Raw genomic sequence first — 72,089 nt, forward strand, 5'->3', positions numbered from 1 at the left:
AGGTTGCTAGCAAAAGACTGCTTACCTATCAGTTTGAGGAGCCACAGCAGGTGATGTTCTGATTGCAACATATGCAAGGAGTGGATTTTCCCTGTTGAGGGAGTCAACTCTTGACGGCTTGGGATGCAAAAGCCAAGTAGCACTAACCATTGTAGCACCAGAGCGCGATTGCTGTGTACTATACCTTGGTAGGTGAAACAATTAACCTCTAGACTATGACGTGTCATGTGCCACCCACCCACCATTCCTCTGGCTGCAGGTCTTTTTAAGGACAGGTTTACCCGTTTATCTTTACTTTCTGTGCAGGAAATAGGCTCCCTTTGTGAGAGGATTACTCGGCATGTGTTTTCAATTGCAGTTTGAGCACAGCGCATGCACTCGAGTGGTTTGAATGTATTAGCACAAGTGTGCATGAGTCATTCTTTTGAATGACTGCGTTTTATCCATTTCGTGCATGCATTTGGAAATTATATTAGCGGTGGACACTTATCAAGTTGGGGCAACTGGCATCACAAACTGTGAACACAAGGTTAAATAACACTTCAATGGCAAAGGCATGCAGACGCAAAGAAATGTGCCACACTGTGTAGGGAGCTATTACTTGATAACTTAAAAAAATATGCTTTTCAGTGGCTTACGTGCCAGCGAGCTGTCTGCGGATAGTGCATGCATGTATTAATAATTGTGCTGTGCTGTGTTGGTTCTTCAGTGTGGACTTCAGAAAACATGTTCATTCAAAGAGACGTAATATTTATGAATGTATAGATCGGCACCCAGCTTCTAGCGGATCTACATGTGCAATAGAGATGTTCGTGCATGCATTGCTACCCTTGTCAGCTGTCAATCATGTATATTTAGCTTCCAAGTCATTAGTGTGTGGGCAGCATTCGGCATTAAAAGCCAAATCGACGATTAATCTACTCCTCATGTTATGCTATGAATGGGTCGCATATTACACCAGACTCTTTCGCTTTCTGCCCCCTTCCATGTTAATCTCATCCATGCATTCACAGGATAATACAGATGACCATTTAAGGCCTGTCAATGGGGTACAATACAGCATGCAGCAATCAGCTGATAACCTGGCGCCCTTCTTGTATAATGCCACCCCATAGACCTATGCTAACAGAACCATGTACAAATTGCATGTCAGCAATGGCACAACACGTTCTTTGATAATACAGTTTACGACAATGAGTGTTGCAAATAAAACATGCACCAGAACAGATGTGTTGATAATCCAGCCCCTAATAGCCCAACCAATAAACGTCAAAGTCATCCCTCCTCCACTCCTGGATCCTGCTCAGACAACTGCAGCCAGTCAACTCCATGCCTTTGTGGCCTGAACCTGTCTGACCAGCTTGAGCCATTCACTGCCCCCACAACATTAGGTAGGCAGCATGACCATGAGCCAAGTTCTCATACAACAATCTGAAGGTCCTGGTGAATGGTGTTGACATGAAGGTACCACAGATCGTAGGTGTTGGCTATGACTAGTTCAACAAGTGAATGAGCTTTAAAATCTGGAATGCATTCAGGAACACATTTAGTGGTGTGACAATTATCCCCTGCAGCATGTCTGAGATCCAGAAGTGTAAGGAACTCCCATCCATACGCCAAGGGTGCAAATCCTTGTTTAGTACATACAATGATGCAGATGATTCCTTCTGCAAAGGGGTAATCTGCTAACCAGATCCCCCTTTGCTGCAACTCCATGCCAAAAGCACAGTGCACGTCTACCTTGCTTCATCAGTAAACTGATCTGCAGTACCTGCTCTGCTCATGGTGCAGAGCAGGATCAAAGGTTACTAGATACACACTCGACCACTGCAACAGCAGCAAAATCACTGCAGCACAGAGGTGACATTTAAAATATGCTCATTGTACCCAAACTATGATTATCATGAGTACCCCATGCTGGTGGCAGGGTCATCTCTAAGAATAAGCTATGCCTTAGGTTAGGCATAGTGCATGGCAATACAATCATGCCCACTACATCCCAATTGATATTTTGCACATATGACAGCGCCTGTGAGTCAGCTCTGCTGTAGAAGGGAATGTGTATTCGGGTCAGACTGGCCAATACTGCCACACAGCAGGACAGAAACTCAGAGCACCCAGCCTATCTTTGATTGTCTTTATGAGGGCTGGTAAACCCATCCCCCAGAGACAGCTGCACAGCAGGCAGCTGTCCTGGGCCCATGTATTAAAGAAGCATACCTATTCAGGAGAAGTATCCTCACACGAGGATGCTGCATCTCTGAAGGTCTTTCCTGTCGTTGCAGGGAAGGGGTGGGAGTAGGACAGGCAGAAGTGCTCTGGACACTGGAAGAAGCCTTCCACCATCTTATTTCTCACTACCTCTCTTTGTCTTTCCTGTCTCCTCCATTTCATCTGGAGCTAAGTGATTTGAATGCAAGATCAACAGGACAAAGTCTACTCCTGTATCAGCTGGGATTGGTCCCCTAAAGCAGGCTAGTTTTAGAGGAATCACTTGAGGACTTGTGCCCTTAAAAGAAGTAGTTGTACACCTCTTCAACAGAATTCCCTCAGTTTTTGAGGATCCTTTAAAGCCAAGAAGATTATCACCTGGACTTTCTTTGGGACAGTTGTGCTGTCCAATACCATCCGCTGGAGATCAAGAAGGAGCCATCCAAGAAAGAAGGATAATCTGTCCCATAAAAACTACCAGGGTACATCCGGAGTGAGAAGTGCTGCGGACCAGGACCAACATTCTGCAATGGATCCCATGTACCAGAAAAACAGATCCTGAAGTGAAGTATCCTGTCCTTGAGCCCTTTGCTAAGGCTTCACAGCAACCGGAGGGCCAGACCAGCGAAATCTCCCTGTTCTGCCACGCCAAACCAGTCACTCTGTGTTCCCTGCATTCTCAACCATAGAGCTGGTGTTTGCGTTCCTCCAATCAGCCAAACTATTGCATTGCATCTAAACCATCTCAACACTGCATTATGTCCTAGTGAAGCATTTCTAGGTCCAAAGCATCTGCTCAAGGCTGGAGCATTCACTGAATGTCTGTAGGGTCCCTCAATGACTCTTACCGGGGGTTACAATCATGGCTCGGTCCAGTTAACCCAGGAATCACCTCCTCATTCATAGCACATTGATGCACCCTCGATCACCACTTGCTCTTCAAAGAATATTGCCCTCTGACTCAAACATCTGGAGCATCACTCACCAACCTCTGCCAGCAAGCGAAGCCATAACTGTGAAGCGTTCTTCGAACTGCCCCAACCTGCATCATTGGATCGCAGCTGTTGAACTGCTCAGAGCACCCACATTTGACCCTTCTTGATGCTGCTTGTCGGCAGGGACTCCACCATCCTACTTGCCTGACTTGGCCTGATCAGCTTACATCAGCGTTTGAACCCGGGTCTGAGACTTTAGCCCACCAAGAACTGAATCCAGGTACTGTGACACTGAACTGCCCACACGCCCCACTTAGGCCCTTGAGACTGGATAGGTCACAATCTCTCCAGTTTTCAACCCAATATACCATTTATGGTAGTACCTTACCTACCACCCCTGTAACTACAACCAGAGTGCTACTTTCTCCATTCTGTCACACCTTCTGTTTTTTCATATTGGTTGAGTTTTTGTATAGTAATCTCTTTTCATTCTACTTGCAGATGGTGTGTTCTTATTAAAGTGTTTATATTTTTATAGAACATTGATTAGACATTCCTTTTATTTCGAACTGTGATACTGTGTTTGGGTCACTACCGGTTCACCCCTCTTGAGAGTATAGCCTTCCCTTGGCCTGCTTAACCACAAAAGGTGAAGGAGGTATATCTCTTGTTTTCCCTGTTTCACCTTTATGATCACGTTATGTTTTGCTTTGTGGAAGTGTGAGGGCTCAGTGGGCCATTTTGCATCTACTCATTGTTGTACTCCTGCGAGGCAGAATCCAATTTGTCACAAGAAGTTCTTGATAGATTTTAAGAGGCATTTGGGAAAGCTTTGATCACCATAGCCTTGCCACAAGTGGTTGCTCCCCAAGACAGCGCCTGGAGATACAGTCGAGGGAAGAGCAGGCCATGATGTTCATCAAATTGTCTTATCTGGATGAAGTTGGAAGTGTAGAAGGAGCATATGTCGAGTACACAAAATGCTCATATGACAATGAACAAAAACGTGCTTAGGTATATGTGTGAATGAGTTAGAATATGCACCTCTGCTACAAATGCACTCATGTGCTGGAAGCAGTTTCCATTGACACATGCCACCACAAACATGTAATGTCAAAACTCCCTAAACCCCTTAGGCATGCCCTTCTTGTCACTCTGCACATGGTGATAGACATCTTGTGCAATGTGTCCTGTGTGCATGTCCCAATAATGACTCCAGATCAGTAAACGATTGAACAGGGACACGAGGCACCACTTCTAGGTCCCGAGGCCTTATGGTTCTGTTGGGTGTTTTAATGGCAACAAATAAAGTTGGAGATGGGGAAGAATGGAGACCCAAGTCAATAAACAAATAAATAGATAAACATACAAATATACAAACAAATTCAAAGATAATAAATACATAAATTAACTACTGATTAAGGAACAGAGGAAAGAATGACAGAAAAGGGTGGGACTAAGTGTTTTCCTTGGAGGTCATAAGGGAGAAATATGTAAAGCCCCATTCTTACATCATCCCGCTTCATCACACTAGTGTTAATCATTTATCTTTTCAATCTTAGCAGTTGGTTAGGGTGCCACTTTGCCTTCAATTTGCCTCCGACAATGCATGCTTATCCTGAACTGGACTATGCATGTGTGTCAAACCCACTTCCTGTGGACGTTTGACCTGCCAGTGTGCACTAGGTCATGGCATTTGAACAAAGGCCAACGGATCTTGTCAACTCAGACCACCAGAGACAATGGACCTCTCATCCACAGTGGTAGTTGTCAGGAGGGTAGAGGCCCTATGCTCCTCGCTGTAACGCTCGCCTGGTTCCCACGGAGGCGCGGCGTCGAAGGCGCAGAACTCTGAAGATGGACAGGAAGGGCCCCTCTATTCTGGCTTCCCTGGCTCGTTGGATACCCTCCTGTGCGTGAAAAGGGAGTATTACCAACTGTGGAACAATGCTCAAGCCTCCCACTCCCTTCCAACCCTCCACGATACCTCCTCCACGATTCCCCGTGAAGCCTCACCTTAGGGTTTGGAAGGATGAGCTCTCCATCCTGCTTCTGATGCAGGGGCGCGTTGAAACCCAGTTACTTCACTGGATTGAGGATTGATGGGAGTTCAGGTAAGCTTGACTGTTCAGGTAAGGCGCTGTAAAAGTTCTGTTCAAAAGTTCAATCTTAATAATAATGTTCGTTGTCTAATTGCAGCAAGCGCTAATGCTTATGTCTTTTTCCCCTTAGGGGCCGGGGTTCGGAGTGCCGGAGATATGGCGCCGACCCGAAGTGAAACAGTTCTGGATGAGTGCTCAGGTAATGTCTTTGCATTCGCTCATTCAATGTCTTTGTCTTTTTTCCCCATTGGGGCCGGGGTCCGGAGATGCCAGCAAGCGGCAGGACCCGAAATGCAGTGGGAATAATCCAACAGGTAAGACTTAAAAGGAAACTGAGCTTTCCTTATTCCTTTTCTCCCTCTCACCTTTGTTCTTGTCTTTTTTCCTCTAGGCGCCGGGGCGTAGCTGAGTCCGGAAGATCGCTGCTGAAGATGGAAGCGCCTTGCAAAGGTGAGTAAAATGCAGCGCTGCAGCGATCAAAACGAAATGCCTTTAAAATGATGTCTTCCTTTTCAGGGCCGTTGGAGAAATGACTCCGGGATGCAGATTTAGCAGGTAAGGGCTTTTCTTCTCCTATTCTCTTCCTTTCTCCCCTTGCAGGTGTTCCAGGGTGCTGGCAGGCGTGGCTGAAGTCAGGATGCAGGAGCTGACATGGTGAGCGTCCAGCTGCTAGGTGCAGAACAACGCGAAGCATGTGTGGCTGTTCGGGTGGGGTTTAAATAGCCTTGGAAGAAGTTCCTGGTATGTATCCTTCCACCAATCAGGTATGTATCCTTCCCCGACCACACCCGTGTGGTGAAGTAGTCCTACAGGTTAAGTAGTCCCATTCAGGCCTCAAGAGGGCCTGGATGAAGCAGCAAGGTCTGCATCAGGTAAGTGTGCACCCAAGCACTTAAACACATATCCTCTTCTATGAGCCTGGCGCCTAAGGCGCCAGGACTGGGGTCCGCTATGAGCCTGGCGCCTAAGGCGCCAGGACTGAGTCCAAAGGGCCCCGACTTGGGCCCGCTGAGACTTCCCTGGGGAAAATGATGTCTGCCTCTGGGGTTGCTGGGCCCGGCCTGGCTCCTTAGAGGTAGGCATCATGACACTCGCCTGAGGATAGGACCGGAAGTGATTTAGAGCAGCCATGTTTACCCAGAACTAATTGATCACATGATGTTGTTCAGCATTAGCACTAATGAGGGTCTGTACCTTAAAAAAAAGACAAGTATTGTTTTTTTTACCTAAAACGGAAATAACCTGCTTTAAGGTCTGGTACGTGCTTCTAAAGAGTTTGATGGTCCTGTGTCCTGAACGGGATTCATGTGGTGGATCTGGAGGGTGGGCTAGTTGTTTGGGAATGGGTTAATGGCAAGGATACTATCAATTTGTTTTACAAGAGAACTAAAACATCATTTTAATAAGCCGTGAACCGTAAATTAAGACAATTATCTTTGACATTGACACAGTGCACACACCTAAGATGACTGCCTCTCACAGGTGTACCATCTCATTGGTGACATGGATTCCATACTTAAAATGGCATGCTCCTCGAAATGTGAATGCATATTCACCACCATCACTACCATCATCATCATTGTGTAAAGGCTGGGATCCTCATTTAGAAGGTAGGTGGACATCGCCATGCAATGTACATGTTTACTCAACGGTGGTGTTTTATATTGTGTCCTTATAGCAGAACCATTGACCAATATGTGTGTTTGCGTGTGGGTGTGTGTGCGCGCGTGCATGCAGTTTTGGTAGAGGACAGTTCTTTGTAATGTCTTGATGAACATGTAGTGAGATCATGACAACACTTTTTTTTAAAAAACTTTATTTGTTTTTAGTACAAAGACCTTTACAAATATTTAAATAGAAAATACAATTAAAACAGAAAAAAGAACACCGATAAAAACACAAGAAACATCCAGCAGACGAACCGAATCCTATTATGGATTTTCAACAAGATTACAGCAAGAGCATTAACAACAAACGGCTGCTCAACCTCAAATGAAAAACATGTTTATGCTTGCTAGCTGACTCTATCAAGTTCCCTTGCAATAACATTTACCAACCTTGTTGTCCTAATTATGGAAGCATTAGTGGCTCCCCACATACATTTTAACCAAATCCAATTTCTAGCTATGACAGAATTTGCTTGCAAAATGAGTTCATTATTTTACAGCGATAATTTTCAAAGTATATACAAAAAGTGAAAAGCTGTTTTAACGATTCCTGAGTTAATTTGCAGAATCTACATATCTCCATATATCTGTCTGGTTTGTCTTTATTCCAATATTTCATTCTGACCCTTGTATGGAACAAATCTAGTCGAAACAGCATGTATGTTCTACGTACTTGTGAACAAGGACACAATGTTATATACATAAGGCGTGGAGATTGCTTATGGCAGAATTTGGAAGATTCTGCAAATGAGGGATATCTCTGTATCTGCAAACAACCATCCGCCCACTCGAATTCAAACATTTTTTTCTTGACCTTTGCTTGAAACAGGTCTAGATCTTCAGCAGACATATTGAGTTTTTCCAACAGAGATAGCATACACCCTTTGTATTGAACCATTGACGGAGGGTTGTTGCTAACTAGCATATGATTTAACCTGATGTACAAAGAATCTTTGGGAGGAAACATAATTTTGGCAAAATTGGAAAGTAAGCACCAATTATATCTAGCCGATAGCGAATTAAGGCCTAATTCATGCCTAAGAATTGAATTTGGCATTGATGCTGGTAATCCCAGAGTATATTTCCAAATAGAACTTTGAAGTTGATCTAAAAGTGGACCCAGATCGTATAAAAATAGGTCCACTCCATACAGCATGATCGCCTCGACTTTTTTCAGGTAAAATTCCAATAAAGGGATTAACGAAAATTTGCAGATTTTGTAGAGCAAGATTTTCATTTGGCACTTTAGAGGAAGCAGTTTTACCATTAGAAGTTCTTTCATTCTTTTATATGAAATATTATTCGTCAAAATTAGTCCTAAATAAGGTAGGTTTATGGAAACTGCTATAGAAGAAGCTCCGATTGTCCACAAAAAATGCTATACATTTTTCTTATTGCAAAATATGATGACGTTGGATTTCTGAGGATTTACAGTTAAATTATTGGTATTGCAATACTGTAAAAAGCTTTCCAACTTCATTTGAAGTCCTGCTTGACTACGGTTGAACAGCAGGATATCATCCGCATAAGCTAACCAAGACAGGGTAAACGACCCTATGCAATATGCAAAATATTTGTCGGGGTTCCATATCTCATCTATGTCGGCTAAGTAGAGGTTGAAAAGGATGGCTGCAAGATTGCAGCCTTGTTTGACACCAGTCCAACTTGGAATAGCCTCAGTAAGTGATCCTGCACGATTGATTCGTACTTTAAAGTTCGTATTGAAGTGAAGCATTTCTATTAAGGTGATCACATACTGGGGAAAGCTGACTTTACAAATGTTTTGCCAAAGTTTGCCTCTTATAACACAGTCAAAAGCTGGTCCTGCACATTTGGATCCCTTCAATTTATGAATTGCTTGGAGTATGTCTGTATATCCCCAAGGACAACCGTTCGGAATTAGTTGACACTCGGGGGGATGTTCATACGATCTAAATTCTTCTGGAAGAGCAAATTTAGAAAGAAAAAAAGAAGGCCAAGTTGAGCTGTCAATTCCAGAGTCAAATTCACAAATTTCTTCTTTGCCTATTGATCTAATAGTTCTCCAAATGTCTTTGTCTTACGATTACATAATAAATTAACTATTTTTTGATTTTGCTTTACTTTTTTCAAGGCACAAATCTGCCTTAGAGCGCATTTATAGTTAAATATTTTTTTTTTATCGTTATATACTCAGAATTGATGCTACGCAACCTGGATTTCCGCGCCTCTCGAAGGTCAAAGTTTTTCTTCCTTTTGAGCAAGGCAACTTCTTGAGAATATTGTACTTCCTCATTTTTGATTGTATTGTGAGCACCACACATCTGGGACATTTTTAGAAGATGTGAGGCAATCATCTGTAAATTCCATTTTAGAATGACATCATTGTCATGACACTTTTTCCCACTGCTCTTCCAGAAATCTCTATTTACAAGGACAGTACATTTTCTACATGTAGAAGGAGCCCAGTTAATCGACATTCTAGGTCTGTAGGTGGAATTCAGGAAGGGGAGATTTCAAATAGTGTTCAATCGAAATTGCAATCATTAAGTGATCACCCAAGTAAGTCTCAATGGTGCTTACTTTTGAAAGCATACTGATAGACACTTGGAAGAAAACATGTGATCCCTTTTGTATTTCAGTCTGAGAATATAATGAACTATGGGACACACTAATATTGTTAGTCCAAAAAGATGCATTAAAATCCCCTCCAATAAGAATTTCAGTAAAGGGTGAATTAACGTATGCCTCACTGAGGGCATCATTTAATATTTCGCAATCTCTTTCAATTGGATATTGACAGAGAAATTATAAATACCTTTCCAATATATAATGCATCAAATGTTATATCCACCAATAATAAAAAGTCAGATTCGTATACATTGTTGATCGTGAAATTCAGTTTGGTATCAATCAGAATAGGCAACCCTCCTGCTGGTCTACCTTCTAAACCTTTGGTCGCGGGGTGTACATAAGAAAAAAAACCATTGAGTTCGATATTAGCTACGGCCATAGTTTACTGAACCAACACAATGTGAGGAAGTGACTCTAGATTTGACTTTTTCCTCCATTTTGTTAGATTCGAGAAGCCACAGCAATTCCACGAAGCGACCTTGAGGTCATGAATTTATGATGGTGCATGAGGGAAAGTTGTGTTAGCAGCTGTTTTGATTAGTGGTTCAAGCCATTTGAGACCATTCAGCGCGTTCGTGAGCGCTGATAGTTGTTCCATCATGTTTTTAGTGGGATCGGTGTGGCCAGTTACATTTTCGCTATTATTGATAAGAGTTATCACAGGGGGAGGTTGAAATTCTAAAAAATCCATTGCATCTTTAATCTGCGGGAAGACAAGCATCTCAAGCCCAAGTATCACTAGATCACTCTGGTGTTCCCATATCAATTTCACAATTATTGGTGAAAACATTTTGGACAGCATACAGTTGTTATTCTCATTAGGAAGCCTAATCCACTCAATGTCATTTGTCACAAGATTTCAGAGCGATGGAATCTTAAAGAAAGCATTCAATAAGAAGGACCGATTAATGCGGACAGCTCCGTTAATATTAACATCGCTCTACCATCCAATGATGTTTTTCATTTCATTTGGAATAGAGTGCAAATTAAGGGGGGATTTCTGGGAGGCATCCACAGAGGACGGATCTAGCTCCTTTTCATCCTTAATATCTTCCTTTTCGGTTCTGTCAAACTCACAGAAGGTTTGTGTGGTAAATTTTATTGATCATGCTCTTCTTGAGCACTATTTGAAAATTGTGAATTCGATTGAAGTCCCATGACCTCCTCAGAGGGTGTTGTAGGAGGCTACAACAAGATCTGTGATGGTACAATCTGATTAGATCCCTGTTCCGGAAGCTGTTTCTGCTTAATGTGGTGGTCCATCCCGGCGCCGGCACAGTTGGAGCATGGTTCCAAAAGAGGGCAATCTTTTTAGCCATTTCAGCCGATGCCTTAGGATTTAAGCATTTCTCCTCCCAACCCTGCGGAGCTGACGAGGTCCCCATAATTCCTTCTTTTTCTTTGCTTTTTTCATTTCTCAAGAGACCATCATTTTTTTCAATGTGATGTCCGTAAAGAAAGAGGTTCGATGTGGTTGAGTCATCAAAGTAATATTTACCATTGAAACTACTTGCATTAAAGATTTTACTTTTTTATTAATAATAACCAAAACAGGAGTCGACGAGTTAGAATCTGTTTTTAAATTTGCTGTATGTTTATTAATTTTTTCCTGATGGATTACTGAGCTAAACTGTAAGGCTTTTTTGCTTTCTTCGTTCAGCTCACTCAAATTCAGGATTTGTTCAGGCGGGGTCACATTTTGAGAGTCTTTACCAGTGTTTACTTGAAGCTTCGTGGCATTAGTGGTTTCAGAGGAAGTCTCTTTTGCTGCTGTCTCCAATCGCGAAGGGCCCACTTTATTTTTATGGCTTTCAGATGGTTCTTTTTCGCCCTTCTTGATATGAAGTAGAAGTTCTCTTTTGGGTTCAATTCATAAGTAATAATAAGAGGTTAATAAGTATCGAAGGACTGTCTGGCGTGTCCACAGTCGTATTCACGATGGGAACAGCTGCTTCTGCGGTCGCAAGCATCTCTAGAATTTTGTCTTTTGAGTTCATCTGCACAAGAATTAGTTCGACCTGTAAAAGTCTGTCATGTTGCGTTTTTGCGACCTCCAGAAAGTCAATTGTCTCGCGCAAAGGATTGCTCTTGTTATCCATCGTAGTTTCTTCTTTCCGCTGAATTATTTGAGCAAACGTCACTGGCATTCCCTTTAGCAGTAGGGGATCATCCATTTTTTGGGAACCCACGTGTTTTTTTTCAACATGGGGAGTGGTATTTAAGAGATCATTTTTTACAATTACGGCCACTCTTACATGACAATCCAGGTGATATTTGTGACAAGCTTCCTGCGTTAAAATATAATGTTAAATTTTTGGTAATTGCGAGTTATTCGTGGTCAAATCCTTTTCTATCTCCTGTAATAGGAGATGAGAATATTCGTTGCCTCAATCCAACAGATTTAGAATTCTTCTAAATATAGGTAAATCTTTGATGTTATGATCAATGAGTTCTTCTTCAAGATTTTCTTGGGAAAGAGGTAATTCTGGAAGATTTGAAAAATTAAATATTGGGACAGATACATTCAAATTAATTTGGGCAGGAATTATCTTCTGCAGCTTTGATTCAGGTGAGTATTTCACAGTAGGCGAGCTAGTGGAAGGAAATTGAAGTTTTTGTGCAAATTGGTGCTCTTTTTGCTCATGATCAATTCAGGGTCTCATCGGCTCCTTTGTGCTGGGCTTATGAAAGTGTATGTGTTCTCTGCACATCCCATATGTAGAGACGGGAGTTGAGGGACCAAGAGATAATCATACTCTCTTGTCGAGATCTGCCATGATTACCGTAGCGAGCATGGAGATGTCTGCTAAGGGAAAAAATGTGTTTTCATGCATTTCTGCACTCATTTTTTGCTCCCTATGTAAGTTATCATCTGCCGCAAAAGGGTCATTTGTAATGTCCTCATTCACTTTTTTTAGAGAGCATCTTTCTTTTATGACTGATTTAGGATCTTGTGTTTCAGGAGCGAAGCACTTCTCAATGGTACTGATAAGGTAAAGGGTGAGGAGGAGATGTGCTTTACACCACAACAATAAGGCACAGTAATGATATTATTGATGCTTTCATTGAGACAGGAACAGCCGACACGTGTTTCGACACAGGTCGTCCTCAAGGCTGGATAGTTATTGTAAAATAGCAAACACAAAACCAAAGGCAAGTTTTGAAGTAACAAAACCAAATTGAATGTAGACATAGACATCAGAAATTAGAAATTCAAAATATAGACCCAGAATAATTCAACAAGCGATATTGAGAGTAAAAAACAAGGCAAAGCCGTTCACATTGGACATGAGAGAATAATTATATCACATTACAAACAGAGAGAGGCACAACATATGAGGTGTTGTTGGAACATAATAAAACAACAAACTATATATTTAGGACAACATTAGCATACCATGTACCATGGTTGGAGAGTAGAACAAGGGAAGCAAAGACAGTTGCAGGAATACAGAAACAATATAATAAAACAAAACAAGAGATATACAATGAATATTAATGTATGAGATTATGTAACCTCCAGATATAATGTCATATGTTTGGAGCTTATTGTAGCTATATATCATTCAAACAGATAGTAGGGGGAAGCTGAAAACGGTGCACAGATCACCGGAGCCACCACTCGTGCAAACCAAGCACCAGTCACCTTAAAATCAGCAGTGTATATGGCTTTAGAAACCAAAAAATTCAAATGAGTAGCCCTTCAAAGTAAAAGGGACAGGAGGTGAAAACAGAACTGACCCAGATCCAGTATGAGCAATCATGCTATTAGAGTTAGGGATTAAATGTTTGGAAACGCTTACATACGCAAACCAATCGCGTTGGTGTATTCTTGATAATGCTCCCTGTACAGATAACCAATATCATTAGATATAATGACCCAAATCATAAATTAGGACAAATCAAGAATTAAAAAATGAATCCACATACCTAGTGGAGCACCAAATCATACAATTATCGAGCTGGTAACGCGAACCAAAATAGTAGACGCCGTAATGGCCGTATCAAGTATATAACCTGTAGAGAATTAATAATATCATCACTCAACAGAGGAGCCGAATAACAGCAAAATGTAAACCACTGACGGTTATATTATTACAAAGAAAAAAGTGAAGGAACGGAACAAGCAACGTACTTACTCTTTAATCGAGTGATCCACATTAACCGGGAAATCCCAGATAACAACTGTCCTATTGGCGTGAATTGGATATGTACTGCCGGTTATCTAAAAAAGAAATAAATAAGTATTGGGAACAAGCGTCCCTTACCAATTACCTTGAAAACAATATTATCCCTAGAGGCTTACGGATCTTAACAGTTCCTAATTTTGATCATGAAGAGGATGAAGATCTAGCAGAACAATGGGTGGAAAATTTAAACCAAAGTTCCAAACATGTGCTAAAACTACTAATCTTACATGCCACTAGAGAGCACAACTGAGTTCTCTCTCAAATCCAAGAAATGAAAGAGGAGATTAGTAAAATGCCCAATGCAGAAGAAACAAAACAAAAGAATTTTGAGAAGATGCAAGATATCTTGGTTGAGTACCAAGACGAAATCAAATTACGCAAATTCCAAATTTCTGTGACGATAAAGATTATCGTCAGGATAGAGTCTACACTTTTCAACCTAAGTATGATAACATCAATACTAACTCCAAACCACCTTGAGTCAATACCACCTCTGCTAGCTCTGATCCTGATTCTGAAACAGAACCAAGCAAATCAGATGTTAATGAGGCTCAATCTGGTGAAACTCCTAATTTAAAAGGAAAACTTTTTTTGGGTGAAATCAGACGCTACAAAAAGGACAATGTCAGATTTGCCAACACCAAACAAGTTCGATTCACCAAAAATCCAACTGTGTTTACTCCAACTATGCCAAGCACACAATGGGCAGGAGGAGGGGCAAATGGCAGCGGAAGCGGAAGCTCGGATGAGGACATGACCCGTCCAGGGATCTTGACTTGCTCCAAGAAACGTTTGGGTCTATAGTTGATCCAGATTTAGTGATTAATCTTTCAAACCGTACTCTGATTAATGATAAAAAATCTGCATTGAATAAAGGTTTATCTTTTTCTCCAAGTATTGGTACTAACTTTGTGAATTTCCAGGTAGATTTATTTAATATTTTTAGGAAATTGAAGCTGAAAAAGTTTTTTGACAGCCAAGTCACCATGTAAAATCCTAAGCCTAAACCGGATCCCCCTAGTTCCTTCACCATTGGGGATTTAAATGTTATTGAGACTTTGGTCACTATGGACCAGGAGGCCAGCTTACAATCATCTAATGTTGCACAAGACTTAAGCATCAACCCACTTCACTTGAACCTTAAGGAATTTAAAACTAAGTCCAAATTCACTCCTCAATTCTCTGCAGAAAATGTCATTTAGACTTTTAATCAAGCATTGACCCAAGACATTCATACATATCTGGACAGGCAGAATAAATCGCATAGCAAATGCAATCTTACTATCAACCAAAAGAAAGCTTTACAAAATTTAGCGGATGATCCAGGTATTGTTATCAAAGAGGCAGACAAAGGGGGTAATATTGTAACCCTTAATACATCTGACTATATTACCATGGGCTGCAAACATTTGAATACCCCTGGTTGTTATTAGGTTCTCAAATCTAATCCTACTAAGCGTGTGATCATAGACCTCATAGAGTTAATTGATACCTGGCATAGTAAAGGATTCTTAATGGATGATGAGAAACAATTTTTGTCGAATACTGATCCAAACATGCTTACTATGTATTTCCTCCTGAAGATCCATAAACCTTTTCAGGCCTTACCTGAAGTACGACCCATCATGAGTGGTATTAATTGGGCTACTGAAGGCCTTTCCAAATATCTGAATGAAGCTGTTAAACCTTTTGTTGTACAAATGCCATCTTATATTCGTGACAGTACCCACATTCTCCAAGGTTTGCAAGCTATTACATGGGAATCAGACTACCTGTTGGCTACAATTGATGTGGTTGCACTTTATACTAACATCAATCATGATTTAGCCTTGCAGACAATAGATTATGTGTTTAGGAACACCTCAGCATCTTATTTTGATCATGTGTTTATGCTCAAGCAATTTCCGCAATTTGAACTTGCGAACAATGTGTTCCTCTTTAATGACCAGTTTTATCTGCAATTGAGGGGTGTGGCCATGGGGGCTAAGCTTGCACCCCCTTTGGCTAACCTTTTCATGGCCTTCTATGAAGAAACACATATTCTTAATCAAGCTCAATTTGTATCTAATATTGTAATATGGCGACGTTTTATAGACAACATTTTCCTGATTTGGAAAGGCCTGAAGCTTCTTTTTTTGACATTTTAACTTATGCTAACACCAATGGGTTTGGAATCAGCCTTACGGGCCAATGTGACATATATCAAATTGATTTTTTGGATTTACATATCTTTCACGAAAGTAAAAACTTGTACACCAGCACTTTCAGAAAATCCACCGAAGTAAACTCAATCTTGGATGCTCAGAGTAATCATCAACGCGCCACTATTGATAATATTCCAATGGGTGAATTTCGCAGGGCCAGACGCAATTGTACTCTATCTAGAGATTATGACAGGGAATGTAATATTCTAAATCAGCGATTCCTCAACCGAGGGTACAATAGTTCTGTTATTCATAAAGCATACTCTAAATGTACTCATGTCAATCAACGTGACCTCCTGACCAATGTGACCAGGTCCAAGGAATATCCTCCATATATTTCTATAATTACACCATTTACCGATGATTCTTCACTTTTGTACAAAATGGTTGCTAAACACTTGCACATTCTGAGACTTGACAAAGACTTGCAAACATATTTGATACCTAAACCCAAATTTACTTTTACTAGAGCACCTACGAAAATAATTTGGTGAGTCCCTCTTTTCTTGATAACAAATCAATGACTCCTACTTGCTTACAACAACCAGGTGATTTCCACAAATGTGGTCACTGCAACCAATGTCCTTGGGCCTATTCAAAATGCAAAGTCTTTTGTGATAAATTTGCTTCACAAGTTGTCATACGAGATTTCATTAATTGTAAGACTACCTACGTGGTTTATGCCATCATTTGTATTTGTGGGAGATTGTACGTTGGTAGTACAATTCGCCAGCTTCAAGTCCAAATAAGGGAGCATTTGTCCCCAGTCCCCAGTCTCAGGATGTCTGAACCTAAATCACCTTTGGCCGTTCACTGGCAATTGGAATACCAGTTGGATCATATCTCTGATTTGCATTTCATTGGATTGATGAAGGCACATAGGGGGAAAATGTGTGGCAACCTCCGACTCAAACTATGCCAAATGGAGGCTAAACTTATTTGTTTATTATGATGTACAACACGAGGCCTAAATACTGACCATGAGATGTCTGTTTTTCTGTAACATGGCGGTTTATTTATCTAGTAGTAGACATAAGTGTCCTTTTTGTCACATTAGTATCCATTAAAATTGGGGCTGCTTAACTAATTATAAGCCACAGTAGTTGTTTGGCCGCACTACACCGGAGCCCTCTCTGCTTTTGCTTGCAAGCATCGGCACCTATTATTTTGTCTCTTACATGCTTCTTCTTTTTCTTCCTCTTTGTTATTGCTTCTTTTGACCTACTCGACATGGAACCCTACTTTTCTCCCTTTTATTTGACATTCTTATTCCTCCCTGGTTTTAGCCTTACCATCACTTGTTATTTGCCAATAGTTAATTATCATTAATGTTACGTGCCATTCTCCACTCTTTTTGCCACACGGCTTTCCCATATATTATTATTTCACCAATGTGAGATATGCCTTGGCATTTCTGCCTGTTTAATCATTACTTGATTATTAGTCTTTTAACACGCGCTCCCTCTTTGATTGGTTATTTCACAATGATATTATTCGGGTGCACTTACCCTGTTTATTTGGATATTTCCATCCCACGTAACTAATTTTGGATCCACACATTTTGCTCTGACATGCATATTGGGTCAGCTGTTGTATATCTTCTACATGCTATCTCTATTGTATTTGTTTCGCTTTCGCGTGCAACGTAATGGTTTGTTTACTTGTGACGTCACCGATGCAACGTATTCCGCATGCAACGCCGCCTACGTCACTTTCGTGATGTATGCGGCAGTACATATCGAATTCACGCCACTAGGACGGTTGTTATCTGGGATTTCCCTGTTAATGTGGATCGCTCGATTGAACGAGTAAGTACGTCGCTTGTTCCGTTCCTTCTCTTTTTTCTTTGTAATAATATAACCGTCCATGGTTTACATTCTGCTGCTATTCGGCTCCTCTGTTGAGTGATGATATTATTCATTCTCTACAGGTTATATACTTGATACGGCCATTACGGCGTCTACTATTTATCGCGTTACCAGCTCGATATTTGTATGATTTGGTGCTCCACTAGTTATGTGGATTCATTTTTTAATTCTTGATTTGTCCTGATTTATGATTTGGGTCATTATATCTAATGGTATTGGTTATCTGTACAGGGAGCATTATCAAGAATACACCAACGCAATTGGTTTGCGTATGGTAAGCTTTTCCAAACATTGGATCCCTAACTCTAATAGCATGATTGCTCATACTGGATCTGGGTCAGTTCTGTTTTCACCTCCTGTCCCTTTTACTTTGAAGGGCTACTCATTTGAATTTATTGGTTTCTAAAGCCACATACACTACTGATTTTAAGGTGACTGGTGCTTGGTTTGCATGAGTGGTGGCTCCGGTGATCTGTGCACCGTATAGGGTTTTTCAGCTTCCCTCTACTATCTATTTGAATGATATATAGTTACCATAAGCTCCAAACATATGACATTATATCTGGAGGTTACATAATCTTATACATTAATATTCATTGTATAGCTCTTGTTTTGTTTTTATTATATTGTTTCCGTATTCCTGCAACTGTCTTCGCTTCCCTTGTTCTACTCTCCAACCCTGGTACATGGTATGCTAATGTTTTCCTAAATATATATTTTGTTGTTTTGTTATGTTCCAACAACACCTCATATGTTGTGGCACTCTCTGTTTGTAATGTGATATAATTATTCTCTCATGTCCAATGTGAACGGCTTTGCCTTGTTTTTTACTGTCAACATCGCTTGTTGAATTATTCTGGATCTATATTTTGAATTTTTAATTTCTGATGTCTATGTCTACATTCAATTTGGTTTTGTTACTTCAAAACTTCCCTTTGGATTTGTGTTTGCTATTTTACAATAACTATCCAGCCCTGAGGACGACCTGTGTGTCGAAACACGTGTCGGCTGTTCGTGTCTCAATTAAAGCATCAATAATATCATTACTGTGCCTTATTGTTATGGTGTAAAGCGCATCTCCACCTCACCCTTTACCTTATCAGTGTACAGTACCAGCCAGCGTGGACTGGCTGGCGTAGGGGGTAATGCTGCCTGCACTGTGATTAGCATAGCGAGACCGTAGTACAATCAGTGATCAATAGCGCACAGACCTCCAGTCGCGAACCCACAGTTTTGTTTCACTCTTCTCAATGGAAGATATGATTTCCTCTAAATGAGTAGACATAGATAGAAAAGAGGGTTTCCTGTTGAGAGAGAGAGAAGGGCTATTCTTTTTTTTTATTAACATTTTTTGGGGATTCAAGTGTGGGTTGTAATTTAGAAGAAGAATCCGCCTGCTTTTTGCCATTCCTAAGGATGGACTCCATCAAAAGCGCTAGATGGAAGGAAATAAGAAAGGATTGTTGAAGACTCGCCTTAGAAGGGCTGTAGGGGGTTTTAGATTATTGACGAATTCCAAAGACACACCCACTATGTCTAAATCGCTTATTCTTATCTGCTTTAAAGAAGTAACAGCTGGCCCCCTGCACAAGTATGATTAAACAACCGGGTAGCTTCACAGCTAAGTGCCTTGCAATAGAAAATCTTATGCACCTTAGCCCCTGCGCCCCGCGCCGCACACCGTGAACAGTAAACAGTACTTAAAGTACTTCACGGGGCACGCGCAGGTGCGCTGACTTCTGGGAGTATAACAGGTCAGAGGGGGGCGTGGGCACCAGGGGGGCGGGATCACAGGAAACAAGACCTTAAAGTAAATCAAAGACAAAGTTTCAGGAGTTGATAAATTGTAGTAACAAAGTCCTATGTAATAAAGTGCACAACGTGCACAACAGGCACAATGTGCTCGTAACAGTCACCTTATTTCCTTTCGGTGAGCCAGGCAAGAACGGTGTTGCTTAGAAAGACGTCCTGCAGACGGACGTTTGCACACACCGTGATGAGGGCTCAGCAACACAGGAATCACAGGAAACAGGGTCCAAGCTTCCAGCGCAATGAAGATCAGCCCGCCGTGCTGTGCCAGTAAACAGTACTTAAAGTACTTCATGGTGCGCGTGTGGGTGCGCTGACTTCTGGGAGTATAACAGGTCAGAGGGGGCATGGGCACCAGGGGGGCGGGATCACAGGAAACGAGACCTTCTTTCCTTTCGGTGAGCCAGGCAAGAACGGTGTTGCTCTGAAAGACGTCCTCCAGACGGACGTTCGCATACACTGTGATGGGGGCTCAGCAACACAGGAATAACTGGAAACAGGGTCCAAGCTTCCAGCACAATGAAGATCAGCCCACCGTGCTGTGCCAGTAAACAGTACTTAAAGTACTTCACGACAACACTAACATTTCCTAAACATACCGTTCCTACATGTAGCAGTACAAAGTCAAAGTCTGTTCTGAACCATGCCTCCCCTGTCCAGTGTTATTCTATAACAATGATTATTGATTTCACCTCTAGCCACTCTTAACCCGATGGCCTACACCAACTGTATAGTTAAGTTGATACCTCAGAGCACATTGACAAAGTAGTTAGGGAAGGGAAAAGATGGTGCAACTGTAAGGATATTTAGATAGATGGTAGGTAAGAAGATAAGCAGTGATAACCCACTATTCTACAAAATTGACAAAATGATGTTGGACACACAACAATGTACGATGGTCTGGAGGGTTGCCCAGAGCAATGACAAAGGTTCGGATTAATTCCAAACCTTCCAGCCATCACCTCTTTTGTTTTGCGTAGGAAACACAACATTTACACCCAGACACGTGTCTCTTGGGAGGGGAGAGTAATGATAACCACAGGGTAGATTGTGATGTAATTGTCACCAGTGTGAGGATCTGTGCATCAGGGGGTACATTTGCTGATGAAGGTGTGATGTGTGACCAAATGTAAAAAAGATCTGCGCTTCTTTGTTTCCTGTAAACACCCTTTAATGTTTGTATCCATTGTTTGTATGGCACAAGATGAGTGAGTGAACTTAAATGACCATTTTTTTTCAAATCAGATATTCACAATAGGCACCATGCTTGTGGTTAACAAACGCTCCCACTAAGGAGCACTAAGTCCCACACTGATAGTGCTGACATATGTGATTGGTATGAATTGGGAGAATGCATGTATATTACCATGCTTGCTAGCTTCTGCATTGAGTAATGTTGTTTACTCACTCACAGAGGACAAGGACAAGACTCATGAAAAGGAGGATGGGGAGTAGGATGAAGGAGACCTTATCTCGGAGACAAGCAAACTTGACACGACTGTCTTGGAAGAAGTACCCCCACCACCACCTACCATCTTTTCACCTGCAACAACCAGAGAACTCCTGCCCTCCACTAACCCTACCATTAAGCTGCAAAGCCTATGTTAACACTCCATAACCATCTTATTAAACAAAATTGTCACTATGGATGCTCTTTTACAGCAGCATGTGAGTCCCAGAGACATTTTGTATGAGGTGGAAGTGTTGGAGCACGCCCGTTCACCTTTGGAGGTGTATATTCCACTACCAGATATGAAGGTTGGTGGTACTCTGGGGAAACAGTGGCCTGTCCCTCTCCATATAATGGCAAACCCAGAATCCCTCCCCTATTCTACCCCTTGGCCTGCCTCCATGACTACCTTGGTGACCAATATGTGGGGATTACCAGCAATGGAGGTAGGCCAGGAACAGATAAAGGAGAATAGGAACCAATTGGGTAATACCTGTGTACCCATGTGGCTTGTCCTGGTACACTTCACCAGTCTGTAGAGGACATACAGCATGGGATGTGGGACGCCTACTAGATGAAGAAATAATTAGTTGGGGAGATGCAGGAAGCTTGGATATAGGCATAATTGGCTGCTGCAGATGCCTACATTGGTGCCCAGGAAGATGCATACCTTTCCTGTGAGAAAGCGGCCATGCACATTGCTGCCTATGTAAATGCCTCACACCCCTCTGATGCTTGGGTACAAACCACTCCCACAGCCAGCAGATTATGGAGGATGGCTTGTGGCACAACTAATAGCATACCACCATGACTGAGTTGGTGGTCTGCTATGGGCAGTCTGTTTCTCACATGGAGAAATCTGTAGGCAAGGTTACCCCCATTTTTGCCTCCACTCTCCACCATCACATCCTCAATCCCTCTTCAAAGCAGGCTGCAATGTATCTGGTTCACCATCGTTCATACCACTGGCTTCTTTACCCTTTAAAACCTGAACAGGTCCTTGGGGTTAACAAGCCAGGAAGATTAGGCGAGCGCCACCTCTATTTTGCTATTCCCTTTTGTCTCCGGAGGATAGCTCAGGAGCAACGTGCTCGCCTTACAAGCAAGACGACACAGAGCAAAACAGGTTCCTTACAAGCAAGAAGACACAGAGCAAAACAGGTTCGATCCCTGGGGTCGGGCATAGAAACCTCTGGGTATTAAGTGCATTATAAATAACCTATCATACATGGACCCTTGCAAGCAGGATGTGCAGTTATATTGGTTTTTCCCCACCCCACATTTACCCTCATTTTGATTGGACACACCCTATATGTGGAGCTCTGTTGAACATGATTTGGTTAGGACCCAGATGTCAACGCTTTAATCCCACATCCTCTATGGCACTCAATCCTTATTTATTCTGTGCTTTCTCAGTTCAATACATTTCAGTTTAACATGAGATATTGGTGTTGTTTTCATTCAAGTGTTTTCCCTGGGTTTTGATGTTGGAGATGTGGAGGTTAGAGTGGGGATATGTTATCTACCAGAAGAAATTGGTGATTACGCAGCACATGTCCATCCTCATTGTCGTGTTGTTGACCAGTCCTCTTCTCATTCTCATTAGGCATTAGCATTTTGAACCTGATGAAGTTATTGTCTCGCATGCAGCACACGGCCGCATTGAAACACACATTCTCATGTTGAAATATGAAGGCCCCACCATCCCAGTTCAGGCACCAAAAATTGATCTTAGGTACAATGGCTACTGAGTGGGATTCCATATATGAGTGTGTGTGCCGCAGTGTACCGCTGGTGACTGGTTGGCGCAGCAGTGTTACTATCTAAGGTCAGATGGGTTATCTAATGTTACTTATGATAACATTTTATGATCCCTGCAAGCTAATTTGCTTTATTTGGTGTGGGCATGCTCTGTGAATGTGCAAATGCTTTGCCATAGAACCCAGAGGACAGGTGCGACTTTTCATGAAACCATGTCCCACATAAAAGTGCCTTTTACCCTTTGGCCTCGAGGTGCTGACCAGTAAAATGTAGTTTGTGCCACAATGCAATGCTCACTGGAATTTATGGGTAGTCTTTCAAGGTAGCTTATTGTGATCATATTGTGATCATATGTGTTAGGTGTGCTGTAATTCATCTGGCAGGACCTATCCGCTCACCTATGTATGCTCTCTGCAAGATGTGTGCATATTGTGCTATGTGAGAAGGTAGCATGAATAGTAGGTCTTTTTTACATGTATTTATGAAGTAGTTTGTTATCATGCACTTACCCAGCAGCAATGCATTGTTGTAGACCCTTCACAATGCATCAAATATTGATTTGGGCCATACAATTGGAGTTGTATGTGTAACTAGGACATCTCCCACATATGTAGTTGCAGAGCAGATCAATGTTACAGAGCACTGAAAGCTGATGTTTTGCAAGATGGGCCTGTTATGTGAGACTTTCTATCTTGCCTAAGGGGGTACAAGAGCTATGGCGTAAAATTAAACGTTTAATAATGCTAGTGGCAACTAGGTCAGTGGGGACAACTATACAGCACTGTGGTTTGTATTTGGGAGAGGATGCATGCAATGTAGGCATTGATGATACCACATTCCAGGGCCACATTGTGCTGGAAGGTGCCAGAGGTTCACAAGTAGCGAACACTAATTAACTACAAGAGTGAGTGGATGGTTGTCATTATATCCCTGTTTTTCATCCTCTATTTCTTCCAGCATGGAGAAGGAGGTGAGCATGCTCAGTTGGTAGGCAGCAAGAACCTTCTGGTCTGTGAGGTCTAAGTGTGAGTGACAAATGGAACCTATGCACCAAAGGCATGCACACCCTGTGCATTCTCATCTCCCAATCAGAGGTTGTGCTGCTCCATCGATTGTGCTCCCATATACAGATTGCTGCTGTTTTATTCGTTTTTTGTAGGCTGTCCACATCTTCTAAATGGTAGTTGGTTATGGACTATTAAAGGGGCTGAAGTGACTTGTTTAGCTGATGTGTTCCTCCTCACATCTTGTTATACCTGATCCAACCGTGTTCTGCGTTTTAAGTCATTTTGGGTTTGGGTGGTGACACGTGAGGAAAGGTCCACCATTACTACCTTGGTTCATATTGTGTCTAATGGTGTCCTATACATAATAGGTAACTGGGAACTGGCCCACAAATTATTATTGAGAGGTCACCAAGGACACAACTTGAAAAAGAGTACACCTATGGTTTCCCTTTACATTTCCCAATGGAGCATGCAAGGCCAGTGTGGTTTGCTTCTGGAGCCTTGCGTGGCACACTAGGACAGTGGGATGGGAAACTGAATGGCCAAATGTGAATAGGGAGGGCTCTTGCACCTCCCTGCACATTCAGTGGGCGTAGGTTGGCAGAACCCAGTGCTGTAGTTCCATTGATCATATTAGGAATCAGACAGGGTCCCCCCTGCTTCCTGCCTGCTTGGTGTACAGGAGTTGGTGCCCCGAAGTAGCTGTGGAGGCACCAACGAGACTGGACCTGGGGCGAACAGGTAAGAAAACATACTTTTTAGTATTTTGTGTGTGTGCGTTTGAGTGTGTGTGTGTGTGTGTGTGTGTGTGTGTGTGTGTGTGTTTGCATGTATGTTTTTGTGCATGTGTTGAGTTCTGTCTCTGTAAGTGCGCAAGTGAATGAGAGTAAAGTGTGAATGTTGTGTACAGATGTGAAAATGGGCACTTGTGAATGAGGGGACATTATGAATTTTCTGAATGGGTGAGTGTTTGAGTTAGAGTGAAGAGTGTATGTTGTATGGGTGCATTACTGTATTTCTGAATGTGTCTCACTATGCGGTTTTGTGTAGGTTGGGCAGCGAGGTCGGGATATGGGGTGGGGAGTGAAGGAGGACATTAGAGCAGCCAGAATTGACTTTTGTTTACAGTGGCATGGCCTGCTATACTGACATTATCGTTAAAGCCAAAGTAATGGATGTTCTTACATGGCGGGGGAACGAGCTACATTGGAACAACCAGTGTGAATAGTTTCTTACAGTGGCATTGCATGTATTACAGATTGTGGGCAAAGCCAACATGATTGCCTTACGTGCAATACTGCTGTATTTTAGAGCAGCCAGACTGGACATATTCATAGAGTTGCATACCCTATTTTATGGGAATTATGGGCAATGGCAGCTTGATCAGTGTCTACACGGGCGGGAGGGCATAAGGGTGAAGCAAACATGGATTTTCTTTTATAGTGGCATGGTTTAGCAGCAATATGGTGCAAAACCACCTTGATGAGTGTCCTAATGGAGAATCCTGGCATACAGTGGTGCAGCCAGTATGGGTGTTTCCTTACAGTGGCATGGCATGTTTTACTGGCATTGTACTCAAAGTCAACTTGCTGAGTCTATTTACATGGATGTGGTGGGAATGGACTACATCAGGGCTGCCAGTAATGGCATTGTGTACAGTGCCATAGCATGTTTTACTGGTGTTATGGGAAGAAAACAACATGTTGAATTATTGTATGAGGCCATAATGGCCTGCATTGCTTTAGCCAGAATGGACATGTTTGGTTACTCTGGCATGGTGTTTTCTACTGGAATCATGGATGTAGCTAACATGATAAGTATTTTTACATGGGCATACTGGCCTACAATGGTATAGCCATTCTGGACGTGTGTACTTAGAGTGGCAAGACAAGTATTATTTGCATTATGGGAAGAGCTACCATGATATGTTCTTATATGGGAATACTAGCACAGGATGGCATAAGCGAGAATGGGCATGTTGTTCTTATAGTACTGGCATTATGAGCAAAACAAGCATGAGTATGTTCTTGTGTGGGGATACTGACATGTATTTGGGCAGCCAGCATGAACATGCATGGGTACACCAACATGAAAACGATTTTGTACACTTGCAGAATACTGTCTTGTGGGTAAATTCATCATGAGAAAACATTGTAAAAAAGGCTCATGTGCACTGTTTGTGAACTGGCAATTATTGGACTCCTTTCCATGTCTTACCTTGTTAAACTCATTGTAAAATGTGTGCCTTTTCACCCATGTTTTCAGAGAATGTTTTCTGTAAAATACTGCTTGTTAATCCATATTTAAAACACTATCTTGGGTAAAGAATGCCCCTGAACATCCCTTAGTTGTTTTGGCTCTCTCGCTCTGATCGTATTCACTGAAGTATTCATTGGAACTTAATACATCCCTCAAATCAAAGACTCCACTGTTGTCAATCTTGGTTTGATGTTCCAGAGTGGGGTTTAGGCAGAATTGTGTTTGGCATATGATACCACATGGCCTGATGCCACATACACAGGTTTGTCCAGGCTGTGAAAGGAAAATTACATGCAGAATATGAATTATCAATGTTTAATGGAAAGTAGTAAGAAATCCAAATTTGTTCTTCAGGTAAGATTTCATAGCACTCAGAAATACGTGTCTACAAGGTGTAGCTCATCACTGTTCTATGATCTTAGATATCCTTCCAAGCATCTCTGCATGAGTACACCACTCTAAGGTGAAAATGCACTGACTGGTCCAAATTCATTTTCATTGCACTAATAGGCAGCACCCAAAAGATAAGTTTTCATCTCTTACAGTTTTCCAAAGCACTGGCACAGATGTCTTTCTAGGATCCTTCTTCTGACCGCTACTGGATCTCTCTGTTCCCTGAATCTTTCAGACACCACAATTGGACCTTGCAGACATTTTTAAATGACAAGGTAGGCAGGTCTCTCATAGCCATGTTCTGACAAATTGGATTCTTCCGCAGGAGTACAAGGATGAGTTGGAGTAAATAGCCTACTAAACCAAAACAGAGCTCAATCATCAAGTTAAAACATGGACCGTTAAAAGATATACCTCCTTCGCCTTTTGTGGTAATGTGGGCCGAGGGAAGGCTATGCTCATAGACATGTGTGAAGGTGAACACAGTATCACAGTCCAAAATAAAGGTCATGTCCAATCAAGGTTCTTTAAAAATATATATACTTTAATCAAAAACACACCATCTGCATGTAGAACAAATTGAAAATACTGTACAAAAACCCACCTCGATGTTAGAACAGAGAAGACATACTGGAAAAAGTAACACTCTGAGCGTAGTTCCAGGGATATTGGGTAAGTCACTAGCCATAAAAAAGATATATTAGTTGAAAACAGTGGCTGTGATCTAAACACTTTCTATGGTCAAAGTGGACAGAGGGGGCAGTTCAGAGTCAACAGAACCTGGATTCAGGTCTTGGTGGGCTGACAAAGTCAGTCCTGGTGTCGAAAGTAGATGCAAATGGATCAGGCTCAGTTCGGGCATTTAGGATCGTGAAGGTCCCAGCCGCAAACGGGCATTAACTACGGGGGAAGATTGGTGCTCTGAGTGGTAGAAGGGAGTGTAGAGGAGTAGTCAAGTACCCCCACTCCACATGCCCCGCCTACATTACCTGAAGCATATGAACCTAAATATGTGACATATACTGAACAGTTAAACCAACAAAGAGAAGAGCGAGGGCTCTGTACAGTACCCATAAGCATACCTATACCTAAGAGAATATGAGAAGTAAAGTACCCATTGAGGAAACCATACTTACATCCACGGCAATATGATGGCCATTTGAACGAGATTCCTGATGAAACAAAGAAACTGAATGACCAGGATGAATGGTGATGTCATAAAAAGTTGAATCGACACCCAGATAGAAAGATAACCAGACGAGAGAGGCAGGCAATTTATACAGAACAAAGAAGTGCCAAGGATAAGTGACATCTTGGGATCAAGATGAAGAAACATATGCCACAAACTTGATGAAAATATTTAGTTAGTTTAAACATTTACAGATCCAATGAAATGCAAGCAGCAAAGCAATCATGAAGTTAGCCACATGCTTAAATAGATTAGACTCGGCAAGCGCCAACATATAGCTATACACCTCATAGATACGTATGGATTAAGTGAAGAATTAATATTTCCACTACATATAAAGCAGTACTGAAAAACGCAAGAAGGCCTCAGTTCAGTGTTACAGTTACAAAACGCAATTGAATTAAACAGAAACCATTTCAGCTAAAAGAGTTCACTGAGCCAAGAAAGCCAGGGTTTTATCAAACTGGGAGTTGGCTGACATTAAATACAATTAACGTGAAAAAACAGAAACTCCTGTTTAGGAAGGTCAAGCAAAAACAAAAGACGTCAGAGGACTATTGGAGAATAAAATCAAATACACGAAAAGGCTCGATTCATGGTGTCCAGTCACGTTTTGGAAGAAAGATGGACGAACGAGAGGATCACACCTATGCACTGTGGGATATTTTAACACACTCAGCTGTGCTACGTTACATCACTTTGCTGCATTGGTGCAAGAAACAGCACAAAATAGCTGCGCTGACTCTGGTGCACACCAAAATCTTTAAACTGCATTTTGTAATAACCAGAAAATTGCTACACTGCCCTGCCAACACACATTTCAGGTGGGGTGGAACAGAGGACTCACTGCAGGAATGTGCCAGTGTGCTCTGCAACATTTTACTTGGAGCGAAGTGAAGGAAGCAGTATTACTATGCTGTAAACCAAAAATGCCTCTTTAAAATGTCATCTTTTCGACCTTCAAAGTGCTGTTTGGAACTAAATTCATCAATTCCTCCTGAACCACTGTGATCAAAAAGGCCCTGCAATACCCAGGATCGGTCTTGAGTCTCAGAGGAACCAGGCCTCATTTGAATGACAGCTCATATCAAAAGTATCTTTGGAAAAGCATGCCAGGGACAGTGTTTTCATTTTACATGGGAAACACAGTTATTACTTTGCACCAAGTATCAAGAATCAGCTGTCCAGAGAAAGACTCTAAACAGATGCATGATACATGTATCCATGCTGCAAACAACTCCAGCACTCAAGGAAAGAACTAGAGCTTCCCAAAATGTGTATTTGCTTCAGATGAAAACCAAATTTAAAGCCATAAGTTAATGTGCTTTTTCCTGAATGAAGAGCAAAATCGCCTATGTTTAAAGTATATTGGTGTCTCAAGGCTTGATTATTTAAGAATGTAAAAGGATTTGCTACTGTTAGAAATACACCTATGAACTGTTTTAATTTTATAGGTTTAAAATCAAGATTTAAAATGTGAAAATCAAAGCTAAAACCCAGACTGAGTTGGTAAACTACATAAAGAAAAAACTGCTCTGCAAGTTGCTAGCCCTAAGAAAGGGTGACACCTCAAACTGCTGGCACAGGAAAGGCTAATTTCTAGCTTGGAGGCTTGGAATACCCAGGACAATGGGAATTCCCAGTTGTCATCAGGCATTCGTCTTTGCCCCAGAATGAGACAATAGCAGGCTAAGACTCTCACCTTTCAAGTGCGAGGGGCAGAAAACTTCAGTCAAGGGAGAGAGAGGCCCCTCACCCTGCTTTAAAGGAATGGCCATTTGCTTGCAGTTGAAAGAATGAAAAAAAACCTGCTTAAAGTGACAGTGGACTTCCTTTTGGTTTTAAAATGCCTGTTTTGCAACTGAAATTTCAAGACATTTAACTTTGCAGCAAGAATGAGGAAAATTTTGAAAAGTGCATAATTCTAAATCTAATTTTATGCTATTAATTTGAAAACTTGGTAGACCGTATTACTGCAAAAGCAATGGAAGTTATAAAGAATGACCGATTGCGCAGAAAGTATTAATGTTGCAAACTTAACATGTTATATACATATGCTAGGGGTAAAGGCGCAGACTTGGGGTTTGGGTTGAAATGTGACCCACAAAATATGTAACCTGTACATCTGATTTTCTCAGAGATCATAACTGCAAAAATATGTATTTGTGGTAAAATTAAATTTTGGTTCTAGGAGCTAGAGGAGTTTCCTAGAAATTGTAAATGTAACACCATAAACATGACATCCTATCTCTGATCCAATCAGCGAAGAGCGAGGCGTAAACTCTGCTCCTACCAAATCCTAGCATTAGGGACGTGGACAGTAAGCTTTCCCCTGCCATATACTTTAGTGATGTCATTTGGCATGATAAATAAGGGAACCTGACAGCACACAAAGACTGATTTCTGACTTCTTCCTGATTTCCTGCGTGGCGTCTTGTTCCGGATTTCTTCATCTTTGTTCCTGATTCCTGATGTTCATTGCAAAGCCAAGGCCTATGCATTGCTGACTCCATTTTCAGCTAGGCCTCAGATTCTGAAGCAATCCCAAAAACCCAAGGGAAGCATCTTGATCCAGTCTGGCTTGCTACTACTAAATGCATGCCTGCTGCAAACTCGCCATCCCAATGTTCTCCAGTCTCCAGTAACCAGAAGTGCTGTCCGGTGACCAGAAACCCCCACCTGATCCTGTTCCCCCGATTTGCCCAGCTCTCCTTGGTTAGACCCGATCCGTGTGATGACCAGAACCCTTGACGGTCCAAAATCCTAAATTAAAGTGGACTGTATTAATAGGAAGCATAGAAAATCATAGCACACCTTCTTTTGTTCCATCCCAATCTCTAAAGCATCCTATCCTTACCTTAAGAACTTGTAACATTGTCAGAATCATGATTGCCACGCTGCCTTTGATTCTTTGCGCTAGTGCTAACTTCTTTAAACAATTTTGTCTTGTGAAATCCCAAACCCTTAATCCTCCTTCGGGTAATCGGACTGGGTCCACCTGGGCGGGCACGGAGGTGCTGGGGTTGGGTTCGCGGATCAACTCTAGAGCTTACTGTGTTTCAATCTGGTAACCTAGCCTGAATGCCCTAGTGTAGAGCATAACTATCCTTGTAAAAATTGATTTCTGTTTTCTTCTTTTTCACCCCTTTATTTTCCAAAAACGCCTCTCATTCAACATTGCATATTAATAATAGCTAGAGACTTCATTTCAACTCTGGATTATACCTAATACATATAGCTACATCCCAACCTAAATCCTAAATTCCACTCATTTTTCTTAGAAACCGTTTGGTTAGTTTTACACGTGTGATTCTTATTCTCAATTATTTTCAAACTTCCATTCGCATTAAAAGTGTTTACTTTTGCTCAAACTATAGCTCATGATTGTTAGCATCTTTTCAATGTTGCTCCCATAGAAATTTATATTGATTTAAGGATTTTTGCACACATTCATTGTTTTACACAGCCATTTTTGAATGCCATTTTAAAAAGTATAAGATTTCAAACCCGTTTTTCTCTCTTGTTAGGGGAGGGAAGGTTGTATTCAAATTCTGATTACTATTTTTTTATTCCTGATTACCTGCTGCTTCCTTATATCTATTCAGAATCGCTTATTAGTGTGTTGAGGGGTATTGCAGGGGGAAATCCTAAATTAAATGCTATCCTTCTAAACAAGCCAAAAGTGCTCTTTTCTCTGATGTTTTATCTTTTGTGTTGCTAAAAGTGAATTTAACTGCATTCTTATCTTTTATTGTCATCACATTGGTGATTGCTGCTCCCTATTCAAAAGTATATGTTTAATTTGGATTTTAAATATATCAATAAATATGACCTTTACCAACCAGCCTGATTCCTGGTCCATTGTGACCTGGGGTATTTTTGAGAAGGGGTGTGATATGAGTGGTATATCACTCAGAATATTGAACCTATAGACATAATAAAATAAGCATTTCAGCTTTGCGCTGCATACTAGGCTGAGACCAGGGTGTATCGCCTGATTGAAATACTTAACAGCACGGAAGCCGAATAGTACCCATACCCGTTAATAATTCTCAGAGAAAAGTACAGACTCAAGGTTAATTTCAAAGGACTAATTGACAATGGACCATGAAGGTGATGATGGATCATATTTTTAATTGATGGGAAGCTGGTATCAAGACAAGCTCACTGCACCTGGTTGTATGGTCTGTGTGCTGCTCACGTAGGTGGAAATTACTGATGGGGGTTAGTAGCCAACCAATCGTAGGGGAGCACATAGTTGACGGTCCTATAATTTGTGCAGCCAATGGGACGTCGTACATTTAGTGGCGTTCATAGTGGCCATTTTGTTGTCCCACCTGATGTTAAATATCCTATTATCTCTCTCTGTTACTCCATACAGATATAGTACCTATGCTTGGTGTTAGGCATAAACCTGTGCAGTTCTCTCTGGGACCACTGCAAAAAGTTTAAGTCTACAGGAGTTAGCAGTAAACCCAATTGGTTGGAGTCTGCACCACCCAGATTTACCTGGTACCTGTGGCTGAGCAGTCAGACTTCTCTCAAGACGAGTTAGGCCGTATTTGGAGTATACAGGATAGGGCAATTTACACAGTAGAACAAGCAGACACTGATCAGAGCTTGGGTGTAAAGATATATAATTATTTATTTAAAAACACATCTATGGAAAACACACTGGCACTAATATGGCAAACAACTTCAATCACAGTTACTATAAGTATATATCAATCCCAAAACAATATTTTGACAAGTCTAGGTTCAACGGCACCACTTATTTGCAGACAGAGGTGAATGCTTTAACCTAGATGGCACTCTAGTATTTTTTAGAAAGGGAGAGAAAAAGGCAGGGTATGAAACCAACTCAGTACCAACACTTTTAGGAAACAAATGCAAGGCAAGCAAGGCAGGGTCTACTGTAAATCACAAAGTTCAGAGGCCAGGCCCACTCGGAGAGAGGCAAGGTGGTATGTCCCAAAAGTACCACAGTGGAAATGCACTTCAACTCTTTGTAGCAAAATGTCACAGAAAGGTTGGACCAGCTTAGAACAAAAGTTTAAGACGGTCTGGAGGCGACCCAATGGAAAGGTAAGGATTTAAGACACCTCACGCTAACCATTTCAAGGGAAGCCAGGCGGAAACAGTACCTTGAGAGTGAAGAGGCAGCTGGGGCGGGGGCAGTTGTTCCTGCTGTTGGATGCCTGTCGGGGCTTTGCCAGAAGATGAGATGATCTCATCGTCGAGGAAAGTTGAAGATCGTTGCACCACCAGGGAAGAGACCCGCCGCAGAGTGCTCAATCATAAGGCACCACCTTTTGGTCGCTGTACAGTGGTTAGTGGCTATCCGGTTGCAGGGGTGCTCAGCATGGGCAATTCGACTACCAGACGTCCTGGAAGTGAAGAAAAAGCAAGGGACTGGTTGTTCCCACCAGTCAGGGGAAGAAGACTCTCCAGCAGGGAGATCTCCTCTGTCGTTGGGAAGTGGTGAGTTGGTTCAGCAGGGCTCCACCGGAGGTGTCGTCGTTGCAGGTCGGCTCAGCTTTACCCTCGTCAGATTCTTAGGTCCTGGTGCGACTTCTGAACTTCCAGTCCCAAAAGCCCTGCTTTTATGCAGAAAACCCCCATTCATTCAGCCTCGCTGTCAATCAAACATGCTAAGTGGTGAGCGGGGCGGCTCACCACTCGGGCCATTCACACCAGAGTACGACTTGAGTTGGCAAGGCAACTCAGTCCAGGGTGCATAAGCCCCCTCCCACATCCCCTGTGGTACCCAAACAGAATGGCACCACTCTGGAGGGCTTCTGTGCAGAAGCCCGCCAAAAGTGGAACAAAGGGCTCAACCTTTGGTTCGGAGTTAAAGAGGCGAACACATACGCCATTTTAAAAACCGAGTTCTGGCAGAAAATACCAACCGGTGGATTTATTTAAGACAAATATACCGGCGGTATGTAAGAGACTAATGTGAAAAAGTATTAGCCTCGAACAATGGGAAGAATCCCATAGGAATATATTTGCGGTTGAATATAAAAAGTAGTATCCACTGCCACCAGCCAAAACTCGACGAGGGGGACGGGACAGTGCCCCCTCGAACAACAGACCCTGGGGTAATCAAATTGCCCCTACCAGTACGTCCACAATAGGATGGTTTGTACTAGTTCTGTTAGTAAATGTAGGTCTAGTAAAGCCAATGGTGACTTTACATGCCCTGGGAGACAGTAGTCAGTCCCAGGGTATGGAGTCTATGGTGGGGATCCTCTAGGACACCCCAGTGTTACGGCACGGAGGGTGCGGTGTAACACACATAGCAAAACACATGAGGCCCTATGGAGTAAAAGACCCCATAGCCCATAGAACACATTGACATTCAAAGAAATCAACCACAATCATGTCCAAGAGTGGCAGGAAAAGAGTCTCACTCTGGGCAGGATGAAAAAAACAAACTCCAGAAATCCAGCAAAGCTGCTGGGGGACTCACTAGATTAGAAAACTAAACAGAGAATTCTCCCTAACACTCGCCCCCCCAGACTAAGGGACAGGAGGATTTAATCCACTCCTGGATGAATCTCATACCTCCAGTCGATGATATACATCCTAGAGAGACCATCAGCATTTTGGTGGTGACACCCTGACCTGTGCTCAATGGTGAAATCAAACCGTTGCAGGCAGATTGACCATCTCAGTAGTTTTGGGTTTTCCCCTTTCATTTGTATTAACCATCTCAAGGGTTGGTGGTCAGTCTGAATGACAAAAGTAGAACCATACAAGTATGCCCTAAACTTCTTCAGAGCCCACGCGATAGCAAAGCATTCTCTTTCGATTGTTGCCCACCTTGTTTCAGGATCTTTCAGCTTGTGGCTGATGAAGCAAACGGGGTGCTTCCTACCTTTCCCATCCAGTTGACTGAGTACTGCACCTATTCCTACATTTGAAGCATCTGTCTGCACAATGAAAGTTTTGTGGTAATCAGGAGCTCTGAGTACTGGGGCTTGGCAAATAGCCTTTTTCAAGTTTTCAAAGGCCTGATTGCACTCCTCATTCCATCTAACCTTCTTAGGGAATTTTGGAGAGGAGATGACATTCAGAGGAGAAGCTATGGTCCCATAGTTCTCAATGAAATTCCTGTAATACCTAGTGAGACCTAAGAAGGCTCTCACCTGGGTCTGAGTAGTAGGTGTTGTCCAATTTTGCACAGCTTCAATCTTACTGAGCAAAGGCCTTATTTCTCCACCTCCTACCTCATGTCCAAGATAGACTACCTTACTCTGTCCAATTTGGCATTTACTCGCCTTTATGGTCAGATTGGCTCGTCCAAGAGCCTGCAAAACATCTCTTAGGTGGGTTACATGTTCTTCCCAGGAATTGCTGAACACTGCTATGTCATCCAAGTATGCCATACAGAAGTCCTCCATCCCATTCAGAACCTGGTTTACCATCCGTTGAAATGTAGCAGGGGCATTTTTCAATCCAAAAGGCATTACCTTAAACTGGTATAAGCCAGCGGGGGTAGAAAATGCAGTTTTCGCCTTGGCACGGTCTGTCAGGGCTATTTGCCAATAGCCTGACGTCAAGTCAAATGTGCTGAGGAACTTGGCTGAACCAAGTCTATCCACCAACTCATCTGTTCTTGGCAAAGGGTGGGCATCAGTCTTGGTGACTGCATTAAGAGCTCTATAATCCACACATAATCTAAGTTCTTTAGATCCTGCCTTTGGTACTAACACCACTGGGCTAGACCATGGACTAGTAGAGGGCTCTATTACCCCGAGATCAAGCATCTTGCTGACCTCACCTTTGATGTGGGTTCTTACACTTTCTGACATTCTGTATCCTCTGCTTTTGACTGGCAGACAGTCACCAGTGAGTATGTCATGCTGGCCCCAAGGGGTCAAGCCTGGTGAAAGTGAGAACAGAGAGGCAAACTGATTCAACATAGATTTGCACTCTTCTTGTTGCTCAGGTGTCAGATTTGAAGAGAGATTTACTCCTTCAATCTTTTCATCTAAAGGAAAGCCTCTGAGGAGATCCGGAAGAGCTTCACTCTCTTCTTCTTCCTCTGATGATGCTAGAAGCAACGCTCCTACATCAGGTCTCGAGACATACGCTTTGAGTCTGTTGGTGTGGAAGACTGTCGGAGCCTCCTTGGGATTGCCCAAGTCCACCAGATAGTTGACCTCTCCAAGTTTACCCACAACTATGAAGGGTCCCATCCATTTGTCTTGCAAGGCCCTCTGCCTTGTTGGGATCATAACGAGAACTAGCTGGTCTTGAGTGAACTCAACCATGTTAGCCTTTTGATCATGCCAGTGCTTGACCAATGCTTGTCCAGCTTTCAAGTTATCACTTGCTTCTGCCATCATGTGTGACATTCTCCTCCGGAGACCTATCACCTAGTCAGTCACTCTGACTGGCTTGGGGAAAGGAGCACTCTCCAACCCCTCCTTAATCAGGGCCAATGGACCTCTGACGGTATGACCATAGAGAAGCTCAAAGAGAGAATAACCTTCTCCCTCCTGAGGGACTTCTCTATAAGCAAAGAGAAGGCATGGCAGTAGAAGGTCCCACTTCCGTTTAAGGGGTTCCTCTAAAGCACCTATCATGCTCTTCATGGTTCGGTTGAACCTTTCTACCAATCCATTGGTGTGTGGGTGGTAAGCTATTGAGAACTTATAAGTAACTCCACAGGTTTTCCACATGGCTTTCATGTAGTGGGACATAAAGTTTGACCCCCTGTCAGAGATTACTTCCTTAGGAAACCCGACCCTGGTAAAAATACCAAGGAGCTCCTTAGCCACAGCCGGAGCTGTAACAGTCCTCATAGGAATTGCCTCAGGATACCTAGTAGCATGGTCTACTACAACATGTATAAACATGTTGCCTGAGGAGGTTGGAGGATCAAGGGGACCAACAATGTCAATTCCTACTCTCTCAAATGGGACTCCCACAACTGGGAGAGACACTAATGGTGCCACATTCTTGGAGCCAACCTTTCCAGAGGTCTGGCAGGTATGGCAGCTCCTGCAGTGTTTTTCTACTTCGACCCCCATCTTTGGCCAATAAATGTAGAGAGAGAGCCTTTCCTTGGTCTTCTTGAAACTCAAGTGACCAGCCAAAGGAGTCTCGTGGGCTAACTGCAAGAACTGTTGTCTGTTCTCTTGGGGTACTACAAGTCGTTTGTAGTCTCCAGGTTCAGACTCGGTCGATTCACTGTAGAAGAGGCCATCTTCCCAGTGCAACCAGTATTTCCCAGGCTCTTGCCCTTCAGCCTGAGCTTCTGCCTGGTGGCGAAGACCTTCCAGAGTTGGACATTCCCTCCGTCCCTTACTGAAGTCTGCCCTGTTGGGTCCACCTTCTACCAGTAAAGACTGCAGCTCAGGATGTTCAACAGGATCCAGATCACCAATGAGTTCCTGGCCTTCCATTAGCTCTTCTTCAGAGTCTAATTCTACCACACAGGGTTGTACCACCCTCTCAGCCTCAGCTGGATGGGGTGTTATGAGTGTAACTGTGGACAACCGAGGGGAAGTCCTTGTTGGCTGCACTGAAGTGCTGGCTGCTGGTTTCGGTATAGAAGTTTTAGGTTTCCCTTTCACTTCTGATTTCTTTGAGACAGCAGCCGACAATTCCAGTGGAGCAGGAGTGATATCCTTCTTCATCATCTCCTGGAGAGTACCTCTGTTGGTTCTCTCCCTTGAAGGTCTTGTTAGCTCCTGTTACCGTTTACTAGGAGGTCTGGGGGTATGTGACACAACTCCGAGAGTTTTTAAATCGTTACCAAACAGAACTCGTCCTGGTACCTCACTTTGTATGCTGACAGGTATCTTCACAGTCATGTCATTACACTGGATGAGAACTGGTAATTGGGGAAGCACGGGCCCTCCAGCTAACTTGTTGAGGCGTTTTGGTGCCTTAGCAACATCCTCAGCCTGAAAAAAAGATTTATCCACCACAGTTATGCTGGCTCCAGTGTCCCTAATGGCAGGAGTCTCCTGGCCATTCACCTAGACACTGTCCTTATAATACTCTTTAGTATTATCTGGGATAGAATTATAGACATCTAAATTCTGTTGTTCCCACAAACCCAGAGACACTAAAGAAACACTGGCTGAGACTCCAATGGGTTCATCAGTCAGCAGTAGAAAGTTTCCACTTTCCATTTGGACTTCCTCCTCTGGAGCGATGGCTAAGGAGACAAGCTGGACCCCTGAAGGTTTACCCCTGCATCTGGGATCTCCTTTCACATGGCCAGTAGAGCCACAAACAAAGCATTTTCCAAATGCTTTCTGGAATGGTGGCTTCTTCTGGCCTCCCTCTGGTTTGGCACTAGAAGGTACACTATCCTGCTGTGGTTTTCCTTGTGGCTTACCCTTATGGTTTTGTTTTGGGCCCTCTTTGGAATTTGAGTTATTAGAATTCTCTTTTGAATCTTTTTTAGGCTGTTTTCTCCTCATCCTTTTTCTGAGTTGCCCCATAATCCTTATGAGAAGCCCTGTTGGCAACCCACAAGCCAGCAGCCTTAGCTAGCTTCCTGGAATCCAATTCCTTCGAATCAGCCAAGTGCTGTCTGAGCTCAGGAGAACAGGCATCATAAATAGACTCCAACATAAAAAGATTCTTCATACCCTCATAAGTGTTCACCTTGTAACCCTTAATCCATTCCTCTAAGTTTTTCAACCCTTCACTCACCCAGGTAGCCGATGGGGTACCATCATGCTTTTTGAGGGATCTAAACCTCTTAAGATACTGGGAAGGGGTCTTCCCAAATCTAGCTATCAAAGCTAGTTTCACACTTTCATACTCTTCCTATCCTCCTCCCCCAACTCCATTACCACATCGGTTGCAACAGGGGGGAGCCTAGAGAACAACCAGGTAAGTAGCTCATTACCTGTGATGTTCTGGAGCCCATGATTGTACTCAAACAAACTCAGCCAATCCAACACATCCAACTTTGGTTCATACATACCAATTAATTCCTTAGGCATCCGGGGTCTTTTGGTTCTGGAGCTTCTAGAGGAGCCAGAGACAGAAGTAGTTTCGACAGACAACTTTTTCATTTCTAACTCATGCTTAAGCTCCATTTCTCTGAGCCTAAGAATGTGTTGCATTTCTTGGTGTTTCTGTTCAGTTTGAGCAGTAATCCTTCTGAATTCCAAGTCTATTTTCGTTTTTTCTAGTTCAAGGACTTGAGGACTTAGTGTGGGACCTGCTATAGGCCCATTAGGTACAGCTGGTAAGGCAGACAGAGGGGCAAGGGAGACAGTTTCATTAGCCTCTCCCTCCTCTTCAGCCTCTTCATCACTATCATCAGAACTTTGATTTAGATCAACACCATTACTGTTATCTACATTTGCTGGAGAAGTTGGTTCCTCTGAACCAGTACCCAGACTTTGGTTTTCCAGCAATCTTGCTATTAGTTCTATTTTCTTGCCTTTTACAGAAACATTCTCTTGTCTACAGCAAGCTCTCAAACTCTCAGTATTTTCACCTGACAGGGACTCTTGACTGTAAACATCCATAGTAGATATGTTTTTAGAAAGTTGCTTTTTAGTGCTAAGCTTTGTGGTTAGTTATCCTAAAGTGTTGAAAAGCACTCTAAACTGTATACTCGATACGAATCCCACCGCTGTACACCAGTGTTAGGCAGAAACCTGTGCAGTTCCCTCTGGGACCACTGCAAAAAGTTTAAGTCTACAGGAGTTAGCAGTACTACTTTAGCTCACCTCCCAGCATTCATAAAAAGGAAATTAAAGATGGCAGCCAACCTTTATCAAGGCTTGGTGCTTGTCCGGGCAGAGAGGAGTGAACAAATACTGATGAACCAAAATATCCGAAAATGTGAAACACCAGAACACGGTCATGCAAGTTTGCCCTCCCACCTCACATTGGGAGATCCTCCTATAAGACTAGGCCAAGGGATGTTTGAGAGTAGTCAGGGTGTTGGAGGCAGACATTTGAAGACAAAGACAAGGGGAAGTTGTGGCAGACCATCAAAAGATGGTAAGAGTCAGTTTTCCAGAAGGAGACTGAGGAGGAATATTGTGGATAATAGTGAGGTGTTGGTGGATAAACATATCAAGGCAGGAGGGGAATGTCATGAATGAAAAGAAGAAGAAGAAAGTGGTGGTTGCTGTAAAGACAATTGGAAGCAAAAGTGTAACCAGGATTGTGTTGCTTCCACCGTTACCATGAGAACAGATCTATTTTATAGACTTCCTACGTGGCTAGCACGGCGTATTATGTTACTAATGAGTCTTTCATATAGAGTGTTTAACTTACCGCTCCTGTCCTACTCCATACTGTGTATGTACACCTATGTAGATAATTTTTTTTGGCATTTATGTGCGTGCAGCCGTAACAGTGCATGGATGTAAATCGAAACTAGTTAGTTTAGCCGGTTGCCAAGGAAACCTGACGCTATGTTGGAGTGCTCGCGCAGTATCCTGCAGTTCGTAACCACATGTGAACAAACAGTTTCAACTATTTTATAATACTGACTAACCAGATTTATAACACAAATACTCAACAAAGCCTCACTCTTTCTGTAATAAGTCAAATGGTGCATCACTTTTCAACTCTGTTATACTTACAGTGAAGGGAAGTGGGAAATATCCTAGTCTATTTTATCTATTCTCAGTAAAACAATAACATTCCATACTAGCCGTTATGTGAGCCTACCAACATGCCAAATCCTCTCAACAGTATGTGTAACATGCACAGTTCTGTTTATATATTGGTTTATAACATTGCTTACTTTTAATGCATAGTTCTTTTTTAAATACAAACTAGTCATCACAAGTTATATTTACAATTAGCCATAGTTCCTATGGTGCTTAAGGCTGACAAAAAAAATATTTTGTTTCAATATGTTATGATTCAACAGTTTTTTCAGTCCCTGCTATTGTGCTGCAACATCCATACTGGTTACTGGTCAAATTAATGTTGAACAGACTGGTGTGAAAAAAGGTGGCATGACCAGGGGTACTCCTCACAACACCTTACGTCCCAATGACCCTCTCAAGGAGGGTGGTTGGGATGTCTCACCCTCTGTTCCATTAAGTTCCTTATTCATTAAAACAGTACTTCTGTTTGTGCTGGTGTGTAACACCACACTTTTGGAAAGGATCCCATCTAAATAAAGCAATGAAAGTTGATCTCTTCGTTCAGTCCATTCTGTGTCAGTGTGTCCATCTTAACGATCCAAAAGGTTCCTCTTCTGTCAAGTTTCGACACCATATTCTTATGGGGGCTGTTCCTTGGTACTACTTCAAGAATCTGAAACCTAATTTGGTTCAAATGATGTCCTTTTCCTTTCCAGTGACGGGCTACTGCTGAATTAGGATTAGAGTTTCAAATACAAGATCGATGTTCATTCCATCTTGTTTTTGCAGAACAAGCAGATTTCCCTATATAATAGAGACCACATGGACATTTGATGGCTTATATTATGTTGCTGCTTTCGCATGTTCCAAAGCTCCTTAATATTAGTTGTTTACCAGTATGTGGATGGTTAATTATGTTCCCCTTAGTAACAAAACTGCAATTTGCACAATGTAGACAACGATAAATTCCTGTTCGCCGGGTGATCGGTTCTTTTATTGGGGGCCTCGTCTTCACCAGTTCGTCTCTCAAATTTCTGCTCCTTTGGAAAGCGAATATTGGAAGTTCCTAGAACAAATGTTGAACTCTAGTGTCATTATTTGAATATCTCCCAATGCTTCTTCATAATGTTATTAATCCTTCACTTTGTATTGAAAACTTGGACATGTATACCAGAGCACTAGACTCACTCTTTTCTTTGGATTGTGTGTTCAACAGTGTCTCTCGGTCTATCTCATTAATTCTCTGAGTGGCTGACTCTATATCGGAGGATTTGTATCCTTGTGCCAAAAATGTGTCTTCCATTGTTGTTTGTTCTTTTAAATAGTCTGTGGGATCACTGACTATCCTCTTGACTCGAAGTAACTGACTGTATGGAAGGTTGTGTATTAAGCTTGGTTGGTGGAAGCTTAACCTATGCAATAGATTGTTCCTATCCGTTGATTTTCGGAATAGACTTTTGGAGCAGCCATCATTAGTTAATTTCACCCTTACATCCAGAAAGTTCATCTCTGTTTCTGACATTTCTCTGGTAAATTGGATCCTGCTGTCAATACTGTTCAAATATGTCAAGAAGATATCAAACTCTGCTTTTGTGCCCAACCATATCCCAAAGATATCACCTATATACCCAATACAGAGATGGATGCTCTTCTTTCATTCTGCTTTGGACAGAATGTGGTCAGTCTCATATTTATACATAATCAACATGTGTATGTGGGGGCCATGGTCGCCCCCATTGATGTTCCTGAAATCTGCAGAAAAAAGCACTCTTTAAATTGAAAATATGAATTCGCTGCCACAAATTGTAGAAGGGTTAGGATTAACTCTGTTCGTGCTCCTATTTCGGGTGCTCGTAGTAACATCCACTCTATAGTTTCTCTCCCCAGGTTGTGTGGCATTGAAGTGTAAAGGCTCTTTACATCTACCGTAAACAGTATATGTTCCTGATGAAATACTGTGGATTTAAGGATTTGCAAGAAGTGCATAGTATCTTGTATGTATGTTTCAGTTTGTTGAATCAAAGGTTGCAAAAAGAAATATACATATTTCCCCACTGTTTGCAGAATGCTGTTGATCCCCGCCACTATCGGTCTGCCTGGCAGATGCTGTAAGTCTTTGTGTATCTTGGGGAGTGCGTAAAAGTTAGGAATTCTTGGATGTTGGTTCAGCAGAAATGTATAAGTATGTTCATTGATCCACTCTAGCTCTTCTGCTTTTTTGAGTAATGTTTCTAAGTTGTTCTTTATAGGAACTGTTGGATCGGAATCCAGAGTCACATAGATGTTAAGATCTTGGAGTTGTTTCATGCATTCAGCATCATAAACCACAGTATCCAGAATCACTAACGCGCCTCCTTTATCTGCAGGTCTTATTGTAATTTCTTTATAGCTGATCTTTTCCAGATCTTTAGTTACTTGCTACTGAAAAATTGCTATTGAAGGAACTGTTATCGGAGGAATGAAGTGGCTGTTGGCTCTGAATTCTTTGTATCTTGGCTCCTCTTTGTGAGTCGTATGTTCACTCTTATCCAATTCATCAAAAAAGACCTGGAGTTTCAATTTTCTGATAAACCTGTATAGTTAAATCTTACTGTCAAATAATGATGTACCGTAGGTAGGTACACAACTGAGGCCTTTCTGTAGCCTAGCTTATTCTGTGGATGTCAATGGTCTACTTGAGATAATAATAACTAGGTTTTCCTCAATTGCTGCCTTGTTTGTGGTTTCTCTCTTGGATTTCCTCCTCACTCTACGGGTTCTTTTGGGTGGGCTCCCAAAAAAACACTTGTTGACATGGTCCCTCTATCTGATGGTATGTAGGTAGCTGTGTTTGCCTCTGTAGATGTTCTGTTGCACGACCCTTGGGATCGTTCTGAATCTGAACTTGAAGTGTTGTCCGTGGTTGTTCCTGAATAACTTTCTGTGTGCTAGTGTTGCATACTTGTCCATCCAACTATACACTTCTTTGTTCATGTAATCGTAAGTGTCCCGTTTAAATTTGTTTACTTTCTTCTGTTGTAATTCTGTCTTTTATTTTTCCAACTTGTTTTTGATATCAGTTTGGATTGCATCATATTCTTCTTTACCGAGGGTTTCCATAGTTCCTTCTCTGTTTCTGTTATTTCTATATTCAATCTTGTCATGTTCTTAGATAATTCTTGTATCGTCAAAAGGATAAGGTCCAAGGAACATTTATTGAGAATTGCTTCCCATTTGCATACACATTCTTTGCTTTCCTTGCAGAGGGTAGGCTTCAATTGTATTCTGAGACCTCTCTGTATTCGTTGGTTCTTATAGTAACGCCCTAACGTGATGACATGCAGTATTCGATTTATTTCGTTCTTGATTAAGTATTCCAGTTGTTTTATTCTTTTGGCTGGATCGTTGGTGTTGGTTCCATGTGTTCCTATGGAAGTATCACTAATCAAATTAAGGATGGCTGATGCCTCTTCTGAGATAAAACCTAAAGTATCTGCACATTTGGATGAAAGTCCTTCTATATCTTCAAATGACATTTTCAACAAAAGGATAATTTGTAAAAAATCTGTTTCTAGTCTGCCTCCACCTGAGTGTGTCTCAAAAAGTGAAGATCAGCAATTCACAAGGGTGGGCACCACTCCTATGTTCACATGTTTTCTATGCAACCTGTTTCCAAAAGTCAAGTCAAGTTTGTTGTATATTCACAGTATTGGGTAGGACAGGAGCGGTAGGATAAAAATGCGATAAAAAAAGACTCATTAGTAACATAATATGCCGCGCTAGCCATATAGGAAGTTTTTAAAATAGATCCGTTCCCATGGTAACGGTGGAAGCGACACAAACGCATGCACAAACATGCCGAGGCTCGGCTGCAGGTAACAAGGCTAAGAGATAAGGGGAGAGCAAAAATACTAAAAGGGGGAATCCTAAATTAAGTGGTTACTTTAATTCATGCCTGTAGGTGCCTTACTGTAAGCATGGTAAAGAAACAAGCACCATTACCCACACATTGAAAGAAAATGGCGGGGTGAAGAGGTAAGAAGGGTAGATACACAGACAAAAGCACACTTATAGATGAACAAAAATTGGATTCTAAAATATGTTATTTGGACATTTCAGTGCAGATTGAAAGCAATATGGTCATGCTGTGTATTCAGAAGACCACATTAAGGTAACACTCGGTATATGCATTCTGATAAATGAGTGAAATAAGAAGCAGACTTATTTGGCTGATCCTATGCGTGTTGGTTATTTTTGTCTCCTTCTCGAACTTGCTGCAACAACTATATCACGTGAAATGATGGTATGTGGAATTTTGATTACTTGCTTTTTAAATAATTGCTTTTGGATGTTTTGACATGTGATTTTGAACAAATTATATGGTGTATTAAAATATAGGTTTTCCCTGAAGGAAAATGTGTCTCCAAAATGCATTGACATTAGAACCTGAAACGAATGTGTAATTGATGTAATGAAACAGATACAACAAATACAGTAAGTTTGACCTATTGGATATTTCTACTCAATTTATTATGGATGAATGGCAACTAAGTATTACACAAAAACGATGAATGGATGGATATAGAGATAAAGACTACAAAATTCAAAATGTTGGGTAACCCTGAGGGGTACAGTCAGAGAGCGAGTGATTAGCTTGGTTTTTCAACCCAGCTTTTTTGTGTACAGTGTTGTGACTCATTCCAGGAGACGACAAGACTGAACTTGAGCCAAGACTCGAAAACAGATTGGTGGGAAATCTGGCCAGAACCAACGTATAGGGACATTCAAGTGGCCAGTCTCCTATTTGAAACTCCTGTTCACTGCTTGGTGTTATCCTGCATGGCTTCAGCTTTTTTCCAGGTCTAACATGCAAGAACACATTGGGCCCAAAACCAAAGTAAAGTGGGGTCCTAGGAATCAAAGACAGGAAGCAATCGATCAGAATTTAAGAGACACGTATTATAAAAAGAAGTGTAGAGGACAATTAAAAATCTTTGAGTGACTGGGACTCTGGAAAATATCCCACAAAGGTGATTCACAGTTTGAGGACCATGAAGTTTAAAGACTATTGTTCTGGGTTGAATCTGAGGGGAAGCCATCCTGATTTTTACTTTTTATGAAGATGGCTAAAGCACCACAATGAATGATTCCTGCTCAGAGAAAGAGAGAGATGTCTCACAGGTTTGGCTCTTTTGTGTTGAAAAAAGAAAAATACCTAGTGCATTTGGCATCTGGATAAAAGGGGAAACCCAGCAAGCATGTGGAACCTCAGATACAGCAGATGCCAGCATCACAGACATTATGACTGAAGCCTACTTAAACTGTTTCCCTGGTTATAGCCCACGGAAAGAGTGTTTCTTCGCCATATGGACATTAAACTATTAAAGAACCAGAGCAAACATCAATGTTACCCTTAGTTACTTCTCTGCTGTTGAAGCCTCGATTACTGGCACCACCCACCTTGGGGACAATAATACCTGCTGGGAGAGTGAACAGCAGGCACCATTTAATATTGCAGATGTTGAGAAAATCTTCCATCTGGCCAAAAAAACAAAACCCACCAGGAATGTCAGATGGAGCTCTCTGGAGCTGAAAGGGGAATGAACAACCTCAAGTGAGCCTTCAACGGAGTGCATTTTTGACAAACAGGTCACTCGACAACTTTTTGTACTGGGACACCTAAAGAAGGTCACAACCAAACACACACACAATATATTCCCCCCATGGGACTGCTGTAGTGGTTCATGCAACAATCCTGAGGATTTATTTAGAAACTAGAAGTTCATAGCAGAAGCAACAAAGTGGGACAGGGAATGGTGGCCCCCAATATATCACACTCCTCCAAACAGCAGACTTACATGTGGCATTCCAGTTCCCTAATGCAGACACTCTGTGAAACATTGTGCAATGTGTTATGATAAGATATATCAGCAGCAGCAATGGGGCACTCCCTTATTGACTCCCAAAATTCCACGTCAAATGACTTAACAAATCCCATGTGTTGGACTGATGGTTCTGGAAACTGACATAGGGTGATTTAAAGGTAAAAGCTCATCTTGGAGCAAAACATTCCAACTGCAAATATTTAGCTTCCCTTCTGCGAAATCCACCAGTCATCTCTGGAAGAGGCAATTCAAACTACAAATGGTCATCAACAAGAACAACAGTGGAGACTAACAATATGTGGGACACCACCAGCATTTCTTGACTGCCATAATCTGGGAGCAACAACAATGTTTCCCTGGCCGACCCAGGATGGAAAATGTGTGCCCAGCTTGACTGGAGGCTCTTGTCATCCGGCACACCCACATTCATGAAACTGACCCTTCTAGCACAGAGTGTTCCCCTGTGAAATGTAATGCATGAGCGAAAATAGTGAGCACTTCCAAGAACTGTGCCAAGAGTTGAGCTGGGAAAGCAGGAAGAGACTTGGTATCTGGACTCATAGTTCTAGGAAGACCCAGAAGAAGCAGGGGAAAGGGAAGCATTAGGGCAGATATTATCTTCTTGAACTCTGAATGGCAAAACATTCTAGATCGTCCATACTTGAGAATCTGCCAAATGGCTGGCTCATTGGATGTTGATTACACAGAGAAAATATTGACCAAAAGGTTGCCACCTGTGTAGTTTGTGAGAAACCACTTTTGGATCCTGCCCCTGGGTGGACAAGTGAGGGAGGATCATCTTTATAGAGGATTGTATGTGAGAGGCCCATAGGTGAAACATGTTATTCCAGAATCTCTTATTCAAAAGGAACCCTTATACTAGAAGTGGTAATAGAATATTGTTCATCTATTTTCATGGTTACTGAGAAAGGTAGGACTCAGTATCACACCAGTGAGGTTAAACAAAAGAAGATAAAGAGTAGAGATGGGATACTTAGGAGCAAATCTTTTTTTTTATTTTCATTTTTTTTATTTTAATATAGTTTATCACTAACTTTTAAAAATGAAGTACAATGTCTACAAGCAACAAAAGAGTTGTTTATCAAACAAGAAGTACTGAATGATTGTTACTAAGTCAACTATGTCTTTACAGATGGCTTTTGGATCGACTCACCATTCCTTGCTTGGCCAACAACAAGTTAATTTCTTCCAAGAAGAATGTCAAAGCAAAAAACAGCTTTTTTCCTTCTTTGTCCATCATTCGTTTCTACCAATCATCTCATTGTTAGGTATTTTCTAAACTCTTCCCCAAAATAATTTGTTCTTAAAGCTCTCAGTTTCGGGCAGAATATCACCAAGTGTTTTAGCATCTCATCAGCATTTATACAAAAGCGGCAGAGGATGTCTTCACTATCTCCTTTTTTTCCCCTCATGTTTAGTATCTCTTTTGTTACAAACAGATTAATTCTAAACTTTAGGAAGATCTTTCTACCACAGTTGCACAGAAACTCCTCCATGTATTTTAGCAGCTCATTGCATGCTTTGATCTACGTGGGATATGTTCGAATACATAACTGTTGAGCTCTCTGATGACCTGTTTCAATCCAATCAAGTTCCCAAAGCTTTTTTTTCACCGCTTCCGGATTGTTTGCCAAGGTGTCCTCATTGGTGTTCAGTTGTGTAAGGCTCAGTTCACAACTTTGCAACCATTTTTAAAAGACACCATCCAAGATCCTTGTAGTCAGGGTAATTAGGATTTCAAACTGCAGCAATTTATCAACTTCAATTACCTTCCTATATAATGCTAAGGTATTACACATAACTTGTGCATTCATTGAGGTCAATCCTAACTCAAAGCGGATACAGGCTATGGGTGTACTTTGATGGAGCCGTAGAATTCTCTTCCAAAAGATGTTTTCACATTGTGACCACAGCACAGATGGACATCCCAAGAAGGCTTCCATCCCATGAATCAAAGCAGGAATGACTTTGGATTTATAGAAGTTCTCAACAGGCTTTACGAGAATTTCCTGAACTTCTTATGCAATACTGCTCCTTGCACGGCCAAAGCTTTGCATTTCGCTTTGATTTTTTGCATCATTGGCTCATCTGTAATATTGGCATTGATCAAGATATCCAAATAAGGAGCCTGAGTTAAACAAGTCAATATTTCATTTCAAAGTTTCCATTGAAACCTTTTCTTAGTTTTTCCTTTACAGCCTCTTAGATCTTTCAGTTGTAGAATCTCCATTTTGTTCACATTTATCCCTATGCCATTTTTGTCTATATATGCTTTTAGAGATGTCAACTTGCGCTGGAGGCCAATTGGGGTCATGTCCAAAGGACAATGCTGTCCGTGTAGATCATCCAGCTTACTTGTTTCCCATTGATTTTCAGTGGGAAGGATGAGACTTCTTCCAAAGCACTTCCCACATCTGAAAAGAACAAATTAAATAGGGCTGAGCCCAGTGGACACCCCTGAGATGTTTTTATCGGACAGGATAGTTTGCCATTTTGGTCCACACGGATTTGGTTATCTGTGTCAGAATGCAGTTATTTAATAGCCATAATCCGGCTTGGACGGCACTTCATCGTTACCATCTTGGACCACAGCAACTCCCTGTCCACACCATAAAAAGCATGCACTAAGTCTACAAATGCTAAATAAACAATTGTTCCCTTCCTTATCGCTGCCATATTTAGGAGATTTAGTATTAACAAGTTCAGCCCGCAATCTGCTCCCCTGACAAAACCAGTTTGTCACAGATCGAAAGTCCCCAATTGTTTAATCCATGTTGTTAACTGGTAAAGGATTTGTGTGGCAAAGACCTTTCCAACCACATCTAGCAGTGCTATAGGTCTATCATTTTTGGGCTTTGATCTTTGGCCCTTTTTAAAGATGGGTATGATTATTGCTGGCTTGCAGGATGTTGGTATCTTACAATCCTTCAATATCATTTGAAAGAGGATTTTGCAGAAGTCTGCCCATTTGTTTGCATGTTCCTTTAGCATTTGATTTGTTAGGCCATCGGGTCCAGGGGCCTGAGATGCGCTGATCTGTTTGATGTTTAAGAGTATGTCTTCTCTTGAAAACACGATATTCCAGCTTTTTAGGTGAGGTAGAATTGGATCAGTATTTGAACCTTGATTTTTTAATAAGTTTGTGTAGTGGTCAAGCCATTGGTCCTCCTTACCTTGTTGTTCTTGGTTGACCCTTTAGGTGCCTCGCTGTCATTGATGATGGCCCAGAAATCCCTGGTATTTTTGTTCCTCAGCGTGTCCATCATCCTTTCTGCATCATGTTGTTGCTTTATGCCCACATGTCCAGTTTTTATACTTCGTCTTTAGATTTTTTGTTTCCTCAACCTTGTTCGAGATTTGATCTTTTTCTAGGGCTTGTATTTTTTCGCCACAATCATTGGGTTATATATGTGCTTTTTGTGCCCTGGTTTCCCACCGGCATTGCTTCTTTCTGTGTATTTTTGCAGTAAGGAGCTATATTCAAGCCATTCATTATCTGTGTTCAAAGCCTTATTCTCAGTTCTTTCGTCAGTTTTGCAATTTTGACGGTATTCAATCTTAGTCGATTGCGACCAGGCTCTACACTCACAGAATGGTTCCACATAGAAGCTATTACAGCTTTTTCACCTTTCATAATCTTTTTCACAAAATTGTGATCACTTTCTGTGTTTTTGATCACCTCAAGACTATTGATGTTTCTTGCAACAATTTCTGAGACAAACAAGTAGTCTAAGATAGACCTTTGCCTGTCTCTTTCCCAAGTTGCTTTAGGTGGTATGTCACCCAGTGTGTTTCCATTCATCATGAACATTTGTGTGGCGTCCATTTCTTCAAGCCAGACTTGTTTTTTAGAGCATTCTTCGATGTTTCTTTTTGTGTTTTAACAATGTCCTTCTTCTCCGTCAAAATAAACTCCATATTCATATCTCCACATAAAATTATTTTTGGCTGGGGGTGTAGGATATTTTGTCTTATTGAGGTAAATTTGGGGTTTGGTGGTATTTTCTTACCGCCAAAATATGAGCGGTAGTTTGGTGGTAAATTAGCCTTGCATTTAGATTGGGTTTGGCCTCATATTATTTTAGTGACCATACCTTGTTGTATGATATTAGGGAATCTAGTAATATATTGTTTGCGGTATTTAGTGGTCAGCATATTTTTCTTCCCTATATTATAACCCCATCATAAAACAAAACCTTCCTTTCTATTAGAGTACCTCCCAGTGTTCTATAGAGAGCCTTGGACCTAAGCACATGATAGAAACCCAACAATTTTATATAGCACACCACCTATAGGTTGTGGCCAGTATTACTGGCTTATCTACATCCAGCGATCTATGCACCACCGGTATCACTGGTTTATCTACATCCAGCGCTCTATATATTATATTAGATTCCTTCTAAACAACATGCAAGGAAGGCACGCACACACACATAAAACTGCTTCATCACAGAATATTATCAGCTTATTCTGGGTTGTAATTTTTACCTGCAGGGACAAATTGACAAATGCACTACTGAAGAGAAATCGACCTCACCTGTACTGTATACTTTATAGGTATATGAATAATTTCATAGGTGCAAAAATGACACTAAACTATTTGTTTTTATATATTCTTATTATATTATATACAAGTACAATTCACAATCATTAGTTCTTACCATAAAAACATTGCATCATCATATGGAAAACAAAAGAAAGAGAATACAGAACAAGCAAGCCTTTTAAAACATGAACATGACGAAATAAAAATGCAGGGGATTTCCTAACCTGTCTACACTGTACTATAATTCAGTCATCCATGCGACCGTACACAGTGACCTCACTTATACTTATCTCCAGACCAAAAGTGTTTCTTTGAAGTTCCCCCACACAACCTTGTTTCACTCGCCTCACAAAGACAGGCCCAGTTAGCACGAACTGCTCCTGTAATCTTGTGTGTCTGGGAAGCAGGTCGAGAAACGCTCAAGCCAGCGCTCTGTGACACCTTGAACTTCTATCTTCACAGCCCAGTCAGCACAAACTAATCTCTCTCTATAAATGTTGCCATTAGCAGAACTCAGAACATTCCTACTTTGTCTATGTGGTATGTCTGCAGACACTTTCCTCCACTCAGGTCAAAAGCAGCATCACCCTTCACTTTTATACAATGGGATTTTTGCTCACTGAGCAAATGTTTCAATTTTGTTTCCTGCTGCGCATACTTTCTGCTTTCTGCAACCCAACACAGAAAGAGAGAAAAGAAAAAAAAATGCCAGTGTACATTTAAAAATGAATTATATTTTCACCTCAAATTTGCACATGGGACTACATTATAATGTTAGGGAGTTAGAATTAGTGTTTAGTAAATGTTAATTAAGTTAGTCAGTTATATGATTAATGTAGTCTCATATATAAGGCATCAAAGAAAAATTGGTGATCTTTATTCTCTGCAGTTTCAAACTGGGCTTTGCTGTGTTATAAATTCTATACTTTGCATGTCACCAACATATTCATATGTTATACTGGCAACCCAAAAATAACTATATGTGTGTGCCATATTACTGCTGGCAACAACAACAAATGCCATTACTTTTAGTAAAGCACTATATATTCTTGAAAGTGCTACATATATTAATGCATTATCTCATGCAATAATTCACATTACTCATCAATAAAGTTCACATTCCCTGCTGATGTTGATAATGTGGGTTGTTGATTCTCTCTTATGACTTTTGATCTGTGGTTTTATGGTCGTAATTTGTATATAGGGAGTCAAATTAGAAGTTTTTACTATATGAAAGCCACTTTCTCTCTTAATAAACGTGATTAGCCCAGACATACTGCAGCCTTTTGCATTACTAATTGCAGGATTGAGTGCCATTTCATATCCCTCAGCACTTGGGGCCTCATTACAACTTTGGAGGCAGCCATGCCCTTAACAAGGGCATGGCTGCCTCCAAAGTCGGGTCCGGGTTCCTTGAATGAGGAATTACCGGGCCATTCCAACCTTGGAGGACCCGGTAATTCCTCATTCAATTTACCCATTCCCATGCCAAGTTGAGCCCCCAGAGGGCTCAATGGGGATGGGGAGGGAGCTAACAACGGGCGCATTGTTAGCTCCCTGGTCCCCTTGCGGGACCAGCAAAGGACGTCTGGTCTGACCCAACGTCCAGAGCGAGTCCTGCAAGGGGACCTCATAATAGGGTGGAATGGGTTTAACGGCTCCAGCACCTTTACCGGCGCTGTTAAACCCGTTCCACCAGCCTCCTAATGAGGCCCTTGGAATCTTTACGAGCCACGTTTTCTGCAAACACAGAAAGTCCAATTCCTCTAAAAAAATGCAAACACAGAAAGTCCAATTCCTCTAAAAATGTTAACACATGGGCATGAACCCTTGTGTTCCAGGAGCCCATCTGTAGTTTTTTACAACACTAAATTCCAGACATTAGCTGGATCCATGAGTTGTCAAAGCTCCGGCCAGCCAATTTAGCTCTCTCCTTCCTTTTCTTTTCCCATCCCTCCTTCTTGGGTATTTGGACTTTTAGTATTCACTCTGTCACACACAAAGGTCACTTTTATTCATTTTATTGGGCTTTGATCGACCTTTTCTAAATTTGTTTAATTTTCCTCTTGTTTCTTTTCCTCATCATCCATCACATTGTGCTTTTATTAACTTCTTTATAGGTACATGTTGGCTTCTCCAGCTTCCGATTCTAAGAATCCTTCTTCCAAACAATATCCTTGGTTCCGACTGCAGGCCTAGTGAAGTTGATTTCTCTCAGGTCAAAGCCCAGTGCATTGAGGTCATCACGGCTTTCCACCAAGATTTAACTTATTGTTTTGGAGTACATATGCAATAGCACTTGATCTAATATGCTCTCCTGTATGAATTCTACCGTTTTTACATCATTTGTTGATATTCTTATCAAATATGGAATATGGTGCAACAATTGAAGTACATTGTGCCTATTTAGCACTAAGTCATCATCACTTAGAACACTTCTTTCAAGTAGGAGGGTATGTGTGCTCTCCGTCTTGATCTTCTTTTCCGAACCCTTTTCAGTCCCTGATCCGTTCAGTCGGTTATCTACTCTCCAGTCGTATTCCACTTCTTTATTATTTTCCAACTTTCTTTTATTGCCATTGTTTTAGTAATTTGCAAAGGTTCCACCCCAAGGTTCCTTTTCCAGGCTGTCCTGTATTTTATTTGGTTTGTATTTTAGGTTTTGCGTTTCATTACCAGATAAGGGACGCTGGGTTGCTGCATTCTTTTCTCTTCTCTCCTCAATTATCATAAATCGAGCATGTTCTACTTCTCTTCTACCATCCGCTTGATCTGCACTAAGGATCTTCTTCGGTGGAGTCACTAGAATGCATACTCGCTTTGCACCTTCTTTTTGTGTTCCTCTGCAATTTCACTTTGCAGTAACAGAACCTCCTCTTCTTCAGAGTCAGACCACCAGATGGTTCGACCTTCTAGCAGATGACCATTTTCTTGATAGCCCTCCTCATCCTCCATATCATATGTTGAGAGATTTAATATCTCATCTCTCAAAATTATATCTTCTTTCTCCTTCTTCTTTTGATTGTTATCTTTTGGGAATTCTTTGTTAAATTCACCTCCATCTTGATTCGCTTTTTGTGTGTCATACTTTCCTTGCTCCATATTCTTAATATTTTCAGTTTGTATTGTTATATTCAAGGTCGTAATGTTCCTTAAGAACTTGCAGGATCTCTTAGCACTTGTATTTTTTCCACGCGGCATGTTTTTGTCTTTTTTTTCTTTTTACCTTGATTTACTGCCCCCGTTGCTTTCTTCTGGGGTCCCTCTTTTTTTGCTTTTTCAAATATTGCATAGCTTTCATTGGGTTTTGCAATTTGTTGTTCCCCCATATTAAATTTCATATTTGGGTCTATACAAGTTCCCTATGCATTCACGGAGGTTGAGGGTCCTGCAATATCTCTCTCCTCTAGGCAGTTTGGATTGGTTTTCAACCCCTTCACAATTCTGCATATTATTTTAGCCTGTTCATGGTGTTCCTGTATATTCTCCATGACGGCTGTTCCCATTACTAAATCTACTTCCTTGCTCAGAAACTCGTGCTTTGCTTGACTAGAGTTCCCTCTAACTGACTCATGGTAGATTGTTTAACCACCAGGTCCTTACTTGCCGTTTTTGTTTGCCCTCATTGTTGGCGTCACGCTCGCCCTTTGAATTTTGCTCTCATTTCAAGGTCCTATGCTTCCCTTGTGACCTCAGCGAGTAGCCGTTTATCTTCCCCATTGTTTTTAAGAGGTCTTTAAGCAAATTGCATGATGTCTCATTTTTTTGAGTTTCATGAGCTGCTTCTTGCTTTCTTTCAATCATATCCATTTGCATCTTTGTCAATTTTGAATTCATAAGTGTGATTAGGGTGTTCTGGTCCCTACAATTTTCATTGACCTACTCATAGATTTTTACCAGTGGCGCTATTGCGATTGCCATTGCAGACATGATGTTAGGCTTTAGGTCATTCATCACCTTCTTGACCATCTCAGGTAGGGCTTTCCTGTCTATGCACTGTCGTCAATCTTCTTTTTTTTGGAAACTCTCTTTGTACAAAGTATGAGTCAGATGATGACTCATCCGAGCTGTAACTTGTTTTCAGAAAATCCTTTTGGCAACTCATGCTAGGCCTCTTTATCATCACTGGGCTATCTTTTTTTGGGATGCCCTCTTTATAGGGTTTCTTTTTTGTGAACAGTGGAACATTAGTGAAGGGCTGTGATCACTCGCCTCTGTTTTTGAGGATGTTTTTGCTCATTCAACTCCTCTATATTTCCAATGTCTTCCATGGATATCCCTTGCTCTGTTTCCTTGAATCTATTTTTATCACTCAACTGTAGTTTGTGTATTATACTTTCACTGCAGGATTCTCCCCCTGCAGTATTGCCTGCAGTATTGCCGCTGAATTTTGCATTCAGTATCATTAGATCTTTGATAAGTTGGTCGGCCACTGCAACAGAATCATGGCATCCCGTAGCAGGGGTTATTTCCTATGATATATCACCTGCAGGGATTTGATTCTCATAGACCTCAGGTAATTCTTGTCCAAATTCTCATTCTTCACTTGGAGTAAAGACGGCCATATCCATCTGCCGTTCTTCACATCGCACAATTTCTAGTGGGACAACTCTGTCTTCTAAGGCTCACCACTCATTACCACGTGCTATACTCATTTCATTTACCTCTCTCCCATCTGCTCCGGAACAATTTACTTCATGCAGTCTCTCTGAAATGTGATTCTTGTCGATATTGCAATGTGGCTTAATGCTGTTTCCATTTGTATCGTCCTGTTATTTTCCACTCCTCCTGTTGACCCCCTCTCTTTGTGGGCTCCCGATGGCACCAAGGGTGTCATATTTTTTGATCCCGGTCACCTTGACGTATCAAGTAGTTCTCGGCTGCTCTCCAAGCCAGAACTCGAAGATTCAATGCCCCCCCTACCTATTTTACCGGGAGAAGCTTTGTCCATAGCAAGTTTGTTTATGGGAGCGGGAGAAGCTTTTGGCGGGGTATGGACAGGCACAATCTAGGAGTCGCTTTGACAGATGGAAACAGGGGCTCTTTTGCTCCCAAGCGAGTCCATTGGAGCCCCTTCTCCCGCTCTGGCATTTCCATCATTTCTATAATTTTCCCCATTCTCTGCTCCATTCACACTTCCTTTTTGTCAAACACTATTACCTGCTTTCACTTTTGATTTGTCGCCAAATCGGGAGATTCACAACCTTGCATCTCCCAGAGGTATCTCCCCTCCTCCTCCTTCTGGACTCTTTTATTGTCACTTAATGACACATTATTGGCATGGGGTGGGGGAGGCACTTGTCAGTTCACCCCCTACCCCTTTGATTAAAGCTGCAACTCTCCTTCACTTAAATGATCTTTTATATGTTTTCCTCACTGGCAACGATGACTGCAGTGGGACTGAGTTGCAGCGCTAGAGCTGAGAGCGGGTCTGCTGAGGTAGCTCCAAAGGTTGCCCTACACTCATCGTTCCAGCTGGACATGGATTGCCGGTTAACTTCATGCCTCTGCAAATAGTGGGGCGACCCACAAGGCCCACCAGGAATACCAAGAACACTCCCTCGACACTCTGCAATGCTCCGCATCTGGAAGGGGTTGTTGTTCAAGAGGCTCCTCCTCCACGTATAGAATGTGAAAAAACAACAAAGTCAAGCCAGCAGCTGCAGGGAACCTCACACCAAGAACACTTGCTCGACACTCCGCAAATCTTGCTATTCCCTTCACCCCCCCCTCTCCTTTATCCTACTGATGGTCAATATAATCTTCGCAGCAACCCGGTATGTGTTTTATGCGAGTGAATACAAAGTAAAAGAGCAAGCACGTAGAAAAGAAAGACACGCTTTTTGGAACTTTTGAAAGACGTTAATATATCAATGAAGTGATAGATAATGTCTGAGTTGTTGCATGCATTAAAACCCATTCTTGAAAGACTTTGTATGGAACTGTAAGCCTCACACTAGAAGGGGGAGCTGTGTGTGGAAACGTGGTGAGAGCCAAATAGAAACCTGAAAAGGGGAACAATATGAATATCGAAATCCCCCAAAAAACTGTTAAGAGTGAAACTAAATGAATGAAACAGAACCCAATGTTTCCTTAAATTGAGTGAAACAAACTGCATTTCTAATATTGAATACAAACTGCATTTAATGAACGAAGTGAATATGTCAAAAGTGGGAATCTGCATTCTAAAAACTGTTCCTTACAATAAATATTGATCTTTGAAGGAAACTTGAGTGCTCATGGATGTGTGACCTGTGATGGGGCTGGTGATATCCAGTTGCGCCTTGACCAGAGATCTACTACTTGTGAAGCAAAGGAAAAGTGAATGTTAAGTTCCTGGTTATGTGACCTTTAATGGGTGGGCCTGTGGTCTAAAACTGTGCCTTGACCATAGAACATCTTGGTGTTAACGAGTAATCTTGCTGTGGTAAAAGCTGGAAACCAAATACCAGCAGACTTCTTGAGTTGTGAATGTCCAGCTGCAAGACCCAAATATATTTCCTTTTGAGTTGAATATTAAGCTTGGGGAAGGGAACCCTAACCCTTGACATTTTGAAACTGTGTTTTCCTGGAGTTGTGTTTAAGGTATTTAATTTATGTAGTGACACTAAGCTTGGGAAAGGGAACTCTACATTTTGCTGCCCTGGTACTGTGTTGCCCTGGAACTGTGTTGAACTTGACAATGGGCACCATCCCTACACATTTTTTGTTTTAGTTGTGAGGGCAAGGATATGATTTTGACAGAGACATACTTTTAAGTTGACCATACTGACACATACTTTCCTTAGTTTCTTCAGGTAGGGAACTCCCTCCATAGTATAGGGCAAGTTAGGCCTTAATCCATACTGACCTTTTCTTTAATAAAAGATTACTTATCTTTGAATCCATTGTCTGGGTCTCCTTCCATGATGTCAACCTCACAAGTATGACCATGAAAATCAAGAATACCCTAAGATAAGAAGGTGGAAAACCTTCCCAGACATAGCCCAAAGGAAAAAACAGAAGACTGGCCGCCCAAAGGAAACGTTGGCCTCAGATTTGCATCATCCTACCAAGGATGCAGCAGCCCAAGCTTAAAACCTGTGTGTAGGAGTCCAGGGTAATAAAACCAAGGGCCAACAAAACCAGGAGTCACAGAATAAAATCATGGAAAAAGTGGATTAGTGAAAAAAGAGTAAATATCCTGGGAAAAGTGTTCCTGGGTGTCTATAAAGTTTATAGATCTTGGTTATGGTTTTGAGTCTATGTAGGAGACATCCTAATTGTTTACTTGCTGTGTTCAGCCTTGAGATATATCACCCTGTTGATCCTGAGTATCACTTATTTAACAGGGATGCCGAGCCGGGAGGTAAAGCCAGCCAGCAATCAAAGCCAGCTACTAAGCCCAATGTTCCAGGTTGCTGCCAGTCTCTGCCGGGAGCTCTGCAAGCCGACATGCCACATATCTGCTCTAGGCATGATTAGTAAAGATAAGCATGAGCACTTGAACCGTGATTGTGCATCAGTATTGCCATGTACGTTGTTTCATGGTGGAACTCTGCTTGACTTGCCTGTGCTGAATTCATCCCCTTACCAAGCCAAATCCCTTTCCTCTCCCCACTCTGCCCAACTCACACGTCCACACCATCTCCATGTGTGCCCACTGCCCAGGAAGCACCCCTAGTCTGCACAAGCCCAAGCCTGCTCCTCCCCTTACTCTGCCCAAAGCCTACACACTCAACTTCACAATATGTAACCTCAACACAACCAGCACCCCTTGACTGCACAAAAAACCTGCGACATAACGCCAAAGAACACAGTGCCACCCTACCCTGCAAGCCCACCCAACAGACTTGCAGACCTGTATGCCAGCTCCCCGATCCATGCGCGCTATGCAAAAGCAAAAGCAAGCCCTCACACTTTGCGCATTTTGTGTGCTTCAGCATTGCCAGGTGCCTTGCCAGTTTTGTGCCACCATTCTGCTCACCTCGTTTGTGCTAATTCACCCCATTACCAAGCGTAAGCCCTTTCCTCCCCCCGCTGCGCCCAATGCACACCATCCCACCAACTCCATGTGTGCCTACAGCCCAGCAAGTACCCTTTGCCTGAACACATGATATTATATGATATATGATATGGCATTTATAACGCGCCCATACACAAGTGTTTCATACTGTGCATTGCAGTACTGAGGGACATAGCACCACCTCAGTAGGTGGGAGCTTGGCCCCAGACCATCCTGTCATTCTCGGTTACCTATGGTCACACCTGATTCTGCAGCCTACCTCCTCCCATCTCCAAACAAAACAACAAACACGGGCTAATACACATGTGCCATGTGTGGTTCAATCACTTGCTAGCAATTCACCACACCTTATCAAGCCATCAAAGTTAAACACAAGTCTGCCACATAGCACATCTAACTCCTCGCTACTCCCCTTGGAACCAGACTGAACCCTAAGCACACCTGGATTAGCTGGGCCTGCCTGCATCAACACCACCTCTACTTTTGCTCCGTGTCCACTTCCAAAATGTCTTGATAATCTGACAGCCCAGACCCACTTCCCGGCCATGCAAGAGTCACTCCCCCCTACAACTGGGGCATGGAACACAAATCTCAGGCTTCACACCACTCACCATAGATCACCTGTCACCATAGCCTGTCCAAATGAACTAGACACCACCACCCATGACAAGGCTAACGGCACACAAGCAACACCGCTTTAGGTGTATCCTGCTCAACGCTAGAACCCCAGTGGCCCATGCTCCTCACATCCTAGACCTCATCGCTTTGAACCAGCCTGGCATCCTAGCCATTACAGAAATGTGGCTGACCCAACAGCTGGCCCTGCGTTTTCCGTTGTGGTTCCTGCAGTCCACGCCATCCTATGCTATACCAGAACAAGTAGAAAAGTACAAGGACAGTCTCCACTTCACCATGTGAGCACTAGCAAGCTTCCTAGCTGCAAGTCCATCTCTGCTGAAAAAACAATGCCGATGATACCCAGATCCTCATCCCGTTGACGGGAGATTACAACCATGATTTGGCCTTGGTGAACAGGGTGTCCTTCATCATCCAGGCATGGATGGCATCACACATTCTATGCCTGAATGATGACAAGACTGAACACATCATACTTGGATCCACTGCAAACCTAGCCAAACTAGACCACAATTACACCAGCTTCAGAATAGACGGGAACCTAATTAAAGTAGCCAAGGAAGTTAAAACCTTGGGAATATACATTGACTCCTCCCTCTCTTTCCATAAACAGACTAGCTCCTTGGCCTCCTCCAAGGCTTACACATGTAAGCTCATAAGAGCAGCCAAACCTTTCTTATCCACCCAAAGCTGCATTACATTAGCCAGAGCCCTTATACTATCAAAACTGGACTACTGCAATGCCCTCTACGAAGGAGCTAGCAAACAGGTTATCAACAAAATACAGACGCTGCAAAATAACGCTCTCAGAGCAGCGCTCAGCATCCCTAAGAAAGAACACATCTCCAACACTATGAGAGCCCATAACTGGCTCAAAACTACAGACAAAATCATGCTCAAAGTAGCCTCACTTACACACAAGTGCCTCAACAACGCCGCCCCCAGCTACTTAGTCGACAGAATAAGCAAATACTCATCCAACAGACCTACCAGAACCTCCAATGCTAATCTACTCACTGTCCCCAGATTCAAACGCACCAAAATGGGGGGCAACAGCTTCCAAGTGAAAGCAGCCCAGCACTGGAACTCCCTACCACCCCCACTAATGACACCCCAAACCTACTCACACTTTAGGCGCAACTACATACACTGGATAAAAAACAATGACCGCTAATCCCAACCTACCCAGACCCGGCACACACCTTGTAAATAAGTTTACTCGTAAACCTGCATACCCACCTTGTAAATATATATACACTTGTAAACTGCATACTTCCCTGTCTTTATCATGATTGCTGTAACTGTTTTCTACCCGATTGTAATTACTGTAAATACTGCAATGCAATGCTATGTGAAGTGTAACTAAGGTTTGAATAACCTTGCTGCTCCTGCGCCCTCCTACCCTCAGGTTTGGTGCGCATTACAAATAAATAAACTAAACTAAACTAAACGCAACTATCACTGTTCACCTTATCTACTGCCCCCGAAATCCCAATCCTATCCTTTGAAGACAACCTCTCTCAACTTATATCCACAAACCATAAGCCCACTACCCAGCTCATCACACTGGGGGACTTCAACCTTAGCTTTTATGACTTGTCTGACATAGAAGCCTCAGCCCTGATCAAATCCACTTCTGCCACAACGCGTCACCAACTCTACGTGCACACAAGTACATATTATTCTGGCTGCTCCATTCCTATTGTGAGCAAACATCCTATAACCTGCACAAACATCATCCTCACTCTCGTACATATCACCTGCACCCTCACCAGTTCTTGGATCCTCCCATGCTCACTGTACGGGTCACCACCACCCTGGTGGATCACTACAGCACAGTCTTAAGCAACGCATTTCACTCCCTAGCTACCCTCAAAGTCTGCAAAGCCGAAAGCACCAGACACCATAACCCGTGGTTCACTAGAGGCCTCTTTGCATTATGCATACAAAAAAGAGTAGCTGAAGCTTCTTGGACGAAGGACCCTACCACCACAGACAAAGACTCATTCTCAGACGTTTCCATAAAATAATTTCCATATTCACACTGCCGAACCACTACCAACAACAATAGAATTGCCAATGCCCTGTCCAGTACACAATAACTATTTGTAATACTTTCTGAGCTAGACTACCCTATCAGTCCACCATCTAAAGTGATAAAAGACAACACCTGGTGTGTCAATGTTTAATACGCTTTCACTGGGAAAATTATGCAGCTCCAAACCAGAAGGACAACCAAGCACTCCCGCATGTTAGCAGTCCTGCCACTGCATCCCCAACTTGGAATGCCTCCAAATATCCCCCTCTTCTAACTGCAACCCATCTCTGTCCATGACTTGGCCACCATAACCAAGTGTCTTAAACCATCCTGCTGGAAAGGTGACATCTGCCCAGCATCCCTTATTAAAGACTGTGCTGAAACACAGCTTCTTCTAATCGCCACCATCACCAACTCTTCCTTTGATTCTTGCTCCGCCCCTAACCCCCTTAAGGAATCTTGGATCCCCCTGCTCCTCAAAAAATCTTCCATAGACCCAATGATTCCCACCAACTACCATCCCATAAGTACTGTCGCCTTCCAACTGAAAATTATTGACAGAGTGGCCTACCTCCAAATTTGAGACTTCCTCGAATCCTACCACATTCTAAGCTCCCAGCAATGAGGCTTCCGCCCTAGACATGGAACTGAGACGGCCCTTCTGGCCCTGAAAAATCAAATGGCCAACACAATTGATGTTGGAAAGCTCTCCCTCCTTCTCCTTCTCCTTGATCTTTCAGAGGCCTTTAACCTCATCAACAACCAGATACTGTGCCATCACCTCACAACCTCTGCTCACTTCTCTCCTGACACCGCCAAATGTCCTGCTGTCTGCTGTGTTTCCTAAGGCTCCTGTCTCTCACATACCTGCTAGAATATCTATACAAAGCCCTTATTCAACGGCCTCGATTCACTTGGCAAATCATACAAACTGTGCCAATGACATACAAATTCTCACCCCCCTTTCCGGTGACCATATTCAAGATACGATCAAGGTAAATACCATTTACAAAATCATTCAAACATGGATGGCCTTGCATAGCCTCTGCTTAAATGATGAAAAAACAGATCTAATGCGAATCGGCTCCCCAGACTGCCTCGCCAATCTAGACAACACATTCAAATCATTCATCATTGATGGCCATAAAATCCTGGTAGCCTCTGCGGTAAAAACATTGGGTGTCTACCTAGATGCCACCCATAACAGGTGACAGCAGATCAACAACATCGCCTCAACCTCAACCTATGCCACAAAGCTTATTTATGCGAGAAAAACATTCCTCTCCATGGAAAATCGCCTCACTGTCTCCCGAACACTCATTGGTTCCAAGTTGGACTATTGTAACTCACTACTCTGTGGTACCTCAGGAAAAAAAATGAACATACTTCAAATCACACAGAATAATAGCTTTGAGGAAGCTATAGACCTCGGTAAACACACCCAGATCTCTGAAGCCAGGAGATGTGTTCTCTGGTGCCTGATCAGAGAGAGAATCAAATTCAAGGCTCTCTCCATCACCCACAGCTGCTTATCCAACCATGCACCGATTTACCTCTCCCAGAAGCTTAGACAAGCTCTGATGAGCACTCAGTGAGCTGCCTAAAACATAGCCTTACTATACCAAGATTCAACTGCAAAAGGGCAGGAGGCTCCAGTTTTAAAGTGTGCACGTCAAGCCTCTGGAACAACTTCCCTCTTCACTTGCGAGCTGAACTATCCTACCTGCTGCTCAAAAAGAAACTTAACACACACCTCTTGAACTAACTACTGCACTGTTTTTCCTCCCTGCTCTTAACCTCTCTATGGGCCTCATTACGACCCAGGCGGTAAGTTACCGCCTGGGCCGTGACTTTACCACCATGGCGTAAACTACGTTTACGCCATGGTGGTTGGCGGACTTACCGCCCCATTCCGACCTAGGCGGGGCGGTAAGTCCCCAATCCCCATTTACCCTTCCCCATTCCCATTTTTGCCCCATAGGGCATAATGGGAGTGGGGAAGGCGTTAATTACGCCACCGTAAATTACGGTGGCGTAATTAACTCCATGGTCCCTTAGCGCCATGGATTTTAACACCTGCTAAAAGCAGGTGTTAAAAGCACCATGGCGCTAGGGGACCTCGTAATTGGCGGTAAGGGGTCGGCGCAGCTAACGCTGGCGTTAACCCCTTACCGCCAGGGTCGTAATGAGGCCCTATGTAACTAGAGCCTAGATGCCCACAGGCTTTGTGTGCTGCTATAAATAAATAAATAAATACAGCAGTGGTGTTGGTCTGCTCAACATCCCTCTCAACTTCATGACATGCTGAAGAGAGCACTTCTTGCAAATTCGGTACTTACTTATTTATTATGTATTTGTTTATTTGTAATTCGCGGAAGCCCGCAGGCATCAGGATGCAACATATATACAAGATGACAGAGAGAGGAGATGAGACAAAGGGGAGTCGGTCAGTCAGAGGGCAGGGAGATTACTGAAATAAGTGGGGTTTCAATCGCCTCTTAAGAGTGGGGAGGTTTCTTTCCTCTTGCAGATCCAATGAGAGTGAGTTACATGTGAGAGCTGCTTTGGCAGAGAAGGAGCGGCCGCTCCCTTTTGCCCGTTTGGTTCACAGGCACATCAGGCAGAAGGTGTTACTGGAGCGTACAACTCTTTTGGGCTCCTGTTGCACCAGACATACTTTCATGTATGAGGGGACTCTGCCATAGAATGCACTTATGGATCAGTGTGTTCATTTTGAATTGAACTATGACTACTACAGGGAGCCAGTGCTGAACCTTCCTATGATTAGACACATCCTCTTTCTTTGGGATGTTTTAATAATCCTTAGATCTTCATCTTGTAGTATTTGACATGTTTGGTTCGTACTTCTGCCAGCTCCGCACATTAGAGCCTTGCAATAATACTGTTTTAAGACTTGAACCTCCAAGTTTGCAGCCTTTTAATTTCTAAGATCGACAAGATGCATTGTCTTACCAGTAGACATTCCATTATGATCATTCTTGCTTTTTGTTTTCCCAGTGACTGAATAGTATATACTCTGTTGGGTTGCATCAATACTGTCATCTAGGAGTTGACACTGTTAGGCGGAAACCTGTGCAGTTCCCTCTGGGACCACTGCAAAAGATTTAGGACTACAGGTATTTGGCAGTAAACCCACTTGGTAGCAATCTGTACCACACAGATTCACTTGGTAGATGTGGCTGAGCAGTCAGACTTCCCTCAAGAAGAGTTAGGCAGTATGTGGAGTATACAAAATAGGGCAATCTACACAGTAGAACAAGCAAACACGGAACAGGGCTTCGGTGTAAAGATATAAAGGTATTTATTTATAGCAACACATCTATGGAAAACACTCTGGCACTAATACGGCAAACAACCTCAATCACAATTACTTATACGAAGAAAAAGATCAATCCCCCTAACAATAGTTCGACAAGTCTAGGTTCACCGGCATCACGTATTTGCAGACAGAGGTGTATGCTTTAACCTAGATGGCACTCTAGTATTCGTTAGGACGGGAGAGAAAAATAGGCAGGTTATGAAATCAACTCAGTACCAATACTTTACGGACAAATGCAAGGCAAGTAAGGCAGGGTCTACTGCAGATCACAAAGTTCAGAGGCCAGGCCGACTCGGAGAGAGGCAAGGCGATATGTCCCAAAAAGTGTCTCAGTGGAAATGCGCTTCGAGTCTTTATCGCAAATTGTTATGGAAAGATTGGACCAGTTCAGAACAGCAAGTTAAAGAAAGCTTGGAGGTGACCCAAGGGAAAGGCGAGGATTAAGACACCTCACTCTATCCGGCAGAAAGGGAAGCCAGGCGGACACGGTACCTTGTTTGTGGAGAGAGAGCTCCGGCAGGGGCAGTTGTTCCTGGTGGTGGATGCACGTCGGGTCTTTGCCAAGAGAAGGGATGATCTTGTCGTCGAAGAAAAGTGAAGTCCGGTGCACCACCAGGGAAGAGACCAGCCGCAGAGTGCTCCGTCACAAGGCACCACCTTTTGGTCGCGGTACAGGGGTAGTGGCTATCCGGTTGCCGGGGTGCTCTGCACGGGCAATTCGACCACTGCGTCCTGGAGCGAAGAAAAAGCAAAGGGGACTGGTTGTTCCCACCAGTCAGGGGAAGAGACTCTCCGGCAGGGAGATCTCCTCTGTCGTCGGGAAGTGGTGAGTCGGTTCAGCAGGGTTCCACCGGAGGTGTCGTCGTAGCAGGTCGGCTTACCCTCGTCGGATTCTTAGGTCCTGTGGCGACTTCTGAAGATCCAGTCCCAAAAGCCCTGCTTTTATGCAGAAAACCCCCATTCATTCAGCCTAGCTGTCAATCAAAACACGCTAAGTGGTGAGCGGGGTGGCTCATCACTTGGGCCAATCACACCAGAGTGCGATTGGAGTTGGCAAGGCAACTCAGTCCAGGGTGCCTGTGGGATGTATTTACCCATGCATCCGAGCCCTACCTCAAAACTATGCAGTACTGACATGGAAAACATCATGATGGCCAGAGTTTCCCAGAAAATGTACAGGGAAATGCAGGAAGAATAGGCTGCCACTCATTTTTGCCGATGTTATGGGCACAGAAGGACACTGCCTAAAACCACCATTGGACTACCCACACAGTAGTCTGAAACCATTGGGAGTGGCAATGCTGATTGCCAAAAGCAAACCCATAACTGTTGGGAATTCATTTTCTTAAATCCCAAAAATGGGTGCAGTACCAGTACTCACCACTATCCAAAAGCCGGCATTTTAAAACAACACCAGATTTTACTTTTTGCAAAACTGAATAAGTGAACCCAAAACATGGCAAAGAAAGACTTACTGAGAGGTGGATCCAATGTAAAGTTATATCCTGAAGTGACTTGAAGGTTTATAACAAGACTGGCTGCGCTGTGGATTTCAGCAGTTTAAGTAAATTTGGACTGAAAGACACTAAAAAAAATCTAAATGTTTAAATTGACTGAGTGACCTACTTTTGAGTGTCACATAGGTTGCAACTGTTGAAATGTCATAGTTTTGCACTTAGAATCAGCATTCTAGCTGCATGTGTAAAATTGCAAGTTAATTTAAAAAGCAACAAAAAATATGACAGTTAGCTGAAAGTCTGGCTTAAGGAACTTGATTTTGCTTGACAACTACCCCCATCAGGAGTGAAACTTGAGTCACAGCTGTGTTCCCAGGCCTAGCTGCCCTTTTGCTGCTCACACCAAAAGGGATATGACACTTCCCTGATTGAATTACCTGGGCTCTGCAGGAAATTGAACAAAGCCCTGTCCTGACTCAGGCAAATGTTTTATTGGCGGGAGTCGTAAATGGAGCTTCCTCTTGGCAGAAGCTGGGAGGGGCAGGGTCTCTGAGCTTGGCAGAAACTGGAAAGACTGGTTTCTGTACCATGTGACCTGAAAAGACACACCTCTATAGCCAGAATATGGTTTTAGAAAAAGATGAATAACTCATAGAGCGGACATGTGAAAATTGTATAAATGACACCATAATTCTTGTGATTTTTCTGCCCACATTTTAAGAGGTTTTTAGAACCGGTGGCATGTTCAGGGGGGTTTTGGCGGAAAAGAGGATATTACTCAAAATGTGTGCATGTGAAAAATCTGACACTTCATGAATTAATGTCCATACTCCTTGCGCACATGTGTGTAAATTTGGGGTAATGTCCGGAATTGCAAACCAGTTAAAAAGTGCAAAATATTGCCATTTCTGAATGCAAGCTCCCAGGAAGAGCAGAGTTTGAACAGGAGATACCTCCTGTGATATGTGAGGGGTGCATATGATTTTAAAACAATATGTACCTCTGCAAATATGTCTTTTGTTATCAAATATAGAATGTGTGCAATTTGACTGGGGAGTATCCTCTCTGCAGGCTGTAAAATGACATCACTCTGACACAACTTAGCTCCCCCAATCAAGTGAGAAATGGAAGTTTGACCAATTAGAAGCTGAGAGAGGGGTAGGGTCTAGTGATGCTCACACACACCCATTTTAAAAACACATAAAAGCAGACAGTCAGGACAGATAGGGACCCTTCAAATCCATTTGCAGCTGGAAGCTCTGCCGGGAAAATCCATACTTTACCTCCATCAAACCTCCAGAGAGCCAAACTAGAGACTTCAATCTATCCAGAACTAGAGACCCAGACCAGAGAACCAGAGAGAGCTGACCCAGATCACTGTGAAGAGGCCAGACCAGAGTTCAGTCTAAAACCAGACCAGATCCATGGCGAGGCCCATTTCACTCAAGAATATAGTGTGAGTACCTAGAAAACTGTGCAGAACCCAATCTCTTAGTTAAAATAATATAATCCAAGCTATTTTAATCTAAGTAGAACTGCCTCCTAACTGTCACCTGTCATTTGCATAGCTGTCACTTGTCATTTTCTAGTTGCAAGCTGCTCTTGTCTTTTTGAACTTTAAAATTTCAAATCTGAAAAACGACCTTTATTTAATCGCTCATATCTCCGTGACCGTTTGTGCTAGAGACTTGCAGTAACTTTCATCTGAAAGCTGAGAATCTTAGCTTTTAATCACACCAAGAACCACATTCCTACCCCATATAGTTTTACCGCAATCGTGGAACACGCATTCGCGAATTTTACCGCGATTTGCAAATTTCTCCACGTGTAAAAAAATCCGCTGCTGCTTGCCTTCCATTTGCCAGAAATTCGTTTAACCTGCTAATCATTCCTGAATCATTGCTAGTGTGAGTCTGAGCTAATATTAACTTGATTTCACTCACCCTGAACCTCCTAGAGGGAATTAAAAGCATTTTAGCATATTTTGTTCTACATTGCCAGCACATTTAAAAGCATTTGGGCCTATGTTTTCAACGTCTGTAGTCTAAGTTGCTGGGTGAACTGAATTACATTTGATTGCATTTCTGAGAACTGTGTGCTTTTCCTTCCATTTCCTTGCATTGCATAAAAGGGGGGGGTGAATTGCCAGAGAAAAGTGATTACATTGTTTTGTTGAAATCATATTGAGTATTTTCTGTACTGCATTTCATTCCACATTGCATTCATTTGGAACCATAAAAGTATTGTTGCTATCTTATCCATTTTATGTCAACTCCTTAGTGATTATAAAGAAGTGTGCTAGTGCCAGATTCTCCGTTGTTAATCTTTATCATATCAGATTAAGTGTGCTATTCAATTATTAATTTATTATAAAGCGTGATATAATATATATTGTTTAAATTATCAAATAAACCTTTAAACTTGCAAAACAGAACTACTTCTTGGCTCAGTGGGGTCAGGGGGATTCCAAGGGAGGGGTGTTATATAGGGGTAGTCATCCAGAACGCATGAACTGGACATAAAGATATATCAATAAGGGTTTTCATTCAGTATTCTAGACTAGGCGTTGACTTAGCTGTAGTGCTGAATTGAATCCTCTTACAAATTGGGGGCTCGTGCCGGACGTCTGGGTTAGAATACCACTTGTGCAGCTTAATACAGTGTGCTAACTGACGGGATACATACATCCAGTCGGATCACCACGCTGCATTACGCTGTGAAGCATTCCTCAAAAGGGACACTCCAAGAAAAGTTCTGTTCTGCAAAAATAAAATACTAACTTCTGTAAGTCAGGACAGAGACCAATCTCTAGAATGACGACCTTGGTAGATATGAAAATAGCCAGAGAGCACTTCTTACATAAACTATTTGTGAGAGGTGAATGGGCTGAGCAGGGCCAGGATGCCTGGTTGCAGGCCATCACGTGACAGGCCACTGAAACAGAGTCAGACTTATGGAGAGATCAGGGTCCATTACATGTGGCCCTGAGTGAACTATATATGGCTCCTAAGGCCAAAGATGAACACGACAAGATTGTTAGGATAGCGGCATATTTATATTTATATATGGGAGCCATACAGAATAAATGTGCTGAAGGCCATGATTTGGCAAAAAGGCAACAGATGGCGTTAGAGAAGGCCCAATCTGATCTGGACTCTTCTGAGCAAAGGCTGCACAGAAGCCAGGAGTCAGAAAATGAGACCAGACAGTACATCACTAAAATAAAGGAGGATATGGATGTGCTGCAAAAGGAAAAGTCAGAACAGGATACCAGATTTCTGGCCTTGCAGAAGGAACACCAAGAAGGTTTGGACACCCTACTGCAAAGCCAGAAAAAGCTGGAGCAACAACTGGACTTTAACAGGGCATGTGCTGAGCAGGTAGTCACCCTGCAAGGCCACCTAGATAGGGAAAAGGCAGAAAGCAATAAACTGATTCTGAAAGACCTGGATACCCAGGCAGAGTTTGATGAAGAGCGCCGGAAAGCTGGTGCCCTTCAAAGGCAGAGGGATGACCTGGCGGCACAGATGCAGGCTCTTACTCAGGAAAGGGACACCTTAGGCCAGGAAGTCTGCCAGTTAAAAAGAAAAACGGAAGAAAATCACTTGGCCCTCCAGGGGCTGGGTGATCTCCAAAAAGAGCATGCAAACTTGTTAGAGCACACCAGAAGGGTGGAAGATGCTCTGGCAAGAAAGGAGCAGGCCAGTAGGGATGGGAATCAGGAGGTAACCCTCCTGCAGCAAAGACTGGCCCAGTGCTCCAGGACCAATCAGGAAGCACAGAGAGAAAATGAGGCTCTCTGCCAGCACAATGAGAGGCTCCAGCAACAGGTAGCGATGCAGGAGAAACTGATAGAGTCGAGTAAGGCCTTAACAGAGGAACTGAAAGCACAAATGCAGGCTCTTGCATTGCAACAGGGAGCAGGGGCGGATAGAGATGAGGTCCGCTGGGAAAGAGAGATTCCTGACCATAACCGCAGGAGCCCCAACACCAGGGGCCTTCATCTCCCCCAGTCCCTGGACTCTACCACCCCCATGTCCCCTGGCGCACATGAGCACAGGGCCACAGGGATGGCAGATTACTATCCAGCTAAGAGTATGGGGCTCATAGGCCAGTACCACTCAGGAATGGAGGGGTGGGCATCCGGGTATGGGTACCCAAGTACAGTACAGTTCAATGGGGAACCCCAGGAAAGTAGGCCCATTAAGGGCATCCTGAAAACCTCTGCCCTGTTAGGTCAGTGGAGGGGGTACCCATCAAATCCTGGCAGCAAGGAGGAATCTGAAGACTCCTCTGAACTGCGCAGGACACAGGAGACCAGGTCCCCACATTCTGCCAGCCATTCCCAGGCTCGCAGAATCCGGGAAAACCTGGAAGAACAGACGGGAACCTCTGGGAGCAGTGCCTCTGAGTCCGAGGACGAATGGACAAGGGTTACCCGAACCAAAAAGGCCAATAAGGCAAAAAGGGCCTTGCTTAAGGACCCCTTAAAGCAGATTAAGGCGATCAGGAGCGTCATCACGCCTTACCATAAGAACGCTAAGTATTCTGTTTGGGAGCACTTAGAGTTGTTTGAACAAATGATGGAGACTTTCCATTTGAAGGACAGCCAAAGCTGTATTCAATATGTAAAGTGGACCTTCTCCCCGGAATACTCCAGTTTCTTTGCGGGGCTGGAGGACCAAAATCATTTAAGATGGTCCACCTATAAGGCGGCCATCTTGAAACATTTTTCTGTTCACAGAAATCCTCAAGAGGCTCGCAAGGCAGCCTACAATTTGCAATGTGGGGAGGATCAGGCCCCACAAGAATTTGTGCAGGAGTTAAAGCGTGCTTTTGCGCAGACCACCAGAAGGGTGCGCACAGATAGCAGAGAATTTATAAATACGTTTTTCCATGCCTTGCCCAAATATATCATGACCCAGCTCGTGAGGGATTTTCACGAGAAAAGATCTTTAGACTGGGTCATTGAACAGGCTACCCGGATCTATGAGGTGCAGAAACCGATAGATAGCAAAAGTAATGCCCAGAAAAACCCCAAAGCCAACAGCACCCCTGCTGCTGCCAAGGTGGCAGAGGTAAAGGTCACCCCCGTTTTGGATTTGGAGATGGGGGGGCCTAAAAACCTACCTGCACCTTATAATGCTAGGCCCAGGAGGTCCTCGGGTCAGTCACAGACAGGGAGCCAAGGAGGCAGCCCCACAAATGGGGTCCCTCGCTCTCCTGATTATGTAAGTCCCCGTTACAAGGGAAATCGACCCATCCTGGGTTATGTGTGGACTCCTCCAGCCCAAGGGGGGGGATCCAGCCAAGCACCTAACCCAGGGAACTTCCCTCCAAACTTCCCACAGGAGGGCAGAAATTTACCAAACCCTGGGCAGAACTTTTTCCCCAGATATCCACCCGACTTTCAGCCCCAAAACCATCCATCCTTTTTTTCCCAATTTCCCTGAGCCCAGACCACTGAATCCGGGAGAGGGGAGGCCAAGGGTGGAGGGGTACCCAAATCTTCCCAACCCGGGGTATTACCAGAGGAGGGACAGCTACCCTTCCCGGGATCAGCCCAGGGGAGAAAACAGGGCCCCGTATCAGCCTGAGCGGGTTTCCCAGTTAGAGCGCCAGGTTCAAAACATGGCGCGGGATCTGGGTCACATACTGAGGGCTCAGCAGAACCCTCCGATGGGCGTGCCGGCGCAGAACGCACCCAACTCTGGACCTGGTGCTCCAGAACAATGACGGGGGCAGCACCCCGATAACTCACCGGTTCCCAGGGAGGAGGCACAAAGGGAAGGGGGGTGTAAAGCCTTGGAGGAAGCTTCCTTCCTCACTTGTAAACAGCCCCTGGAAACCCAGGAACTGGAAACAAAATCTCTTGCCCCTGAAAGTCTGCCTCCTAAGGAGCAGAGGGGGGGTAGGAGAAACAAAAGACCC

This window comes from Ambystoma mexicanum, chromosome 8 (genome assembly GCF_040938575.1).
Source record: "Ambystoma mexicanum isolate Mex_15411 chromosome 8, UKY_AmexF1_1, whole genome shotgun sequence".
Classification (NCBI taxonomy): Eukaryota; Metazoa; Chordata; class Amphibia; order Caudata; family Ambystomatidae; genus Ambystoma; species Ambystoma mexicanum.